Raw genomic sequence first — 72,089 nt, 5'->3', positions numbered from 1 at the left:
AAAGCGTCACAAGTTGGAAAATCAATATCCGATTCTTTAGAAAAGAATATCGGGAATCTGTATTTCGTTGTTTTCTAGCCGACTGCGTAATCGAGCGCTCCTACCTGTAATTTAAAATGGGCGTAAACTGCTACTTGAGTCGACGGATAATTTCCAAACGTTGCGGCCGTTCCGTTCGGTAATATCGCGGGTGGGGTCGGTCACGACTCTTCGTTGACGCAAGACGACCATTTTCGAAATTGATTCGTCCCATCGATCGCGAAAGCGTTTGACTTTTAATTAGCCCCGCGGTCTACGTTTCGATAATCCCCTTGCAAAATCAAATATTTCGGATTAAAGTTTCTCCTTTCTCTTTATTCTAATATCTTCCGATATCTTCTTCTTTGTGTACAATTTTCGCGAATAAAATGTATCCACATTTGAATATTTGCAAAATTGGCGAGAAATATTTAAAATCGATATTCATACATTCCGTTGCTATTATTTTAACTAACGTTAATGGAATTTCTATGAATCGATGGATATCCATCGATATCTTTCAAAATCGAGCACGATTTCGTGAGCGAATCGTGGTTACGCGAACGCGAGTAAATATTCCAACGAAAACGAAGCGGGTTTGGATCGGTAAATAGATGGGAAGAGGTTCACGGTCACGGCTGCAAAGGTAATTAAATAAGCTTAATTAAGGCGCGTGCACATTGTGCACCGTGACTCGACACCTCTTCGAGCATAAGGTGTGCGACTCTTACAATCGAAGGCGCCTGGTGTCGAATACCACCGCTTGATTGCCTCCAAACGAGATCGATTTCGTTCCCTTTGTCGATCCTTCCGATTGGTAGGATTCGTTTCGAGTGCACTCGACGAGTCACGAGACGATAGCTCCAATACTTTTTTTCAAAACTGTGGGTGGCTCGACGATGATTCGACGATCCACGATTGCCAAACACTCCACGATCTTCCAACGCTCGCCTGTTTTCTCAAATAACTCTTCTCCATCTTTCTCTCATTTCCCTTATTCAATTTCTTTTATTCTCGATTTATTTTCCACGAGCGGCGCGAAAATTTGTTTTCTATAATAGATTCGAAATGGATTATCGATGATACGTAACATTTAATTCGTTTTTCCCGTTATTCTCGAGTAGATTTGTTTTCCTCGAGTGGAAAAAAGGAAAAAGTTTTACGAGAAAAAAGAAATTAGAAACTCGTTTTCACCGAATCTTTGTCTTCCCTCTTTCGAAAATTCACTTTACACACGGCCAAAGATCCATTGACTGTACATACACGTACTTCACGAGCAGCGCAATTACCCTATCGAACTCTCGCCTCGAACGATTAGTACAAACCACAACCAATGCCGAGCAGTTTGCCTTTCCATCTCTCCAAAGCGCGCCATGCCCCGTTAAATTCACCTTCCCTTTTTACCCACCCACACACAATCGTGCAACAAACAGATAGGGAGGGAAAAACTGCATCGATCCGTGGTTCGCAAAGGAAAAATAAAGAAGAAACGATGAAATCGCAACGCGAGAATGGAAGATCGTACGAGAGCTAGAGTACTGACCTTGAATGACCGCCTTGAGTTGGAGGCACAATGATGATGATGATGATGATGATGATGATGATGATGATGATAATGACGATCATAACCAGGCACCAGCTCTCGCACTCCTCGGCCGCTTCTTCCTCGATAGGAGGAGGAGGAGGAGAGCTGGTCCCTCGTTTGCCTCGGTAGCGAGCAAAGTGATGAGGCGTGGTCGATCACCTGGTAGCCACCGGGTTCAATCCGGTCCTCCGTGAGGGGTTACGACCCGCACGACCTTCGATCGTTCCTCGATAGAGCTATTTCGAAGGCGTAGAGAAGATATCCCTGGATCTCTGCTGTGCTCGCCTCTGAACGCCTCCTTATTCGGGCCTCGATGTAATTCACGCTCGCGAGGCAACGGTAGTTACAGGCACTGTTTGCGGTATGAAAATTCGCGTCACGTGAAACGATCGAGGGATCGGTCGATCTTGGAACATCGTGATGTTTATTTTCCTAGGGGTAATCGAGTCAAATCAAATTTGAAGCAATCCTACGAATGGAAAATTTTGATTTTTACATTTTTAAAAATTTTTCGAATTTTTACATTGATTGAAATGCCGTGTATATACGTAATTGTAATCGTTAAGATCCTTTGTAATAAATCAATCGTTTATCGCAACATCGATCGATTTGAAAACGTCGATAAAAAACGTTGCAAGAAAACTTGTAATTGTTGATCGGCTAAAAAAGAGGAAATGAAGGAACGCGCTTTATTATTATTAACCGTTGCCTTTTCCTTATTTTCATTATGACCAAGACCACCCACGAAGGCTAAATATAATAATACATCCCGCACGTACAATTTTGCAAAGTTCCATGCGAGAGGGAGGGAAGAGGAGAATGCATCGTGAGCGTTTATCGGCATCGAGGTGTTTCCCCTTCTTCCCCGGAACCGTTTCGCAACCACGGGCTCGCGATCACGGATGGTTTCACCGCGTTTTTCCAATTACAGAACTCGAAACTCGAAGCGGAGAGGCGGGGGGGGGGAGGGAGAGGATCGATAGCGGCGCGCCTTATCAGACCGATCCCCTCGCGTTAACCTACCGCTTCGATTCTTCTCGCCACTGTCTCGAACGATCCCTCGTAAATTCCATCTCCAGCGGGCGGAGAAAGTCCGGTTTCTCGCGCGATTATGCAGCGGCCGTAATATCGAATTTCTGACATTTATCGTTCGTCGGTTATCCAACGATTAACCAATTCTAATTAATGATTTTTCGAGGCTCGGTTGCGTGTTGTGTATCCTTCTCGAGCTCGATACAGAATGAACGAAGTGCGATAAATATTCCATTACGAAACCACTTTGTCCGTCCTTCTCCCTTCTCCCAAACGGAACGCTTTGGATTTCTCCTTTCATATATGTAAATATATATCGTTTACATTTCGATTATATTCGCGAAATAACTCGTAATCGCGAATTTTACGCGAAATTTGGACGTGGAAAAAATATATACCGAAAAGAGAGAAGGAAAACGAAACAATACCCGTTCCTTTAATGCCCATATACGAATTTCATAGAAATATCCAAAGATCGACTCATCGCCTCACCTTTTTCGAACCGATCGTATCTCGCGAATGGCGTCCGTTGTTCCTAATAAGACGAATAATCCTTGCCAACGTATTTCCACGCGAGCCACCATTAACCACGACCACGCGAGTCCATACCATACGAAACGATCCACGCCGGTAAAAGTAAATCCGCGACAAGGAAAGTCGACGGAACCGACACAATCCACGAATGAGAAACGATAATTGGCGGGCGGTAGGGGCGCGTGAGAGCCGCGCGGGACGAATGCAAATCGCGCGGGACAGGCTCGTAAATAAAATTACCATCAAAGATATATATATGTGTGTATATGTGTGCGCGCGCGTGTGTATATACGTAATTCCACGCGGCCGAGAAAGAAATCCGCGGCTTCCTTTTAACGCCCGTGCACAGATGGAAATTGGCCACGGCCACAGTACGGGAGGTTGAGGCTGCATAGATGAAGCTATTCCCTGTCGTAATTTATACAGGGCCCGGTGGAAAGTAACGAGGAAACCATTCGTTAAACGTCCCCACCATCTCGAGGATTCCGGCAGCGAATCCCCCCCCTCCCCGCCCGCCCGCGGGGGCGCAGGCGCGATAAATTCTCGCCATTACCCGCTATTACGAAATAATTATTGCCGATCGTATATAAACGAACGGGAGACAAACCGTGCTGGACGACGTTCCACAGTTATTATCTCGTCTGATTTGCGACGAGAGGCGCACGAAAGGTGGGCGATCCCCCCGATACGGCTCTTTCAGGATTTGATAGACTCGAGACCGTTTCCTGTTCCGAGGAATAGCCAACGAGATTTAACGTTTCCTGTACGGACGATTGATTTTACGAGCGCGTTTGCGAGGGTGGAATCGTATTGCCGCCCGTTCGTGCGCGCGAATCAGCCGGAAGAATTATAATTTATGGATAAGCGTGATTCCATTCCTCTTTTCTCTATCAATTCGCCATTCGTCCTCCTTTACGATAACACGAAAGAATATATATATATATACAGAAAAGTGTAACCGTACTTTCGTAGACAGTATTATCTTCTGCTGTAAAATCGTGTAAAAATTTCTCGCCCTCGATAATATCGTATTAATATCGATTTACACACCGAACGATTTTATTACACTGATCGAATCGCGTGGACGAAGAGAGGGAAGGCGGAACCGAAGTTCACTCGAGATTCCCTCGAGCCCTTGCCGAGCAGGCAAGGAAGGGATAAATGGAGTGCAGAGGACGGTAGCTCGTCCGTGAGCCACGCGCTCACGGGGTTGCACGCGTGTGTGGCGGCCCTCTTGTGGCGTGTATCGGAGGAGGGGGCAATCGCGGGAGATTATATCATCAATGTCGTTACCGCATTACGCCTGTTTGCCCCCGGGGCCCCGCACAAGAAACTCGCTAATGTCCCGCGCGGCGACAACGCGCGCCTCTTCCTTGGCGCCACCGTCCTTCCATCCGCGATCGACTTTCTTGTCGGGCAGAGGACTCGACGGGTGTCCTCCGTCTAACCGAGCAGCTCCTCGCTTCGAGGAGTAATTTCGAGGATGATCCTCGTGTTTTTGTCATTGCTCGTGCTATTTCGAAAACCGTGAAATCGCATCGTTCTTTGCTCGTCATTTGCGGAGAAGTTCTCCCGTGCGGAGACTACGGGGAAAATTTTCGTGTCGATTTGAAATTTTCCTTCTCACTCAGAAAATTCTAGAATCCATGTCATTTTTTAATTCGAATCCTTTCGTTATTATCGTCGCTCTCCATAACATGTCGAGTGTTTGTACATATAATCGAGTATCTTTCCTTGGAAATGTAGCATCGATACATAGATTTTTATCATCAATTTTTTTTTCAACAAACACTGTTAAAGTAACTCGGGTTGCGTAAACGCGGCCGCTTGATGATCCTTCTCGTGCATTTTTAGTGCGGCGGACGAAAATTATCGTATCGATATCTCGGATCTAACAACTCAAAGAGACAAACAAAAGTGATTGTTTCGATTGCTTTTCAAGAATTCCTGTTAATCGAAGGAAAAAAAAAGAAGAAAAAAATTTTCCATCGTTTTATTCGAGCTGCAAAACTGGCGTTTCAAACGTGGCAATCAGTGCGGTTTGCGGGCGACATGCGTGGATATTAGGTGTATCGATGGCTCCCCACGCATACGCGCTACACCTGCTACGACTCGCTCGAGGTGGCCGAGGTGAGCCAAGGTCCGGTGACCTCACTTCCTTCCCACTCGCCTAGGCCCCCCCTCAAGTCACGATTAAGTGGCTGTCACCTGCCAATCGACTTCCTTGCAGCCCTTTTTTCCGGGGGGGGGGGGCTTGGTCGAGGGTTCGCCCTTCGTGATCGCCCCCGTTTCTTATCTGGCTGCCCCCGCGTCACACCTCGCCGGTTTCGCGCCACTTCCAGAACAGGTGACGTAGTGGTTTCGGTAGGCCGAGGCGGAAACGGATGCGTGAATACTCGACTCGTTACTCGAGCGTACGTGGTGCTTCGCGCTTTCGTGGTCGAACGAGTGTCGTTCTCTTCATCCGTTTTAAATGAAATCCGGTTTTATGAAAAACGGTAAACCGTGCAAGTTATGGAAAGTTGTGGAAGAAAATATCTATTCATTCGACATTGATGCAATTACACAAGCGCGCACGTCGATGCGAAGAAAAATCGCTTCCTATTTCATCTCTTATAAAATATTATAAAATTCCTTTTCACGCGATTTAAATAAACAAGTGGCAAAATTGGGTATAATTTAACGCCATTTAAGAAAGGAAAAATTCGGATATATCTATATATAGGTGTGTACATACACGTGTGTGTGTTCGATCATTAAGAAACCCCGTAAAACGGGCGTTAAACTCATTCCAGCCGCGGCGGAGGGCCGGGTAATCCGCCGCGAATCAGCATGAAATATCGCATTGGCTCGGTCGTTTTATCAAGTGACGCGCCCGTTTGGAACCGTGGCAGGTTGCGGTTACCTTAGGTTACCAGTTTTTATATCGAATATGTGGGCCATGCACCTGCCACTCCGTAACAGCGCGGAGAAGCTCGCAGTGCGCGGAAGCCGGGATCCCGAGTGTCGCTCAGGTTTCACGGATCTGGTTTTTAGCCTTGGAACCTCGCTTCCTTTGCTGCACGGGCGGACGGGAGGCGGAAAGAAAGAAAGAAGGGTGTCTTCCTGTTAACGAGCAAAAAATTACCAATTACCTTTTTAAACGCGATTGGCAGGGAATTATTCTCAAATGTATCTACGATTGTTATAGAATTCTCGAAGAAATTTCGTAGAAATTTCACGAAAGTGCGAAATTTTCAAGTCGTATTCCTATTTGAAACTCCTTCCTTAACCCTTTCCCTCATAAAATTGAAAATTCAATTCAAAAGCGGTCGTTTTTTTATTCTCTATTTTGCGAAAAAAAGACCAAGATATTGCTTCGCTTAACTCGGGCAACAAAGAAAAACGTGAAAAGAATCTAAAAAAAAAAAAAAGAAAATATTGAACAATAAGCTTTTATTAATAAGTCAAAATTCACGACGATACGGTAAATTTTAAAACGCTATGGAATAACACAAAGAGGATGTGACCACATTCAACGCGCATATATATTCACGAGTTAACTCGGCCGAGTACGCTAAGAGGTTAGAGCAAACGATGAATTGTTTCTCCTTCTTCTTCTTTTTTACAGAAGCTTGTTTCGCGAATAAATATCTATTTAGCAGAAGAAAGGAGGAACAAGATCGAAAGGAGAGTAGCGATCGGATGGTCGCAGCTGCTGGAAACCGGTGGAATGTTTACGACGGCGCGTTAAACCGCTCAATTAAAAGGACGTGGAGAGGACGAAACGCGAGGAAGCCGGAGGCCTGGCTGTTCCAGCCGCAGAAAAAAAGGTTGGAACGGTCCGTGGAGCGGCGTACGATCGTAACTTACATTCTTATTTCAACGCGAGTACGTCTTCGTGCGTCTACACGCGAAAGGGGAGTAGGTACTCGGCGCGCTCCCGTACCTGTCCCGAATATTAGCCGCGATATAGGGGACGTTAAGATGCTGGTTTACGAGTTGCCGAAACGGAAATCTTTCTTATTAACGACCGTTTTATTCTCGGCCGATTGTAAATCAACGATGGCCTCTCATGGATCGTTCCAGGAAAATCGCCGCGAGACGTTTCTCATCGAGTTTACGCGCGACACCGTCGACCGGTCGTTTATTAATAATTAAAATGAGAGAGAGAAAAAAGAAGAAGTATTTCGACGCGTGCTTCGTATCGGCGATAATTAAATTTAACGAGTCGTCCGAGGGATCGGATAACGAGGACGAATTTTCTGAATTATGGCGCGATGATTCGCGCGCAATGTCGTTACACGAAATTATCCCTGGATAAGTTTTATCGGGGTGTAAATTCTCTGCCGAGGTTACGCGGCGAGAACTTCCGCAAAATATCCTCGATGAACGAGTTTTGCGAATAAACTCGAACGACAGACGCAATTTTTGCGAAAGGCTTACAGGCTCCTTTCGTGGCGGAGACCGCTTGCCGTTTAAAATTTGTTTCCTCAATAATTTTATAACAGATCGCTTCGCGATCTCCCTGTTATCCCAGTTTTTGTATTTTGACGCCGCACGAATTATCACGTTCCACCAAATTATTCCATTAACCGGATAGATCGAGAAGAAGCGTACAAGTGTTTTCTCTCTCTCTCTCTCTCTCTCTCTCTCTTGTATAAATAATTCCATTCCGAAGAAAATGTCTCGTTCTTTTATCTTATTCCTTTGAAACGAACTCGAAACGATTCTCGCCCGTAATTTCCCTGTTACGGATCGCAGAGATCTCGAGAAACTTTCCAACATCTTTCATCGGCGCGTAGCAGCCGGTTGACGACAAATTACGTCCGCGTGTCGTCCTTTCGCGGCCCCTCGTTTCCGCCTCGCGTCCTCGCCCCGAATCTCACCCGCATCTCCCGGCCACGGCCTCGGCCAGCCCGAGTAAAAACGAGCACGGCGATCATTTAGACGGAGAGACACGGATCGGATAAGAACGAAAGAGCGAGATCCCATCGCGACCCCGGTCGCACTTTCTTTCGCTGCTGGCGCCAGTCGTAGGCGCCGTTTCTTCACGCACACGCGCTCAACCGCGTGGCGCGGACGTGCACAGGGAGCAGAGGTGGAGGAAGACGGTTGGATAATTCGGAGAGATCGACACGGATGGAGGAGGATCGATATCGCTTGTGTCACCGGTACCGCTATGTGACCGAGATCCTCCACGAAGGTCACCTCGAAGAAAGGAATAGTAAAAGTGATGATAACAACGTGGAGGACCGGCTCGGATTCTTTCCATGCTGTCCAACAAATCGGATAGAATTTCGTTTCGTGATCGAGTTGGAGAGAGAGTCGGTCGATTGCTTCGCTCGAATTCTGCTGTTTCCAATTTTCGAATTATTTAATAATTTAGTAAGAAATGAAATTTCTTCTAATGCGATAATTTCTTTTCTATGTATATATATATATATATTCTCCGTTCGAATTCAATAAATCGACGAATAGAAAAATTTTCCACAACATCGTTCGCTTTTCAAAAACCTCGCGCGAAGAACGACTCGAACGAGAATCGAACACGCGAGGAAAGAAATATCTCGAAATATCTCCCCTCCCCCCTAGCTTTATCATCGCTCGATCGTCGTCCCGAGGTAAAAAGACGTCAGATCGAGAAGGTTTCTTGCCGGAAGATCTCTAAGTTTAAGAGGAATAAATGTCAGGATCTCGAGTGTAATTTCTCGGAGGCGGCGATCCTCCTTTGCCGGAGGCCGATCGTATCCAGTTTACCTTACGAAGAGAATCTGCGGCGCGATCTGTGGCGCCACCATCACCTCGAGAGATTTATGGAACGGATGGACGCGCCGAGGCCGTATCGTCCGATTTCGGGTGAAACGATCGAGATCGATGTACGTCCTGGATTTCAAGGAAACAGAAACTCCGTATGCGACACGCACGCTTTACGGGAAAACCTGGGACACGAGGAGGAATCGCGGAAGTACGAGAAAGTCGTTGCCGATACGATCTCACTTTCGTCGCTTCGATCACTTAAATACCGGTTTTCTTTTTCGTTTTTTTTTTTCTTCCTTTCCCCCCCCCCTCTCCTCCCTCTTCGTTTTCGGAATAATTTGAAGCGTAGAAATAATTTTCGGATGATTAATTTAGATTAGAATCTGTTGTAAAGCGATACTTTGTGAGACGATGTAGCGATGATCCTAACAGTGAGATTAAAAGCTGCTAAAAGAGATTACGTTTTTTAAACAACGTTTCGATCACTCGATTTTTAACACCAACTTGTTTGTTCTACTGTGAAACGTAACTTGCGGTAATTCAATATCGAGTGCGTTACACGATATTCGAGGAAAACAAAACTTGGATCTCTAAATCTCATGCCGCATCGTTTCTCACGTTCATGAAAATTTGCATAAAGAATTTCGCGGTGTTCAGCTCGGTTATTTAAAAATTCCATCGAACGAACGGGTCCAAATTTCTCGAATCTCGGAAGGCAAATAAAAAAAAAAAGAAAAAAGAAATGACTCCAAACCAGGCAGAGAGGTCCCACGCGGCGAAAAACAATCGAAACGAAGGATCCATCGACGTCCAGGTAATGGCAGGATCGATAGGAATTTGCGATAAGTACACGATTTATTATCAGTGTGATAAGCTCGTCCCAGCACTTCCTAGTTGAGCGGCTATAATGGCGGTCGTTGGACGAGGAACAATGGGCAGAGAGGGAGGGCGTCGGGGTGGGTGAAGGTAGGCTGACAGGTAGCCGTAACATTCCCATCGTGGCCTCGCACAAAACTCACCTGCTACCGGTTACTTTGGCCCATTGTCACCATATGCCGGCCGCCAATCCTGCCTTTCCCAAGCCGACCTTTCAAATAGCCCTGTTTCCAACTTCGTTTTCACCGCTGCCGTTTCGCCCATGTGGATCGCCAATTTTCGACAGGTATTGCCGTAACGGCAACAAAATTGTTTAAAGAGCGAGGAAATGGTGGTCGCCGAAGAGTGTCGCGCACATGTCGGTGGGCAAATTTTCGAGGTGAAAAATATATGCGAGACGAGAGAAAAGATCGAATCGAAGGATCGAATGTTTTTCGACCTTTTTCGCCGATTAAAGATCGGATCGAGTCTCGAGTTGAGTCTTTCGACAAATTCTTGGTAAATAAACGAAGGTTTTATTGGAGTCAAAATTGTAACGCGTTAAAGTTGGTAAGGAATGATCGAGAATGGAAAAGGAGAGAGATTGTCGAGGATACGTGACTTTTCCAGAGTTGGAGGGCTGAAACGTGTTGCTTCCTGTTATCCGAGCGATTTCCACTTTTTATGGGTCACCATTAATCGACTATGTAACAATGAGGGAGTTGGTTTCTACTCGAACATGCGCGATACCGGAGCATATGGAATATTTCTTTTCCCATGATTAGTTTGTACTTTCACAATTAGGATTCCGAAAGGAAAATAGAAACGAAGAGAAATAAGAATAGAAAATAAGACGAGAATAAATCTTTCCTTTCTCCAATATCTTTTCCCGTCTCAAGGGACAACCCTCTAATATCTTTAAGAACGTTTAAAGGGATGGTTGAAATTGCTTTGAGATCGGAGAAAAGCGCGTCTGACCAACACTTGTTAAAATTTAAAGGACCTGCTGCTCGAGTTTCGAACGTCTTGAGAGAAAGAGAGAGAAAATCTCGTTGGAACTTGGGGAAAACCCAGGAATGCACAACAATACGCCTTATAATCGAAAACAGCTGGCCACTTGTAATCATAAGGTGTAAATTCGTCCCTTAGGTACGAATTTTCTGTTCAACACGTGTATCGACTTTGCTGGTGGCGCACTTTAAGGGTCTTTACCGGATAGCTGGTGGCGCACACAGTCAAATTGCCCTTTACCGGCGGTAATCCCGTACTACAACCATAATTATGGGGAAAACCCAAGTTACAAAGCTGTCCATCAAATAGCCTCAAGGTTAAACTCGAAGCCGGATACAGGCTTGGAGAAATGTTCTTAACCGTTTTATTGCATTAATAATTTTTAATATTTTCAAGACTGAACAAAGTTTTATGTTTTATGTCCGATGATAAAACTTTGCTTCAAAAATTGAAGAAATAATTTTGCCAAATTTTAAAGCAACGCTACAATTTCCGCAATATTTTTAAAAACTACTTCTTCTACCTCAAAAAATCAACATTCTCGATTCGAATCGCTATATAAAGAATTAACCGAACGACACTTTATCTCCTTTTTCTCCCTCTCTCTCTCTCTCTCTCTCTCTCTCAAAAATCTGTTCCGGGAAAAGAACATATGCATCTCGCGAACGTTGCACGCGACAAAGGGAATCGGTCGTGACTTTCACAAAAAGTCATCGACGAAACCTTCTCGTCGAGGCCTCGAAATCGAGCGCGCGGTCTCGTGTCGGGTGCCTTTTAAACGCGTTTTAATTCAATCGTCCGTCCGCGGCAGGGTCACCGTACAGGGTCAATCGTATGCTAATTGCCAGCCAAAAGACGAGCTCTCGTCTCGCGCTCGTCGAAGCAGGAAGAAGGAGGAGGAGGAGGAGGTTTGCGAGAGGAGAGGTGGAGGACGCGATCGAGGTGTAGCCGGCTCGCGACCGCGGAGGTCTTTGAACCCCCCTGAACGCCGTTCGCCCCGTAATGCACCGTTGTCGTTGAATTGTTCTGCATAAATTGATGATGAGCGAACGTGAGACGCGCGAATGCACGCACCGTGGGACGAAGACGAATCGTCCTCGGGATGCCCCCGGGGGCCACGCCTCCAGTCCATGTTAATTATCGCCGATTCGAGCCGCGAGCTCTCGAACGCTCGAGATTTCATTATCGGTAATATCGTAATATGCCTCTCCTCTCTCTCCACGATGGATGGATGGACACATTACAGCGGAATCCGGTGTACGTCATTTCGATCGAAAAGAATAAACTCGTATAGTTTTATTTCCATCTCCATTTCTGCGATAACTGAAGGAGAACCTCGAAGGAGAACTGCTTCGTAGATTCGTTCCACGAATCTCTCTCGTTTTCGAAAAATTTCACTTTTCGGGAAATTTGAGTTTTTCAGTTGAGGAAAGTTGAAAAAAGTTGTGAAAGAGGAGAAGGGATCTTCAAAGAATATCGTATCTTTGTATATTCGAGTCATGGAGGCAATCTTAAACGTGTTAACATCCAACTTGTCCCAAAACGAGATGATGGGCCCAATATTATCTCCGGTCAATTAAACAAGCCAAAACGACGCAATAACCTCGACGATCGTCCGAGGCGAGATAAAAACAGCCGGTACCCTCGAACGATATCGAAACAAGGTGGACGTGTAGCCCCGCGAGGCCGCTTATAACCGCGCCGTTATCCACCTTCTCGATTTCCTTCTTCTCCTCTTTCATTTTTTCCCCTCCCCTCTTTCTTTTTTCCTTTTCTCCCCCACCCTCTCCTCCTCTTTCCTGATCCAACGAGTTTGCAGCTCTCGACATGTGCAGCACGATCACCTTCCGCGCGTCCTTGGTGGTACGTGCCCGAACACAAATCCTGCAACCAAGTCCCGGAGGCTGGCCGTCACGTGTTTTCGGGCCCTTACCTGTTCGCCCGTAATACCTGCGACACACATGGCGCGCACACCGTCCAATCCTCGAAGCGTGAGTACGCGTTACGTTCCTGCACCTGCATTAATGAACCAGACGAGCATTAATAAACCGCGGTCCCGGGGAATCGCACGTGGATCGCATATGCATCCCTCTCCGCCGGCTTGCTACGACGTGAAAGGAAACAAACTCGGGCTTCCTTGCCAAGATGCTTCGACAGCAATTTCTTTCTCTTCGTTTCTTTCAAAGCGGATTTACGCAAGGTGAAAATGCAACGTTTGGATTATCGAACGGGGGGGCGGGGGAGAGTATTGTTGGAGAGTATCTCTAGCAACGATACAGATTCTTGAAAAGATAGCCGTCGAGTATCGATGGAATTTTTAAATTTTTCTCTTATTATCAATAGAAATACTTTATCCATCCTTTTTTAAACCACGAACCATCATTAAACGAAATAATAACGATCCGTTCGCCGAACCTTGACGATCTATAAGAGAAAAGAATTCGTCGTTAAATATATTTACTCTTCTCCGCGGAAAAAAAAAAAAAAAAAAAAAAAAAAGGAAAAAAAATCCGCAAGGACTTCGAGAAACGAAGTCGCTCGCAGATTTGCACGATTTCATCGACAGACCGAAACGCTTCCGCGAAAGTGCTTTCTAAAAAACGAGGAAAGAGATCGGGCAAGAGATCCGTGATCTCGTTAGAGCCGCGATATCTGCGCCCATAAATACGTTTTACAATGGCGGCCCGTATCTCCATCCTTTACGATTCATTTCGCCTATCGAAACTTTCTACGTGTGGCGAGGCTATATCGAAGACGCATCGATGATTCAGCGGCAGAATGCGCTCGCCAACCGGATCGTTGACTTATTACTCATCGATCGTGGCAATTATCAATCAACACCATATTTCTTCCTCTCGATCGTTCCGACCGAGAAGCAAAAGAAAGAAAGAAAGAAAGAAAGAAAGAAAGAAGAAAGAAGTGGAAGAAAACAAGCATCGAAGATCGATCGAGAGTTTCGCCGATGCAAATGAAATCCAATTGCTTATCCTCGATCCGCGCGCGCGTGTGTGCGCGCGTCTCGTTTATTCCAAGATATCTGCACCTGTGTGCGCTCGTGGACGACCACGAAGGACACGCACGTTAAAACCGGTACGAAGTTTACGCTCGTAGACACGTTCTCCGCGACGAAATCGCGCGGTTCGAGGAAGCCCACCGAATCCAAATACATCAAGGCGAGGAATTGTATTGACTCAGGAAATGAGGTCATCGGGTGTGATTTCATTGCGCCGCGATGGTGCATCGGTCGTTGATAGCGAGGACGTGAGTCTTGCCCGGTCCAAGCCTTTTCGATTCCCCGTATCAGCTATCGAACGTTGATACATTGTAGCACGTGTCCGCGGCTACGACGTGTTACTATTGGCTTGCGAGCAACTTTTCACCATCGAGATTTCGATAGACACGGCGTTTCGTGTTTCGTTCGATCGGTTGCAAGTGGAGGTACGTGGAAATCGGTCGGCTTTTCCTATTGGCTATTGTTCCTTCGCGCGATCTTAATGATCTGGAAATAAAATCGGCAAATTGGTATCGTTTTGCAATCGTGCACAAGAATGAAATATTAACGAAATAAAGGAAAATAATAATAAGGCATTGAAATGGATGGAATTTTGTTAATTCGATAATTTCGAGAAACGTTGCAGATGGATCGAAACAAGGGGGAAAATATTCTCGTCAAGTGTACCAGCGCTCGTCTTATTCACTTCTCATCAGAGAGCTCGCGTGCACGGCAATTACGTGCATCCAGGGACGATTTACGAGCAAACGAGAAAGAGAGAGAGAATCGGGCTTTACGAGAATAATAAAATCAGTCCCATCATAATTCAACCACGAGCATCTCTATTCGATCTATCAGACCCTTTGCGCCGAGCAAATCGATATTTCGCCCTGAGATATCCCACGGTGCAAGATTTCGATTCCCGTCATTTAACAAGATCGTTTTGTCGTTCGAAACGCGCTACGTATCATAAACTTCCTTTTTCTCGTCGTTCGAACGAGTTCTTGATGCTAATATTGCTTGAATATTTTAATAACTGGTACCCCGCACAAAGCTACGAAAAAGAAAAATTCTCGTGCTTGAACCGATAATGAAATTTAATATTATATAAATTATAAATCAGAACAATCGATTGCGTCGCGAGATTTATGGAAAATATCAAGTTATTGGAAACAGCTCAAATGATTTGAATGTTCGAAGAAAGAAATTAAAATTTTCTTCGAATTCTTCGAGTAATTTTGAAGAAAGAAAAAAAAAAAAAAATGAAAAATTCAAAGTTTACACATACCTGTAAAACAATTGTAAAAGTAAAACTTATAAAAATTGAAATATTTTGAAGGTTTTATCAATTACTTGCAAAGATTCTGCTGCTTTTAAGGTGCGTGCGTCGTAAAAATAATACTGGATTCGCTGGAAATTAGGTAGAACGTCTGGATTTTGGAGACAAGAGAGAAAGTACTTTTCGTCTCTCCCACGTATGGTTTATGCGCATCCTGAACACACGTAACCCACAATTCATCGAATCAACGGTTTCGTAACATTGCCGGATTGTTTTCACCTCGTCCACGGAACCCTCGTATAACTGTGAGGGGGATCTTAATGAGATGTAAAGTCGTTAAAATTAACAGTTTAAGTCCGAAGTCTTTGAATTCCTGGAACATGTCCATCATACATCTTCAGAGTTTACAGCTCGGAACGATTCTCGTCTCGTTTCAATCTAATCCCCATAAAAACCACGGCCCACGTATCGAGATAAACGAGCAACGTTATACGCCTCGTTTCATAATTGTAACTCTTCCGTAACCGATATTTTGATCAACCAATTCATTCGTTTCGACTCGAATGCGTCGATTCGAACGATCGAATCGTTCGCTACTACTCACATCGAGTTTAACAAAATTTTCGCAAATTTCAAAATTCGATCTCTCGAAGAAACGGTCTCGAGGAAAAGAAAAAAGAAAAAAGAACACGGGACATTATTATTGAGTATTATTTACAAGAATCGGTGGGAGATTTTTTTTTTTTTTTTTTTTTTTTTTTTTTTTTTGTATCCATCGTTAGAAATGTTGAAAGTAAAGGGGAGATGGTGAGCACCTCTGATTCCGCGCTGAATGGAGCGAGATCGTGCACGCGGGTGGGCCCGATGGGCCACGAGTCCCACGCGGGTTCCCGCACCACACACGCACCGGCATTAACACCTGACCTTACGCTATCTACGGAGTGTAGATTCATTATCGGGCATAAATTACGCCGGAAAAACCTCGAAGGGAACTCGATACGATGCCAGCTCTCGGTTTCGCGTTTTATTGGGCGATCCCGACTTCTTGCTCGGTCCTCGGTCCCGCCACGCTCGCTATTAGAATCGTCACTCGAAACTTTCCAGCCCCAACCCGTTCTTTTCCCCGTTCTCTCTAATAATTCCGAGCGTATGGAAAAATTTATAACGCGATAAATTTTTTAGAATCTATCCCTCGGAAGAAATCACGGGAGAAACAATTGTTTCAATAAGATTAGAATTATTGTTTTATTTTATTTTCTTCAAAGAATTTCTCGAAAGAATCGTGATTTTGAAAATTTTATTGAATTATTATCGTATATCTCTCTTTTTCGATAAACTTGCTCGCAATTTTCAAACATATATCTTCTCCTCCTCGATGTTTCCCCGTCAAAATTTCGTTCAGGCCAATTAATTTTTTCAACATTCGAGCGCGGTTCTGAAATCTAACGTGGAACAAAGTTTGCCTGCAAACGCGAGGATCGTTGAACCGAAAACCGGCGCAATTAGCGGATTCTCCCTTGCCAATAAATAAAAGCCGAGGAAGACTTTACAGTCTCGAGGAACCGATCGTAACACGCTTGTACACGATGAAAGAATCGCGCCACGCTTATAAACGTAAGCATCGATCGACGGTGCTCGTGAAAACATGGAAATTATGCGAGCCACTAAACAATCGGACGTATCACGCGGAGCGGTCTTTAATGTCAGCCGGAAAGGAACAACTTAATCTCGGACGAGATATCGCCTTCCCTTTGCACCGTGGATCACGATCGTTTTCACGATCCCCCTTCCCCCCTCTTCCTCCCCTGCTTTTCGTAAAAAAGGAGAGAGCGGAGAGAGAGAGAATTGCAGAGCGCGGTGATCGAAATTCGACTATAAAGGAGAACGAGCCCGCCTCGCAGAGGCGAGGACTGATCGTTCCAACTGAACGTTCGTGGTTCCCATCGAAAGCAATAAAGTCAATGCGGCGCATAAACACCCACGTCCTTGGCCAGAACAGGCGTTGCGCTCTCCCTTTCCATGCCAGCCGCGCGTACATTTTCGAGGAAAGCCGACGAGGATCGCTTTGGAATTTTCCCAAACTGAGGCATGCGCGATTTTTCCGGGCAGTTTGCCGAGCTCGTTTTTCCATTAGTTCACGACAAGTCTGACTTTCTCTCCCCTTCTTTGTCTTCTTTTTCTTCTTGATTTCTCTCGGGGAAGAAGAAATCACCGTACGTACGATTCATGGTCTCCTTAAGATGATTTCGAGTAATTCGATTTTTTTCTTGAACGATACGTTATCTAAAAATAACTTTTTACCAGTATTCTGTTATTTATTTAGATAACAACTTTTTTTTGATTTAGGTGTAAAACTTTGGCAATAATTAGAGAAAATATTCAATAATGCTACGAATCATATTATAAGAAATCATGGAAGAAAAAAGTATGAAATTAAAAGGAAAATCGAATCACTCTCTTGATTTCTCTTGTAAATTCTATTAATGTCTCTTTAAAAAAAAAAAAAAAGAGGAATACTTTACAGTTTGAGCAATTGCCGCGTTAATTATTCTCTCACAGAGCGTAGACATTACTTTGAAATGCTGTCAAAATAAATTGCTTCATCGAAGCTGTTTAAATGCATTTCTGCCTTCAAAAAAAAAAAAAAAAAAAAAAGAATCGTATAGAAAGCGTATTATTTCGCAAACCGACTCAAACACCTTTCTGTACACCGCGTTATACCTGCACAAGTTCAACCAATTTAACGACCCACCGTTAATCGAGGATTAATTTTCCATCCTACATCTCCTCACCGTTCCAAAATCGTTTTAAACGGCTGGCCACGCTACGCGCGGTTACACCTTCTAAACGCCATTGATTGTGATTTATAGAGCCCAATCGATTAACCGCGTGAAATCCGTGTCGTCGATTAGGTAACCGTGGCGAGGAACAGGTAGCCACAGCGTTTATCAAGCTGGAATAATAATAAAGACGTTCAAACATCGATCAACCAACCGTCCTCAGTCAACGCCTCGACTCGCACATATTTTTTGACAAACCTCTCCCCACGATTTTTCTCCTCCCGAGAAGTTCCCCAATAAGAGTATACAAGCCCTGCTCCTCGTAAAAAATGATTTTTTCGTTCTTCGAAAGAAAGAGGAGGCTCGAAACTCGTCGCGTTTCGGTCGCGGGTCACAGCCTTTCGTAAAATTTTGCGAGCAGTAAATCCTCGCGTGTAAATCACCTGTCGGACGTTAAGTGGGGGACGTGGTGTGTGTGCGCAGGAGGAAGAAAGAAGGCAAGAGAGGTTGAAGGGAAGAGCCGGTGAAATCGTAGGTGCGTGACGACCACGGTGACGACGACGAAGATCGGCCAACGCACGAGGCGAGGACAGCCGTGAAGAAGTTTCGAAAGTTGTCGCCGTACGAAAATCTCGCGCGCACCTTTCGCGAGGCTCGAAACGTATGGCGAACACCCGCGTTTCACCCGCGACATTATTACCTAGCTGGGGAAACGAAGCAACAGTTTTCCCGGGACGAAATTACACGTAAATCCCATTATTCCGGTATCTGGAGAGCACATGGTACGAAACCATAAAACCCTCGTCCCTTTATGAATTTTCACGTGTACGTGACCCGACTTTTGTTCTCCTACGTATTTTCCTATGCCATAACCAGCCATTTCCCTTCCTTCCCAAACAAACTTTTCCGGATATATGCTGATTTTTGATATATGACGCGAACTCGACCCTCTTCTTCCAGCAATTTTCCACAAGATTAATTTTGTTTCTGACAAGTTTTGCTTTTATAACTTATCATTTTGCTTATCATTTTGTTATTATCCCTTCTCTTTTTGCAAATAGAATCATGCACTCTAAGAATCTCTATCTTAAAAACTCTTAAAAAAGAAAAGGAAACAGCCAAAAGAAACGAGAAGCTGTTAATAATCGATCGGGGGAGGGGGGAGGGGGGGGGGGGGGGAATTGCACGATTTGACACGGGAAAGCAAAAGCTGTCATCGCCGCCCGATACCATCTCGGCTTTTAGCATAAATTTGTGTGTGCACCACGTGGGCGTCAATTAACATAGTAAATAACGCGAGAGTTTTACAGCTACTCGACGATCCTCTTCCACCGCACGGACGTCTAGAAAACCAGCGGATCGAGATTCGTGTCGCGTCGCGGCTTTTTCTCGTCGGCTACTCGAAACGGTTTGACGAAAATAGGTGGCCTGGCATCGGCCGAGTGTGGATCGCCTCGATTACCAGTCGCGATTTAATGGAGCGGATCGATTAACTTTACGACCCGCCCCGGAATCAAAACGTTCACGGGAGGATCCTCGGTTAACGTCTGAATTAATACGGACGAAGATCTCGTCTCGATAACGGGGAACACGTCCAGAAGACCTTCGGTTATTCCTTTCAACGTGTCTTGGCGACGACTTCGATTTCGTTGATAGCGGGTAGGTCGATAAGGGATGGCAGATTCGATAATAAACAGATCTTTCGGGTAATGGAATTTTAAAAGTGAAAAGCGTGTGTCGAAGCGTATTTTCAACGGAATTTCTTCGATAGAGTAATTCGATAAGGGTAATCGTCGTGTTCGAATGTGTTGGAAATTGGCGAATGAAGGGAAAGAATCGAGATTGGGGTGAATTTTTGAATAGAAATCGTTCGAAAGTTGACTATTGAAATAATGCGAGTGGTGATGAAAGAAGATTGATGAATTCTTGGGAACAAGAACTTGATTTGAAAGGACGAAATTTTGTGAATGGAGAAAGACTTCGAAATGAAAGAATTTTTACCGGGAAACAGTAGCTATAAATCAGTATTATAAGGGATTTAAAAATAGGGCTGTGTTAGAAATGATATAAATTTAGAATAATGAAGTTGTGCCTATTATTGTTTCTACAGGTACTGCAGAATTTTAAGAATACTTTATGTTACCGTTATTGTGTCGAAAGCTTCGAAGCAAAGCAATATTGGTAGGTAACAAAATTTCAGAAGTAACCAGATGATTTTGAATATATAAATATGGCGATACGTTAGGGAAAATTAGAAAATTCACGAAATTTTAAGATAAATTCTTAAGAATATAGAGGAGAAATAAAAAAAGAATGAGTTCATGAATTACAATAGAAAAAAATATAATAAATTATAAAATTTGTGACTTGCCATAAATAAACTAATAATTTTTAGAAATGGACAATACCGTTATATCTGTATCGAAAAATGAAATAATAAAATAAAATATGAATAAAATAATATTCAAAAAAAAAAAAAAAAAAAAATGTTTAAATTTTAACCGAGACAAAGAGATTGTGAAAGTTCATATCGAACAGGAAGCATTTTTTTACGATTCATCATCGATATTTCCATACAATGCTATCGCGATATTATTATATATTATCATTCCGGAATACTATGGGAATCGACCATCTAGGGCAGGTGATTCGAATCGATTTTTTTTTTAAACATACTGTTGCGTGAGTGCGTTTATGGTATTTTTGTCAGCAGGTGTCACATCGGTCTGCTTGGCAATTTGTTGCAATTTGCCAGCTTCGTGCGAACGAAAGTTACGTAACTGTATGAAAAAAAAGTTCCAATCCATATTCTCTTTGAGTTGTTGTTTAAAATTATTATCAAAATTATTATTTAGTAATAACGAAAAGAAATAAGAAAAAAAAAAGAAAAAAATATAAAAAGAAGAAAAAGAAAAAAAATCGAGAATTCTAAGTTTCGCAAATATTTTCTTTCTTTCTTTCATTTTCATTCCGCGATCGAAGGTGCGATCAAGCGTGTATAGAGTAATTAGCGGCCGTGAAATCAGCCAGAGACGATGTGGTCGATCTTGGCTTCCCTATAAAAGCGACTGTGGTCAAGGCGCGTCACAGTTGTTAGTCCTTAACCACTTTAACCGCTGCTGCACCAGGGACGGTTTCAAAGATCGAGTTATCTTACCCCTTGTCCCATTTTCAACCGAGTAACTCTATTTTTTCCCCCCCTTCTCCTCCGCGCGATATTAATTACTCGAGGAAATAAAATAAAATAAGTCTTAAAGTCAACTATTTTGCAGAAACGTGCGAGATTCACGATCTCGAGGTATTGCACTGGTATTTCGAAACTGGTATTCCAGGTTCCGCGATGAAACAAAAATTGGACGGAGTTCGATTACTTCGAACGTATAATCGTACGATTTTTCTTTCGAACGATCCCTCTTCAACGTAGAATCCCTCTCTCTCTCTCTCTCTCTCTCTCTCTTTTAAATCGCAACCATTTTATGTCACCAGGTTAACACTAAAAATTCCAGAAAGACGCAGCACGACCTTCCAACCCTTTTCGAAGCCTTCTCACCAAGCTAATTCAATCTTCGCGAGGTGGTCACCTTGCATCCATCCCTGAAACCGCGAAGAAACGTCGGGAGGGTACCGTAAACTCTAATCCCCGGGGACGTTGACTGATTTACACCGGCGACACATTCCCCGGCGCATGCACGGAAGAATGAAAAAAAAAAAAAAAAAGAAAAAAAAAAGGGAAAAAGAAAAACCTTTACTCGCCCTTCGCCAAAGAGGCGAACGCGAAGAGGTTGAGAGAGTTGGCCTCTCTCTCTCTCTCTCTCTCTCTCTCTCCGCGCAAAAAAACCTCGTGTATCCGCGTTTAAAACGGCCGAGGCGGAGGTGGAGAGAGAAGGAAGAAGAGACATGGTTGGTGAAAGAAAGAGAGGGAGAGGGAGAGAAAAAAATGGAAATCTCGCGGTAAATCACCCCGCTTTTGCCTGGTCGGTAGTATATGCAGTCGGGAGACGGACAGACGGACTTAAACGTGGACGTGCAACGAAACGTAACCGAGATCCAGCTTGTCGTTAAACGTCCACGAGGAGGACGCGGGCCTGATGATGGTGGTGGTGGTGGTTCCGCGGGCCCGAAACCGCAGAACGAGAAGGGGTCTGGTTAATTTTTATTGGGCATAAATTTGCCAAAATATTTGAGCGTGACGTGGATGGCCCGTAACTCTCGAGAATGTCCCTTCTCCCCCGCCCTCCCCGCCCTCTTACTCCAGGATCCACCTTTCGTCCTTTCGGTGTCTCGATCGTTCGTTCCCTCCTCCTCTCGCGCCTTTTAGGTGTCTTCTTTTCGCTTCTGTCCGCGGCGCGCGCGCGGCTCCACACCTCGCGGTGCCCATCTCCAATCGATATATATTAAACATCGTTCGATTCCTGGAATTCGTGGATGCGCGCCCATTCGGTGTCTGGGATTTCGATTCGAGAGCTTTTTCTCAGAGCTGAGCGGTGTGAACCCCTCCATGAAACGAGCAAGATCGAAAGTAGCGGCAAGTTTCGGTTGATTAAGTTGTAACGATTAAGTTGTTTGATATCGACCGGTTGCAATTGGAATCGAATTATGGATAGTATCTTTTCGCGATGCTTTTCGAACGAGAGTTAGTCGAAAGCATCGTTAAATGAGGATTATTAAACGTTGGTTCTCTGGTTTGGTTGTGGCTCGTTTCAATCAGTCCAAGTTAATGAAACATGCGAATATTCGGAATTAAACTTTTATCCAGTATCAGCGTTCTCGGTTCCATTTTAATTCTTTCCGATTTCCTTCAGAGAAAACAGTTCAGGATCAATCTTCCTTCTGGTAATCTCGGATCTGTTGATTTTGAAAAAATATTCTAAAAAGAATTATTTATTCGCATCGATTCAAATCAACGACTGCGTTGAAAAATAAAAAATCTCGACACATCTCGCACGCTCGTATCCATCATCCTCACCCCCTTTGAAGAGGGTCTCCTCGCCTCCTATCACGGGATGGTAGGTGGTAAAATATGAAAATCAATAAACATAAAAATTAACACGCCCCTAACACCTATAATTTCAACGTCGGGAACGTAACCGCGCCGTTAATACCAACATTATTACCCTGGCCAGCACTGTGGCCGCATTATGGGTGGCCGGGCACTGTAATTTGGCAGCAGTATAACCCCCCCCCCCCCCACCGGGTTTCGTAGCGCGGGCCCAGACGAGCGTGTCTCTTTCGTACACTCGGTTCGAGTACATCGGTAACACACGTGCGACCACGCGATTCGTCCGTTCCCGTTGTCGCGTGTGCGTGGATACGCGTGTAATAATGCCACGAGATACTTGCCGCGGATATTTATGCTGTTCGTGATTCTGCTCCCTTACCCGAACCGCGTTCGCGATCAACATGGTTGCAACACGCTCTCGAGAAAGCTTTTTTTTCGATAACTGAAATGATTTTCGAGAGAGGGTGATTTTCTCTTCCGTACTTTCGACCAATTTTTTTCTTTCTTTCTTTCTTTCTTTCTTTCTTTCTTTCTTTCTTCCTTTTTCTTTCGATCGAAGAATTTGAGGAGGGGGGCGAGTTTCAATTCTGTCAAGAGAGTATCTCTTCTTCCGAGAAGTTTCTTCGGAGAAACGAGAGTTCGTGGACGTTGAATGTTGAAATGAATTTAATATGTAAAAGAAATCGAAGTCGTCTGACTGAATTTCGGAGCGAGTTTCGAACGCTTCGTTCCCTCCCGTAACAACCCTTTTCCAAGCCGCGTATAAACAGTGGGAACGACTTTTCTGGGAGTCGACGCGCCCCCGTCTCCCAAATTACACGGTTAAACGTCCCTGATTTATGCGTGCATTTTACAACCGCGATTCGCGCTGCCGTGAACTACCACGACAAACAAGGCACCGTCGAAACACCACCGCGGGGACGGTCAAAGAGTTGCTCTCGGTCGCCTTCCACGCTTTACGGCCGGCCTTAATTGCGAGCATTATCATCCCTCGGAACGATAACGGCGTCGCAAACGACCTTAGGTGTCTACGAGCTGCTGTTCGCCTGCCCGTGTAAAACCTCCCGTCCTCCTCCTTTTTTCCACTGTGCTCGAAAAAAAATCGTTCGCACGTTGTAATTTCTGCCTCTCCTCGTCTTTATTTCCCTTCCGTGAAAATCGATAGGACCCGTCTTCCAATTACGAGTTCTCGAAACACGAATACGAAGTGGCTACGACATTACGACATTCAATAAAAATTTATGTATGGATATATTCGTGAACGAAATTCGTTTTAAAAATTTCGACCAATAACGATACGGAATTTTCTCGAGCAATAATGCCCAGGCGTAGCTTCTTGAATCGGAATTTCAATTCTCATCGTAACCCCTTAGAAACGAACGGCCAAATCTTCTTGCCTGTGTTGTTCCAGCATCAGTCCCGTACTACTACGCGTGGTATTTTATTATCGAGAATGAGGACGCGACAGAGTTGATCGGCAACGAAACCTCGCTATCGCGTGTCCTTTGTTCCCATCCCCCTCTCGAGTGGAAAATCTAAACGCGTCGTAAACATATACAATGTACGCAACTGTTGGAATCCCCTCGCCGGATTAAGATAAGGGTCTCGTGACTCGGCCGTATCCTCCGCGACTTTTCGGGCTTTAAAGACGAGGGAAAAGTCCTTGTAAAAGCAACGACGAGAAAAGAAAAAAAGAATTCTCTCGACGATTCTTGGTTACGTAGAGAAAGAAGAAGAGAGAGAGAGGTCTTACCAAGGATCGTAAAATACGTATCGTTACAACCGACGTCGGGGCCTTGTAAGCCGAACAGAGCTTGTCGTTTCGTACTTTCGAGCAACGACGACAACCGCGCGTGTTCTCGTCGTTGGATACGAGAGAAAGGGGGAGGGAGAGAGAGAGAGAGAGAGAGAGAGAAACGAAGAGGGAGAGCGAGAGGAATAAAAGAGACGAATTCTTCTACCGCGAGTCGAACAAGAGTAATAGCAAAAACGTTACACCCGTTGGTTGGCACGCGGCCTGCCATTATCCTGCCATTTCATCATTTTATCTTCGTGCCCAATGGCCGGGCTGATGAGCCAATAAAACTCCGGGGATATGACTGGTCCGGCAAAAATGTCGCTCGGTTAACTTGCTCCCAGGCCACCGAATAATTCCACGATTCTCCTTGTCCTTCGAACGGAATAGGTGGATAATCGCGGGAGGATAAGCTAGACCGAGTATATATAACGTGAGAGTACTTGTTCTCGCTGCTACTACTTTTCCATTAGACATCCCCGGGATTATGGATCTTTTTTTTTTGGAGACAGCTCTTTCGACGGCGCGATTTATTCGTCGCGCGTCACGATTCTAATCAAATTCAAAACCGTTCAATCGATCTTCAATTTTCGCCCCGCTCCAACGATTCGATTGCGCAAAAAAAGGGAGAAAATTCAATCGCCCATTATATCGCTCGTGCACGCTCGTGCACGACACCGAAAGGCATCTGAAAATGAGACCGTTAAGGAAAGGGGGATTGAGAATACGGCATAACGAGTCGGCACGACGACGATCGACCCGTAGTGGAGGCTCGTCAAATCGGGCTTGCCGTGGCAAAGTGTACCGTGGCAACCGTGGCCTGTATCGGGCGGATAATATATACGTATTACGTATACAATGTGCAGTATCTTATCAGCTAATCGGGGAAGGAGAGGAGCGAGCCGGCTCAAAAGCGGAACAGAGACAAAGAGAATGTTCCGTGGCCGGGAATCTTCTCGCGCGCGGAGAAGGCCCGCGTCCGAGTTACCGTTGCGATCGCATTAAAACCGAGCGTGCACACCAGCAGGGTGAGACGTATGTCGACGATCCAGCCGCCGCGGGCACCGTTGATCTACATCGGTAGTGATCTACCGATCTTGTGTATAACTCGCGCTTGAATCGTGATCAGCCTTTGGCCATCAGAAGTGCAATCGTCCGGAATGGCCGTGGCTAGTGCCTCGTTCCACGGCCGCCGATATACCGTTTTATCCGTGCTCCATTCCGCGGATGGAAACCTGAGAGGAGATCCACGATCCATATTCCCACAGAATATGGAGCCGAGAGAGACCTCCTCGATTCGAGGGGGCCATCGTTTCCCACTTTCCACGATTGCTTTTTCCACGGATCGGATAACATCTTCTTCGGACCATTTTCTTCGAGACGAGGTGCTAAGTGGAGCGATTTGCGGCCGATTACCGTGATCGCGCGCAACCATCGTGCAATTCGTTTCGATGCTTACTTATTTTTCGGATCCCGAGCAATCGTAGCTGCGGATTCCGAACGATGAGAGACCGCTTGCGAATGAGAGGCGTGGAGGTTGTTTCCTTTCTTTTCTTTTTCAGCCAATTGATCCGAATTGGTTTGATCGGGGCAATGGTTACGGTGGAAAATGAAAATTTTTCAATCTCTCGGTCCTTGAATCTGTTTGCTAGGAAACAGATCTAATGGGAAATAACTCGTAGCTTTTTACCCCTCTCTTCCCCTATCCTCAAGGTTACTTGGCCGCTTTCGAGCAAGTAACGATCGTATCCTTCCCCTATACTCTTCTTCGACGTTTAAATAAATCGCTCGTGAAAGCGATGCCGCGAAGGTTGGGGATACCGAAAAACAAGCCTCGGGGGACGATTAACCAGTTCCACGGAGTTTTTCCACTGTTGTAAATATCTTCTCCACGGAGGTGGCGTTGAGAGGAATCAGGTGGAAGAGAGGAAACAGTCGATGGTGACGAATGACGTTCATCAATAAGGGATTAGAATGGTTATCCGTTCGTTTGTGAGAAGCACGCTATTCCATAGTCATCGTCAAATCGACCAGTGATTGTTCGAAACAAATGGCCGGATATTCTATTCTCGAGAATAGGATTGCAAAGGGATTCGACGATCGTGTCTGAAACAATACCCATTTCCGACTTCAAAACAGATTGATTTACGAATTGATAGTCGCACTCGGTCGAATCGAGTAGAGTTTGTTCATTTATTCTTATACATTCGAAATTTCGACTCTCTCGAAAAAGATATCGACACTTTTATTTTCTATAATTTCCAATGGATCCAATTTCATTCATTTGTCGGATATCCGATACTTTTCAAGTTTTAATTTTAACTTGTCTCTTTTCTTTTCTTTCTTTTTTTTTTTTTTTATTACAATTGTAGAAAATTATACACTCGGCCAAAGTCGATCCATTAATCAACGCAGTATCCCGGAGAACGGTAAAAGTGGCACGGAAACAGTTGTTCGAAGCAGGCACGAGTGCCTGTGGAAGAAAGACGACACCTAACGCGTTAAACACGGGGACATTAAGCAGACAGAGAAACGTGGCTCCTTTCCAGAAGCGAGCGTATAAAATAACACTATGTCATTTTAAAGTAGAATCTTCGAGACACGTCCCGCCGTTTGGCCACAATGGTCGGTCCAAAAGGAGATCCGAAAGGAACACTAGAAAATTACTTGTCTGCCCTTGAATAGTCGCATTCTTCGCGTTCTTCCCTCATCTCTTCCTCTCTCCTTCCTTCCACCTTATCTATGACACTGCTTCCAACCAATGCGTCCCGACTTTTATCTTCTTTCTTCTTCTTCTTCTTCTTCTTCCTTCTATTTTTTTTTCTCCTCCTTCTTCCTCTTCTTATTACCTCTATTCAATAGGAAGCCCATTAAGGCGTCGGTAAAGTGGCATTAATTCTTGCAAGACCACCATCGTGAACCGAGAGGTGAGATATATATATATATATAATATACCAGGTGGTAATCTCTTTCACCGTGAATGCCTCACCATGGATAATCAAACGTCGCTCGATTCTGGCTCGTGCCCACGCCTCGACGAATTCGGCCCGTCGACTTTCGACGCTCTGTCTTTCTCGATCGCGCTTGGATTTTAATGAAGCGATACGACCGGGACACGGAAGCTTTTTTTTCAGCTGCGAGCTGACTTTTGCCTGATCAAACCTTCTTGAATGAGAAATTTTTCGATATATAGTTATAGCTCCGTGGGAGGATCGCATTTTATTCCTCGGATATAATCTTCTCTTCGGATTTTTAAATATTTGAGGTACACGAACGATAATATAATCGCATTACGATGATAGAAAATTCTATATTAAACTTTCTATATTGAATCGTGAAGGATTACGACTCTCGTTTTTATATTTTTGTATTTTATAATGTAATGTAATCGATTGGGAAAAGAAGACGAAACGACCCAATTAATCAATCGTGACGAGTCATCGACCTTCTCGAAACCGGAGAAAGAGAGAGAGAGAGAGAGATTCACACTTGGCGATTTTCTTCGCGACGCTACCCACTCGATATGAAGAGGCCGCCTCGAGTGTCTTCCACGGACATTAGTCCTCCCCCGGTGCATGTAAATTGTGCATGTGCATCGCACGCCACTCGAGGGCTCGTCTTACGGAAGGTTGGCCGAGACGAGTTTGCCCGCGAGGTGCAAAACAATTCATTACCGCGTGACCTTCGACCCCAAAGCGCGAGCCGTTCATTATGCTACACTTTGATGATCTCGAACAGAATGTCCCATTCCGCTCACGATCGAAAATCTTCCATCTTTCCCGAACGAATTCCGTACAAATTCGAACGATACTCTCCTAAATTTTTCCAAAATCTATGAATGAAATTAGAAAAGAAATTACTTAACGTACTCGACACTCACGAAATTTTAAAAACTTGCAAGAATAATCTTCCACCAAGTGGATTAATCCTATTGTTTCGCACAAGTGGTCGTCAACCAGGCAGGCATCGAAATCGCCTGAAGAAGAGACGCTTTCCAACTTTCCAATTCCTCCGATAATCCTTCCGATTCACGCTGTATCGTTCGGCAACGCTTTCGAGGGGAAAGGACGGAACAATGAGCGACGAGTCAGGAGTTAATTATCAGAGCGGGGAAGGAATAACGATAATTATTCGCGAGATAAATCACGCGAGCAACGTGAGCAGAGGCGGCCTGCCATTCGTACGAAAAATGGCCGCGGTAAGTGGTTACGTTCGATTCCTCGAAATATAATGCAACGTGGAAGGTGGGAGGTCGCCTGATCCTGCTGCTTCTTACCTGTATACAACGAGCGTGATAACGGTACCGACTCTTAAACGCCACGTTATTCCGTCAAATGAAATCCTCGTGACCCCTTGGCTCCCGCATTCTTTATCCTTCGTACGGACACTTCCCTCCTCTCTCTCTCTCTCTCTCTCTCTCTCCGGTTCTCCACCCACCTTTCCCCAACTCGTGTCCTCCACCCCTCGTCGTCTCCTTCGCGCGCGCGTACACTCTCTCTTCATCTCTTCTTCTCCTCCACCGTCCATCCACCGATGCCTTATAACATTACAATTGCTAATTCCACCGTTGCGGTTGCTCTTACCGCAGTAAAGTTCGGCCGTCGTAAAAGCGAGGGCGACTCGCCTCGCGCTGACACGAATGCACGTGATTACGCGCGCTTGTCACTGAGGGAACACCGGCCCCCGGCACCCTGTCCTCTTTCTCGTCTCTCGTTCACCAGATTTAATTTCGAGATGTTGAAATTGGACGAAACTGTGCTACAATGGTGATCCATGGTGATCCGTGTTCGTCACGGTATTTGCAAGGTAAAAAAAAAAAAAAAAAAAAAAGGTAGGACGTTCGGGAGGACGCTAGTTGTAGCAACTTCGTGAGATAAAGCTGGCAATTTAAGAGGCGAGCGTTACGAATTAACTGTTCGATTAAACGAACCAACGATGGAATCGATGGAATTAAAATAAAGGAATTCAAGGACCACACGCAAGAGCGAAATCCTCGTATCGTATCTTCGTTACCCATCCACGCGACAAAGTTGTTACGCGATGAACTTCTTATCTGAAGAGAGGGCCAGGTTGAAAAGCGCGAAATAAGGAAAAAACGGTTCGGAGGATTTCGATTTAATTTTCGAGGAATGGGGGGAATGGAGAGGGAGGGAATTCGTGCCGCGATTTAATTTCGAGATGTCTGCCTCCATTACTCGGCACTGTTGTTTATGCCCGAGACCGGGTATCCTCGACGAGCACCCACGTGCGCATTATTTCATACGACGGGGACACGTACGTTTCGGAGGACTTTTAAACGAGCGTACCTCTTCCTGGTGAGCCGATAGTAGGTCAAGTTAATATGCCTTATTGTGATTTTTAATATCGTACCCGCTGTCGGCCGTACCCTCCCCCGCCCCCTTTCGCCTCCTCCACCTCCTGTCCCTCGTCCAATTCCGACCGGGTACTCCTCCTCCTCCTCCTCCTCCTTCTTCTCTTCCTCCTCCTCCTTCTCCTCCTCCGCAAAAAAGGAACGAAAGAATTCAAGTACCGGTGGAACGACTCGTTTCGTGGCGAGGGCCAGACGGCGAAAAAAGCATTGTTGGGATTACAATCGTGTCGCTTAATATAGAAACAAACGCCACTCGTTTTTACTCCTCACGGTACACGCTATCCATGCTGGAATTTCTTCTTCGAAATGCTGTTCAACGCGTGTCACTCGCTCATACTTTGAAAACAAATCGATCGTTGGAGCGAAACTTTCGTTCGAGTCAAGATTCCCTTCCTTCGGGATTCGATCGAATTCGATAAGATATATTTATATTTATATCGTTGCTGGTATATTTTGTCGCCGTCCCATTTCTTTCTTTCCCGATAGGAACGGCCAATTTCGTTTTAAACGAGGAGATATTTCGGTAAAAATCCGCAGGCCTTTTGCAAGTGAAACCTCGAGACGCCCGCCACTTCAGACTGTTCAAACACACTCCAACTCGAGCCCGGCTCGAGGACGAGCGCGGTCGAAGACATGGAAACCGAGACACGATCCTCTCAGCGGGAGAACTGATAAACTTGTGTTCTGAAAATTCATCCCGTCAACATTAAGATCTCTTCCAACCAGCGATTGAAACTCGGACTTTTAACGTTCTAACCGAAACTCACCTATAATATACGTATAAATAATACACGCGTAAATAATAATATAAACATCTCGACAAATTCATTTGGACGAGAGAAAGTTTACGATTCGTTCAAAATATCCTATCATCTTCCTTTTCGATCGAACTTTTATCCTTATTCGCAGAATTCGGATTAATCCAACATTCCTCGATTCTCCGTCGTTCCACAACACGGAAGTAAGGTTCCACGTTGACACGACATGATCGATCGTGATCGATGGAACGATTCGGAACACGTCCCGACAGGTACTTACGCCTGGAGGAAGGAAGCTTATTAGACGGCGCGGTTGCATAACCGGGGGCGTTTAAGGAGGGATCTATGAGAGCCGACTGTTAACCCGGCAAGGCCCTGCCTTTGCACCGGGGCCCGCTCGTGACCCAATCTGCCCGATCTTCGCCGACCGTGCCATATTTCGCGCTCCAAGATCGTTAAACACTTCCGTGCTCTGTGTCTCGTCCAAAGCCAGGGACCATCTTCTTTTCTTTCTAGATCCGATCCACGAACGTACACTGATTACATCCTGGTCAATGTTTCTCGTTTTGGTCCGATGAAACCCGCGCCTTATCGCGGCATCCGACCGCGGCTCTCCGATTTGGTCGAAAGATCGTTCGACCGCGATAAAAAGGAAGAAGAAGAATCTCGCGAAAACAATTTTCTTAATATCCTCTCCTCTTGCAATTTATTCTCGTTCTATCGCGTTTTATGGCTGTTTCGAAAATTCTCTAACTTCCTTCTTTTTTCCCGTTGATGGCCACCGAGCCGAGTCACCACCAAGTTTCGAACAAAAGCTCGAGGACAAATTCAGAGGATAAAATTAATTTAAAACGCTCCGCGGATCACTGTAAATCTTCAACCACGCGTGAATTTATCGCTTCTAATCCTACCTGTGTTCCACCACGATACATTGTTTCCCATTCAATCTCATAAATCAGTTAGGTACAGCACCCGCGCGCGATTTATCAGCGCGGCCTTAGCAACCCACCTCCTCGCGTAAACCACCATCTCACGATCGCGGGGCGAGAGAAACGATACCGTCGTGATATACAAAAGAAAATTCCATCTCGTTTTCATTGGCGCCCGATCTTTGATTATGCAAATCCACGCGATTAGCCGCTCTTGTCCGCCCCGAATGTCCGCTCTCTCCACTCTCCGCTCTTACGGAAGCTAATCCATATTCACGTTCGTGTCGTTGGCAAGCCTCTATCGTCCTCGCGAAACGGTAGCGGCGGCTACGTGGGTGCAGCATTAGCGGCCCTGTCAGGTCAATGAATCATTAGAGGCAGAGGGGAGAGGGGGGGACAGGTCGCCAAGGCGCCTGCATCGAATAAACGTTTGACCGCCATAATTCTACGTCGTGTACGCGCGGCCTGTCCAATCACCCAAGGTGTCGCCCTTGCGCGACCAGGCGCCTCCATTTTCACCGGGAATAAATGGGACGCCCCTTGTGCGCGTACAATGAGATCGAGATCGAGCATAAATCAATCGATCGCGTGAATTGAACGCGACAATGACACGTATTCGTATATACTCGATTCTAGCAATTCTGCGTACGACTCTTTTTTTTTTTCTTTTTTTCGCGCCTCGAAAAGTCGAAAAGTGGAAGAATGATCTCGAATGCTCGTTTCCTAGGATTCGTCACGTTCGAAATTAGAAATCAGAGGCGCGATTAGGGACAAAGGTGCTGCGATCTTTCTACCCAGCTTCGACAATTTTCTCTCGATCATATTCTCGAGCCGGTGATTTATTTGTTACGGCCGGAAACCTCGTTACGGATTTGTTCGAGGGTATCGAATCGAGGGTGACAAGTAATTGCGGAATCGTGGGTGGGATAAATGGTATCGAGAAATTGTTCATCGGGAGGGGATAGACTCGGAAGAATAATCATAATTTGATTTTAAACGAGCGTTCGTAGGAAGAATGGTGATTCGGAATGGAAAGTATAACTCGATCTCGTATAATTTTTCTTTTTCTTTTTTTTTTTTTTGACAAACGAGTCTTCTTCCATCAAAATCGCTGCTTTTCTATCGACGAAACAACGTTCCTTTGTAATCGCACGCTAATCGCCCGCTAATTAAGACAAAATTGCCGCTCCTTTCTTTCTCTGTTTCTTTTTAAACGCGATTACACAACAAGCCCATAAATTAGACGTAATGTAAAACCATAAATCAACGAATTATTATCCTCCTGTCGCAATTACGATAAATTATATCTTCCGACTTCAACTTCTAGCTTACACGCTCGCTAAAATTAACATTGTTTCAACATTCCAAACGAATCCCCCCATTAAAATACACCCACAAATAAGACATTAATCACCCTCGATTCGTCCCACACGCGTTACGCTCGATCGTATCGATTCGCATAAATTGGCAAAAAATTCGGGAAATTAAGGTGTACGGGGAGGGAGGGGAGGGGAGGGCGGTGGGGATGTATCGATGTAACGGAATTAAGAAGAGGAAGAAAAAGAAGAAGAAGAAGAAGAAGAGGAATTGGCGCGTATGGGCGGACGCACAAGCCGCGTAATTGTTCGTGTTAACCCACTTGGGCGTCTCCGCACGCGCGCGCGACACACAAGAGGAACAGTGGTGGTACGAACCAATCGTGTGCCGTCCTTTCGTCCTACGGTATCCGAGCCGTGGATATCCCGGAGAGGGGAATAGTGAACGTTCCTCGTTGGAGACCGCTTCTGAGGCCACGTGCACCGGCCTACCTGAAAAAAATTCACTCTTTTCGCCACCGATTCCCCGCGTTTTCGCGAACCGACTCCTCGCAATCGGATGGAGAATCGGCCATTTACGACAGATAATTATTGATTGGCAATATGGAGATATTGATCGAGAAGCTAGGTTTAGATGATGGGTCTTTCTCTTGGGTATTCTCGTTTCGTGACGCGTTTCCACGAAGATTCTTGGAATTAGGGAACAGAATCGGTTATTCTGACGAAACAGATACGAATAATTATTGATTGGCGATATTGAAGCTACGCTTCGATGGTGGATCTTTTTCTTGGAGGTTCGAGACGCGTTTCCAAGATTCTTGGAATTAGGGAAGAGAATCGGCCATTCTGAAAAACAAAAACGATTACTCGTTAGTTCGGACGAGCATTGAGGTGTTATTTGTATTTACACAATCCGCGAGAAAAATTGTAAGAGGATTCTTTTGCTCGAATAATTGTCTCTTAAACTTAGATACTATACGCAAAATATGCAAGATGACGCGAAAGATATTTAAATCCAAGCAAAACTCGAGTTGCATTTCGAGAAAAAAAAAACCAATAAAAAAATCACTCGCACGAATATTTCCCGATTATCACCTTCTATCCCCCTCTTGCCACACACCTACAAGCCAATTAACCATCTATCGCAATAAAAAAGAAAAAAGGGAAGAGAAGGAAAATAAAAAGAAGGAGAGGAGAAACTGGTCTCCCGGTCAAAAATCTCATCCGGCGTTCCGATCGGCGATCGATTACCGTTTCACGGGCCGGTGAGCGTCCCGGCATTCGAGTAAATCACGTTGGATCGATCGAGCAACGATCTACGAACGGTCGGTCCGCCGCGAAAAATCCTCCATCCTTATCGCGATGGTCTGCATTCGCCGCACGCAAGGCACCGGCGAGGTAACAGGTGTTGTTCCCTCGACTATTCCCCCGGATTACGACACACACACGCGCAGGGTGGCACCGACCCGTTCCAAACACACGTTGGAAATCTTTTCAGTCGTTTGCTATTCACCGTGCTCGCTCGGTTTATCGGGCCGATCTATCGATCGGATCGATAGATTCCGCGGCGGTCGGCCGACAAACGACGCGAAACTCGTGTCAACCACGCGGTGAACGCGATGAATTGTGTGTAAAAAAAAATCGTGGCGGATAACAGAGCCTCGGTATCGGGCCAAATGATAAATTATTAACGCACAATTTCCCTCGCCCCGTTTTCCAAGTCGAAGCCGCGTTGTTGGATCGTTGTTCGATCGGCAATTAGCGGGCGTCGCTCGTTGATCGATGATCCAAAGAATTCTCATTACCTGCGATTCTTCTCGCGTTTGTTCGTCGCGGTTTCTTCGCCGCCAATAATTAATCACGTTACAATGGGTCGAAAAGTCATTGGACGTTTCTCGATCTGTCCGGCCAGAGGGGAAGACGTTTCTAAGTTCCGCCTTGGAACCGATGGAAACGAAGCGAGGACGAAGGATGCGAAACGATGGACTTATTCATATTTAGAGTCTTACGATCCGATTCGCCTGGTTTTGTAAGGAGAATCGATATAAAGATTTCTCTTGTTTTCCTTAATCCTTTCGCTACTACAGGCGACTGTAATCGCATAAGATGCCGCGTATCGTACGACACAACGAATTGTTGCACGTCCTTCTCTGGCGAAATGTAGCGTCGATATTTTGTTTTTTCCGTCTCTCGAATTATGAGGCGTCTATCATCTTTTTCGAGCACCGTGAGTATTTTTGCGGCGTTAAATTTCTCGAAACCAAATCCAAAACGAAGACAAGATCGATTGTCCGATCGTTCCTCGAATCGGTCGTGTAACCGCTCGCGTCATCGCTCGTTAACGTGTTAATCATCCATCGATTAATTACATTTCATTGGGCAACAATATTTCGTGCACCTGGATCGCAGCACCCTTTCCCCCGTACGCAAAGGCGATCGCATCGCAGGTGCAAAATCCTTGCCGATAGGATTGCACGGCGAAGGTGAAACGAGAAGCTGCACCGACGTCGAGGCAACGACGTCGAGACCCTCTGGCTCCGATCGGACGAGATATCGTACGAGATTACGTACGAGCATTATCTTAATTGCCGGCCAGGAAGCTGCAGCGCCGACTCTCCAAGGGCGCGAAGCAAGGGGAGGGGGAGGAAGACTATCGACGTCCCGATATATCGAACGTCCATCGAGAGATTCGATCGATGACAAGATCAGGCACGAACAATCACCGTGACTCGCTTTAATTACCCGACGGCATCGTCGGCCATCGTATCCCATAGAGAGAAGTGGCACCGGACCACCGACCTGACAGTATGCCAGCTATGCAAGCTCCGGCAAAGCTCTTGCTTTCGACGATGACGACAACAATGCCTCGTTAGCACGATCGTAACACACGGCGCCCTTCTTCCGATAATTAAAATCGGAATTCGTCTCGGCCGATTCGACCGATCGGTGACTCGTGTTGCGTAATTTTGCGCAACGTGTCAACGTGTAACGAGTGGAAGTCAAGTTTTGTTGGACTCGATGTATGACCCGTCCCTTTTTTCCGGATATTACACGGATATTGTTGGGCAGAGGAGGGTTTTTATCGAAGAGGATGGTTAATGGGGCTAAAGGTTAAATATAGAGTTGGTACGACGTGAAGATACGATTCTTCTTTATGACGAAGATTCGGAAAATACGCAAAATGTACTTTTTAATTAAGCGAATATAAAATGTAATATGATCGTTCTGCAGAATTGTCTATAGAAAGTGAAATTGCATTAATTAACAAACAATTATTAAGAATCATTATCGAAATATTGTTCTATCCATCACATACACCAAGACGAGATACAATCTTCAAATATTTTAACCATTTAACGTAAAATCTACAATCGACTCGAGTGCTTAAAACTTGAACAAATATTAGAAGTATTAGGTTTAAAAGAAAGGGGAAAAGCATGGAAGGAAGAGTTTCCTCGAAATTTCTCACCGCGCTATCTATAACAGAAAAATTCTTCTCCGCTCTGGCCGACAAGGGATACTCGAGGCGGGCGGATAAATCAAAGGTTAATCGTTCGAGTGTAGTCGGAACAGGAAGAAAGTTGGAGTTGCCCGTGGCGCGAGAAATTAATGTTCGTGACACCTACACGCGGCCTCGGTGTCGTTGCACGATGTTCCGTGGCATTGTGACACACTCTTAATCGATGTCTATCGAATGGTAAGGTCGTTAGAGGCTTGTTACACGCGGTCTACGTCTAAATCTCCACGTGGAACGGTGAAAATTCGGGGGAATGATTCGTTAATTAATTCTTCCTGGTATCGAACAGATTCTTACCTCTTCTTACCTGTTATTGTATATACATCTGTGATTTCAACGATATAAATCTTGACCGAAACGCACGAGGCGTTCGTGCGTGGAATTTCCGTGCGCACACACGAGGCGGATGTGATGGGATCCAGAATGCGTGGAATGCACGGGAAATGGATGGCGTGGAGCAAGCACTTGTTCGAAGCCATGCGCTGCTCGAAATACTCGTGTCTTGTGGGGAGGGAAGGGCGCGAAAGAGAACGCTCTCCAGGCTGCCCGCGCACTCTCTTTAATTGCCACTCTTCCGTGTTCGGTGATAACGAGCCACGGATTCTTATCACGCTTCCAAGAGGGAAGACAATAACAATAGGTTGATGGGTTAGTTGCTACTGGAAAGTGGTAGTTTCGGTGATTCCTTGGAAAAAAAAGAAAAAATAGAAAGGATGAAATTCTCGAGCAGAAAGATTCTTCTCGCGAGATAAACTTTAACTTTGTGAAAAATTTGCTACTTCAAAATACACGATTAACAAGTTGATGATTGAATATTGGATTCTTGTTGTTTCGATAAATTTTTGTTCGATTTTCGAAGCGAATTTTTTTCTTTAATAGATAAAGGAGATAAAGGAGATAAAGGTTTACGATTAGAAATTGAAGGGAAGGTGGGGTAGGGAAAGAATCTTTAATTTAGAAAAGAAAGAAACGGAATTGCGCGTGAGCGTCCAAGCGGTTCCCAGCGGTTATTATGCTAACCAGTCATCAAATGGAGTCAGCGAATTCGAGTAATTCGCCTCGCATCATTATCCAAGGTGTGGCGACGTCCAGGCTCGTGGCTGGGTGGTCCACTGATTGCAAACCACCGCGTGTGAATCGTGGTTTTGTTCGCGAATCCAACCCCTTCGTCATATCGAAAAACTCACGGAACCGTGAAGTTCATTCGGATTTTTCCTCGTAAAATAAATTTCCTTTTCCTTTTCAAAAAAAAAAACTTCGCCAAGATAAATATGGGGAAAAAACCACCATTCTTCAAATCTCTCGAGATTTTTATCGTTTTTATCTATCATCGTTTCACCCTCTCTAATCATAACGTCTTGAAACGATTATTCAATAAAGCAGTCTGCTGCTCGATCGAGTTTATCCTTTCTAATATAAAAGGGGGAAGAAGAAAAAACTCTTAAATTACACGTTACAAGTGAAATACAAAATGAGGCTGGCGGATAGGTCAAAAGCTTTCGAAGCATCGGAACGGTAGCCATCTGACGCGGCCGGGGTAGATAGGACAAGCGTTACTGATACGAAAAGGACAGGTCTCGAAAGGGTGAGACCTGTCGTTAAAAAAAAAAAATAGAAAAACGTCTGACAAAGCGCACGTTAATCAACGCTAACTCAACGCAGCCGGCAATTTTCACAGATCGATCAGGGACCGAATTAATTAAACTTGCCTCGTTCTAACGATGATGTATACGTGGAAATTTATATCGTTCATCCCGTATTCTCTCTAACGTTTATCCATCCATTAAAATTTATAATTTCCTATACGAATTTTTACTCGCTACTACGTATTGAGAATATCTCTTCTTGGGAGTACCTCGCTTGTCCCGAGAATCAAAAAAAAAAAAAAAAAAGAAGAAAGAAGAAAAACCATAAAACCGTTAAAAGGAAAGCGTCTCAATATTTCGAACTCTCGTCCATTAAGAGGTCATCGAGATAATACGAGAACCACCCCGCAAACGATCGATCGTCGAATCGGTGAGCAACCAATTTCGAACGAACGCTATATTCTCGTTCGAGCGCATAACTCGTCTCAACCCAACGCACTCGACCGACCCGAGGAAAGAATCTAGCGAATCCGCGTGGAAAGGTCTTGGCGGCAGGTGGAATCTGCAGGGCCATCCGACCGTGGGCCATCTGTTGTGCACGCCACCTTAAGGAGGCGAAGGGGCCCGGGTAACAGGTTGCCCGCTCGCGGCCGAGATTGTTTTGTCCAGCCCCCGCTCCAAGATCTCGTCCACGGTCTAATGAGCCGTTCCCTGGTTATATTGGAATGGAACCAAACCCAGCCTGGTCCAGGCCTTCTTTTCCTTCATCCCCCATCGAAGCATCGGCTTCGATCGCGCGTCTCCGTCTTTCATCGTCGATCGCTCGTCGATCGCTTCTTTTAATCATTGAATTAATATCATCGGCGGGCAAGGATAACGATGGTTGATTTCAAAAACTGGACGATCGCGGTGGATGGGAGGAGGGGGAGGGACGATGCGATCGGGAAAGATATCGACGGCTCGATCCTGGATGCACCTGGTTCGGATGAAAGATCGAGGATCCCGTGGACGTTGGCACAATGGGGCACGTAGCAGGGAGGGAGTGAAAGGGTTGCAAGAAGACGAGAGTCTTCCGGGAAGCGATGAAAGAGGCCTCGGGATCGTGGATGGTCAGGTGTGCCGGGGGACCAGTTTTGTGCGCTACGGGTCGAGATGTGCCCTATGGCTTTTTTGCCCGGCCTTTGTGCCACGATCGTCATTCATCTCGAGCGATAACACGGCGACACGGGCCCTGGTAATTAGGCATCGAGCGTGGCTCCAAGCAAATTAGGATCGCGATAATTTTCTTCGAAAATTTTTCCTTCCTTTTTTCTTTTTTTTTTCTCCTTTCTTCTTCAGCTGCTGTAACTCGATTCTTCTCTCTCTTGTATACATTTCACAACGTTGCAAACTCGAATCTCCGCCACGATCAAAATCGTGCGATCGACACGGTTGCGTGTTGCAAACGGTAATCGATACCGCAGTGAAAGTAGAGAGCATCGAAAAATAATCGGAGAGACGGCGGCGGCAAGCAAGTTGTCAAGAAGACTCGTCCACAAGATCCAAGGGGAGATTATTATTATTATTATTATTATTATTATTCTTGAATAAGGAGCCCAGTTTCCTTTTCGCGACGAAAAACTGTTTGCGTTTCGCCTTTCCTCGCCGTCGAATACGTCTCGCGACGTTACGACCCTTTGTCGCTTTGCCAAGCTTTGCTTTCGCACCGACTTCGCTTTTCTTCGCCCGACACTCTTTGCACGCCATATTCACCGAGCTATACACACCGAACGTGGAATAATGGAACCTCTTACCCGAGTATATACACGCAGCGGCGGGGCACCTGTTCGATCGGACCAGTCGCCATAAAAGCCCAGGGGCCAAGGTAGCTTTTGCTTCCACACTTTCTTGCACGGCCACGTATACACACATTCGTATAAGCACGAGAAGCATACGAAGGGCCGTACTTGAAAGTAACGACCACCTGTCCGCCCGAACGAGAAATTTCCTGTCGATTCGGGGCCCCGTCATCCGGCGGACATTAGCCACGGCCAGATTTCTGCGGAAGAAATCGGCCCAGATTTTTTTTTTTTTTTTTTTTACCTGCTGCGTTTAAATTTTCTTTGTAATATATTTATTTCTTCCTCTTTTTTTTTTCTTTTTAAAGGAATTTGAGGAAATTTTGTATTCAAGAAATGAAAATTTACGACGAAATTTATTTTCGAGATTTTTTTAGATTTTCAATTTCGAGGAGAATCGTGGTGATTACTTATGGTTAAAATTTAAATATTTTTGTTACAAGAGAAACACCGTAAAAATATATCCGTAAAAGTCTGCGGGTATAGTGATCGTAAAGATATGCGGATGATCGCAAATGTGACTACGTGTCTATTAAATATAAAAAAAGAAAGGAAGAATCGAACGTCATTTTATCGGACATCGTGCAAAATTTCGTCAATTTTGACAAGCTGCCCGCTTTCGTAATCCTCGTAAATCCATGATCAAAGGATCCGCGAGATTGTCAAGGTTTCGAACCCGCATACTATGTAGCCAAATTTCCGCAACAAGCCGCTTCCGCCCACCTTTGACTTTCACCGCCCATTTTGGCGCCTCGTCGTCCAAACATCCATCTCGTCTGAAAACAATACACTGCTCCAACTAATGATTAGAAACAAAATACTACTCCAACTGGAAATTTTTAAATGCAATGGAATATTCGAAGAGACGGCCGCGTCGTTGAAACGTCAATGCATATTATTAATGTAAATATTTGCACGTGTCAAAAAAATTCAACGTAATTATCAATTATTAATCGGTGTGTTAAAATGCTTTCTGTATCCACGATTTTTCATTTTCTGTGTCCAGCGGTTTCTTTTTTTTTCACAAATTCGGGGCAGGAATCCCGAATTACACGTATTTAAAAAAATTCGTTGTCGTCTCTTCGAAGCCAACGATTAGAAAAATTACGACATATAATCCTTTTTCGAATTGTATCCTTACTTTCGTGGACATTATTTAACGGGTAAGTTAAATAACGCGACACGGTGCGACCAGGAGGGGGATCGTTTTAGCAGATATCCATATGGGCGAGACGATTGGACAAAAAGGTTGGGATCGAAGGCAGGCAGAGAGCGTGGTGATTCAATTGCTGGTACGTGGCAAAAGCGCGTGGGATTTAATACGCGCGGCGCAGGTAGTAGCCCGTTTGCGCTTGCCAATGAATTGAACGCGTTTCGAACACGCGTTTCCCCGCCATATGTTGTTTGCTTCTCGCTAAAAGACCTTTGTACGCCCCGCCAACGGCTATGAATGAACGCGTGAATAAGTCGGACGAGGAGGCTGATAGCTCGTGCCCGTGGTGAAAAACGTTTCCTCGCCTATACAACGAAGTAAATGGTAAATCATATTTGTATCGTGATTCTTTTATCCCGTCTATTGGATTCTATTTAACCGTTCGCGTTAATGCGAATCGTGTGTGTGTGTGCTATTTCTTCCCTTTCTTTCTTTTCCTCCTTTTATCGAAACTGCGTGTTCATTTTGGAGCACGTGTTGGATTCCTTTCACACTTTATCTCTCGGTCTAACATGATTTTTCACACGTTTGCAGCAACTACGAATCAACACGATTCTCCGTACACAAGAATCGGCGGTTATACGAATCGTTATTCGAAGTCGACGATTGAAAAATTATTAAACGCATCGATATTTCCGAATATCGGGCGAGTAAGAGCCGAGTCAAAACATTGGTTGGAACATTGATCGATATGTCGCGTTGCGAGGGAGTGGTGGATATTTAATCCCAGATCGGTTGCCGATCGACCGATCGAATCGAATCGATTCGTCTCGAAGGACCGGCAACAATTGCTTTTATCGAGGTATCCTCGGGCCTCGATCGCACGGATGGAGAGATAAACAGGATCCGCGTAGTCGTTGTTTGTCGAAAGACAAAGCGCATTATTATGCACGTCGTCGAAAGTTATGCGTTGTTCCGCGATAACGAGCTCGTTCCTCGACATTCGAGGTGTCCGCCGAGATTGCATCTCGCGCACCCTTCCTCGCCCTTCCTCGCCTCGCAATCGCCGCCCAAGAAATATATATTTCGATTGATTCCTTATCGCGGGATGAAGTTTCATTAATTGCACCACCTTGCTTGATTCTAGCCTCGTCGGACTTGTTATTAATACGTTGGAGGAAGAGGACGACGAGTCAAGTCGTCGTTCGAATCGACGATCGGGCTTGGAAACAATTAATCTTTGGCGTTCACAGATGTTGGATAATAATAATAATGTATTTTCAAAGATGGCAAATTTTTCGTTTTCACCGAAACCGGAATATTCTGAAATTAAATTAATTTCTTTGATCGGTGTGAGTTTATACGTGACACGAGTAAATAGAATAGGAGAATATTAGAAGAAGGGTGGTGGCACGGTTTTCTTTTCTATCGATTGAATAATTAATATGCAGCTACGTAATATGCGAAAATGATTGGGATTCGTACACGGAGTTTGTAAAGAAATGACCCAGCCAACCGGGTAAGAGGGGGTATATACGTATACATTGGCTTGGACGAAACGTGGATGAAAGGCGCTCGTTCTTACAATTTTCAAGAACGTTTATTTTATTTGACGATTATTAAAGAAACAGAGTGAACACTTTGAAAGATGCAACGGCGTATATAACTAAGTTATATTTGTGATAAAAGTGAAAGAAATCGAAATTGATTACGGTAATTTATCTTAACGTGTATGATGTATTTTAGAACGAAAGAAACGAAAGATATGGATATGGACGTCAGGTCTGATAAAATCGTCGTAAACTTCTGTAGAGATTTTAAAATTCAAGTAATTTTATTTCGTATAAAATATCTTCGTATATAAGTGATATCTCAAATAGCGATTATTTCTTCTTTACAAAAAAAAAAAAAAAAAAAAAAAAAAAAAAAAAAAAAAAAAACTAGAAAGAGCGAGCCAGTATTCGTTCCTGAGCCGGTCAACGCTTCTCATTTTCTCTCGTTTTTCTTTTTTTTTTTTTTTTTTTTTTTTTTTACAGAAATATATTTCAAATATAAAGGAAAAAAAAAAATATACCACGGATATATCGTTTCGACGGCTCGATCATTTTAATTTATAATTAATCTTTTTCGAGCGATCTCTCTACGAGGAATATATATACCAACAGACCAAATCAAAGTAATTCACCTCGCAGCGAGCCTCTCATTCTTATTCCTCGCACAAATTAGATTATAATATATATATTTTTATATATATATATATATATATTATACAATGACTAGTTTCTTCGAGTAACTTACAGTGATTTACAAGAGGAAAAAAAAAAAAAAAAGAAAACGCAAAGAAAAAAGTACAAAAAAAAAACGAAAAGACAAAATGAACTGTAAAATTATTAGCTTTCTCGCTCTCTGATTCTATCATCGTTTTGCCTCGTTCTTGTTTTAATTCAAAATCCGAATCTTCCGAAAAGTGGAAAAGAAACGAAGTAAAAAAAGAAACGAGAAAACTCGAACGCTGGACCGTTCCATACTTTTCTCTTTTTATTTCGTTCTCTCCTGACGCATTTCTGACGAATTAATAATAATACTTCGTTTTCACGCGTAGGTGCCTTTCGAACGTATTATTATTTACAATCGATGCTCGCAAACGTGGCACACGTGGATCTCGAAAAAAATGGCACGATTTTTTTTTTTTTTTTTTTTGCTGCACGATTACGCAATACACGCGTTTCCTGTTTATTCCATTTTCTTCTACGCATATGTATACATATATATATATATTTTTTTTTCTTTTTCATTTTAAAAGGAGCAAACGTCATTGCGAAAATCACTTTTTCCGCCGTGTACGCATATATCCATCCGCTCGAATCGATCGAAAACGGAAATTATCAAGAATGATGGGGGGGAAAAAAAAAAAATAGGCGAAAAAAAAATACAAAAATGGCACGTCAGCTTCACGGGACCGCGTCAAGCGGTTAGTTACATCTTCCGACTCTTCTCATCCGTTTCCCGCGATTCTCTCATCGGTAAAATTTCGCTCGTTTCCTCGAAGGGTGCGGATAAATCGTCTCTTCGTGTATCGTATCGTCCTCTAGTGGTACACAATCGTTAAAAAAACTCACCCATTCTCACCGATTTTCACACACGCGCACACCGAAACTGTATGGTACAACGGGACGACGAAGGAAATTCGACGAAAAGGAAAAAAACGAAGGAGAGAGAGAGAGAGAAATATTAAGAAAAATACGCGATCAATCATCTTTCAATCAAAACACGAGAAGAAATAAATTCGAATCGATCCAATTTCTTTCTCTCCTCTTGTAGAAGAAGAAGAAGAAGAAGAAGAAGAAGAAGAAGAAGAAGAAGAAGAAGAAGAAGAAGAAGAAAAAAAGAAACCCTTCGAGAGAACGCGTGATCATGTCTTCGAATTCGGTTCTTCGACGTTGCGTTTGTATCGATGATTTCGTTTAAAATTCACCTCTTCGTTCCTTTCGCGCGAGCGTGAATTTTAATCGAAAGCCAGGTACTCGATGTGTCTCCATCTATCTCCTCAAGTCTCAGTCAAATTTCTTTTCTTCCCTTTTTTTCTTTTTTTTTTTTTTTTTTTTTTAATTCTATTTCATTCCCCCTCCCCCCCCCCCCTCTAAATAAACCGAAGAATTTGATCGAGAAATTCGAACCCGATTCTTCTCTGATCCCTCGATTCGTCTCTCTGATTCCTCCACTCTACTCTACTCTACTTTACTCGTTTGTACTCCGATAAACGCGTAAGGCACTTCGATCGATCGAACCCATTTAAAAAAAAAAGTACGTACTATTTTTTCTTTCTCTTCTTTTTTTGTTGTTGTTTTTCAACAAAGGAACGTGTGGAAGGTAATCGACGCGCGGAAAGAAGGTCGATTCCCTGGTCGGTCGAGCCAACGACCAACGACAACAACAACCCCTACCTCGTCAATGTTCTCAAGAACCATAGCCCATCGGAACGGTTATGCCCGGGCATCCACCCTCCTGGTGTTTGGTCAACAACGACATTCTGCTGAACGTTTTGCTGCACGAGGTGCACGAATACTTCTTCACGTCGCTGTGCGTCTGAAGGTGGGCCCTCAGGTTACTCCTGTCGGCGAACGCGCGGTTGCAATGCTGACAGCTGAATGGTTTCTCCCCCGTGTGCGTTCTTATGTGCCCCTGGAGGAGCCACGGCCTGGAGAACGCTTTCCCGCAGAGATGGCATTTGCAGGGCAACGTGTGCGTTCTGATGTGCATTTTGAGGGCGCCCAGGCTCACGTACACCTTCTCGCAGTACTTGCACGAGAACGATTTTTTCGCCTGGCCTTCGGCGGCCGCGCAATGGAATTGTTGATGCTTGGACAACCCGGAGTAGGTGGAGTACGATTTACCGCAATCCGGACACTGGTATCTTGGGGACGTTGACGAAGAAGAGGACGACGACGACGACGAGGAGGAGGAGGAGGAGGAGGAGGTGGACGAGTTCGAAGACACGGACGACGCGGTCGAACTGCTCGAGACACCGGATTTCTCGATTTTCGGATGCACGATCGCGCTACCCGCCGACGTGCTCCCGGCCGACGATCTTCCGCTGTCGCTGCCTGGGGACGACAAATCTTCGGGCGTGACCGGTGGCGGTGACCTCAACGATCCCGAGCCTAGCGAGCTCGTGGGCGACAGGCCGCAGTGGTCAGGGCTCGCCCAGTGCGCGTAACTTCTCGCGATCGGTCTCTGTATCGTCGGGCAGGTGAGGGCGGTGTGCGGCGGCGGCGAGACCGCTTGGTGATGTTCCGGGGACGAGTGAGGATAGGCGGGCATCGGGTAGGACGGGTACAACTCGGCGCCCGCGGGGTGGTAACGGTGATACGCTGCCGGGTAGGGGAGATAGTGCGGGGGATAGAGCGGGGCCGTCCGCGCCCACGCCGGGGCCGCGTAATGCGGCAACGAGTCGACCGGTGTGTTCAAATTGAGAGGCTCGAGGGGCGGTTTGCTCGCCATGAAGTGCAGGGGGGCGGGCGCTGCCGCCGTCACCGCGCCCGTCGACGACGAATTGTCGTGTTGGATCACTTCCACTCGCGCCTTCTTGGCAACCGGGTGGATCGGCGCGATCCCCACCGGCGGCGTGATCACTTTCGTCGGGTAATGGTGGTGATGATGAATGTGATGCACGGGGTGAATGTGGCCGTGTATCGTCGGGGATGTCGGCCTGCTCATCAACGGGGGCGAGGATGAGATTTTCGGGATCGGCGAGGGAGACTTGGACGGAGCGCGTTGCTGCTGCTCCTGTTGCCGCTCCGCTTCCTGTTCCTGTTGTTGTTGATTATTACGTTCCGCCGTTTTACTCAAATCTTCCGGCTTTGTACTCAGGTTCTCTGGCTCGGGTATATCGTCCATCACGACGTCGATTTCTATCTCTTCTGGGGAAGGAAAAAAAAAACGAAACTTCGTCTTAGGCGAGTGATTCTCTTTTTTTCTCTTTTTTCTTTTCTTTTCTTTTCTTTTTCACGATTTTCAAATAATTTTTCGGATTCCAGAATTTTTCGCATACGAGGAATTAGAAGGAGGGAGGGGGGGGAAGGGGGAAGGGGAGAAGAAGAAACGAGGGAATAAATCGAAGCGTTCGAGACTCACCTTTAACTTCCGATACTTCTTCGTCCAACATATGGACTGGCCGTTTTTTCAACGGACAGTGGCTGTAATTGTTGTTCTTCTTCACGAAGCTTCTCGGCACTTCTTCGACCAGCATCTTGACAAGTTTTTTTTTTTTCACTCTTGATCTTCACTCTTTAGAAATTCTCGTCGGCAATTCGCAGAATATATAACGAATATCCGCGAAGCCGTAACACCACGATATTTAATCCCAAATCGTTCCCTGAATATTGTTCGACACTGATTCACACCAAACAGATATGTGTGTATATATATTTCTCTGTATCAGAGAAAAAAACGAGAAATTTAGTCAAGATAATCCTCTGAGATTTGATCACTTCACTGTCACATTTAGTCCCAAATAACAGTGTGAAAAACAATCCTCCTCGATAGTTATCCACTTTCTTTCTTTCTCGTAGCGAACGCACGGAACGGATGCTCTCTTCGAGCGGGAAATTGATGTTCACCGTTCGCTCGTCGGGAGTGAACTGAACTGTCTGTTCGACCGGCACCGGAGGTTAAACGTGATTCGATGTCACGAGCGGAATATATACAAAAGAAAAGGAAGAGGATAGTAAAGGTGGAGGAAGAGGGGAAGAGGAAGGGAAAAAAAAAAAGGAAAAAGAAAAAAAAAAAGGAAAGAGATAAACGGTTGGCGGGTGAACTCGAGTGTACAATGTTTGAAGGAACGTGAGAACTCGAGATTCTAAAAACAGTTCGGCTGCAAGCCGGTCTCTGACTGGCAGGGGGGTGCGTCTGGGCCTTTTATAACGCGTCACCCCACCAACCAGGTGCAGGTGGCCCGCACGTGCTGCCTGGCCAATGCAGGCCTGCGGGCCCCGCGCTACCCGCCAATAGGGGACGGCCGGTCGCGGGCCAACGGCCAATCAGGGCCAGGGCATCTGTTCCGCCGACTCGCGTATGCCCCCCACTCCTTGCCCGTGCAACAACAGGAGGTGCAGGATGTTCGTGAGTGCGACGCGATTATCCTGCTGCGCTCCTCTCCTGCTTCTCCTGCCTCTCTCCCCCTCCCCCCCCTCCTCGCTCCCACCCTTTTCCTTCTTTTTTCCCTCCCCATTTCCCCTTTTTCGTACCACCGTCCCTGTCCCACTTGGAAAGTAACAGGGACACAGGCGTCTCTCTTCGCTCTCTTTCTCCTTCTTTCTCGCGTAGCGTCGCGTCGCGTCGCGTCGTCGTCGTTGTACGGAGAGCAGATGCTGGGGCCCCACCGTGACACACACACACACACACACACCCCTCCCCTCCAGAATTACCACCCCTCACTGCTCGAGACCTGGCCCAACGACCCGTCACCTCTACGTTGTCGTCGGTGCACATGCACCACCGCCGACCGATTCAACGCCAACGTGTTCTCCTTCTCTTACCACTCTTGAACCAACTTGCTCGCTCGTTCCTTCGTGGATACGTTTGCACCCTCTCTTCCTTCTCCTTCCTCCCCTCCAATGCACCCCTCTCACATTTTTCTATTCGAATTTCCGTTCGCTCTACCTGAATCTTCCCCTCTCGTTCCTACTTTTTTCTTCCTCCAATAAGTTGTTCTATAAATGTGTATTTGTGTGTGTGTGTGTGTGTGTGTGTGTGTGTGTGTGTGTGTGTGTGTGTGTGTGTGTGCGTATACGTACAAGAGTGCACGCTCTCGAGTGTCGCATTGGCTGCTGCGCCGTTTTTTCTTTCTTTCTTTCTTTTTCTTTTTTTTTTTTTTCCTTTTTCTTCCCCTCCCCTTACACGACAGCCGCCTTTTCACGTGCTCACCGACGAGTAAGAGGCATGCACGTGTTGGTGCTGCATATACGCGGCAATCCGCCCGGTTCCCCTTTCTGAATTTCACCCCTCGCCCTTTCTCGCCGCCCCGCCACCGTCACGTTTCGAACGTGTAACGGTCGTGTCGCGTGCCACAGCATCGCCCACGCGTGCTGGAACCCACACACGCACGTGCGTGCAGCGAGGGACCAGCGCGATTGTGTGCGAGCACCCCTTCTCCCCCCCCCCCGCCCCCTATTAGAGCAGGATTCACCAACGCGGCGAGGCCAGGCATTTTTGCGCCCGAGAGAGGGAGGATCGATGCTCGCGCACCGATTAATCATCTCGCCACGCGACCTCTCGTCCAAAAAAATCGATAACTAATAAATGGGATACGTGGCTCGAGATCCCTTCGCGCAACAATCCTTTCGCTTTTCCTTTTCGATCGTCTTGAAAGAGACGAAAGGAATTTTGTAAATTCGTCGTCCTTGGTGTCTAGGAGGTTTTGGGTATGGGAACGAAAACGAATACAATTCACAGATAACTGTAAATTTGGGAACAATTGGTAAATTGTTGAAGAATTTCTTCTTCCGAAAGATTGTCAAGTTTCTTTTAAAGAAGCGAAGGAACACTCCTCCTCTTCCTTCTTCTTCTTCTGTATTTAACGTGTATTTTTTAAATCAGTTACTTCCGAGAGAAGAAGACAGAAGAATATTCTCAAAATTTCATTTTTATGAGCCATAAATACGTTCATGCGAAAAGGAATTTTAAAAGGAGAATTTGCTACGAACGATTGCCAAGCAAAAATTATACTCATACCTCTTTCTGTAAATAATATAATGAGAATATCTTGTTAAAATCGAAAGGACTCGTTTTTAAAATAGTCCCCACGTTTTCCCTATACCTGCTCCCTTTCAGCTTCATCTTCTATTATTCTCGTAAATGCATAACGGTGATCGATCGTAAACGTGGAAATATATTTTTCAACGACCAGCCAAGACGAGGTTAAGACGAGGGTGGACTCGCGTTAAGAATTGCACACAGGGATTTGTCGTAAGATTGATTTACGAGACAAAGAGACGATCGAATTCCGCTCGATCGATTTTCCATTTCGCTCGCCGATGTGTCACCGACACGGCGTTAAACCGCCATGGTTATCACACCGGTCGAATCGATTGAGAAACTGATAACTGATCGAGTGGCCCGAGACCGGTATTGGCCACTCGAGGAGGGGGGCCACTCGATTTTTGACCGAGGATCCTTGTACTTGTCCTCGTAAACAGCTCGTTCGTTCCAACGTTTTATATTTTTTCTCGAGCTGGTTCCGCGATCGTTTCTTCGGATTATTTCGCAACCGAGGTGGCAACGTTCTCGCGTTGGTCCTTAGACCAGAATTCGACCAGAATTTAGAGAAATTTTCGATTCGCCTCGCGTCGAAAATTTCTTCGAACCGTTGTGTAGAAATGATTCTTCTTCCACCGTGCACGTTCAGCGGTAAGCACCGGGCAGCTGAATCATCAAGCTGGTCGGTAGTGATGATTCGAGGGAATTTGAGATGAGCGAGAAGTCAGTTATTCACACGTGTGATTGTTTTTTTTTTTTTTTTTTCCATTGGTAAGACGATAGCGTGCTGCATTTGAAGCAATTGCGGTTATTATCTACTAACGTGTACGATATTATTCGTAAAGGTAGTATTTCATTTTGATTTAATCAAAATATTTCTACATTTTTTCCCCTCCTCTCAAAACCATTCAAGCTATTATCGTTCAATTTTATTTAATATCTCGTCCGTTTTACCAGTCTCAATTGCAATTTATTGGAATTGCTGATCGATCCTGTTAATTAAAAATACAAGAAAGAGGATAAATTTGAATGTGAAAAATTAAAACAAGACGAAACTCGATGATCGAAACGCAAAACTTGTAAACATATTTTCAACCCTCGAAGATAAAACCGTAACAGTTATCGCGGTCAAACGATTCCTCGAGAGGGACACTGTGGCGGCCGTTCATTATCGACGAGCGTCTCGAGCGACGTTTATACAGGACGTATTAGTCGAAATCGCCTCCTCGTGTTCGCCCCCTCGCGTTATAAATTTATCCGATCGTTAAGCGCGACGGAGAGGTGGATTCGCCGGTCGATAAACGTGGCGAGTTCCTCGGGGAACCGTGGCCGCGGGACGATTCGAATCGCCTTCTCGTTCGCCTCTCGCCTTTGCTCCATTTTCTCCGACCTCTCTGCTCTCGCTTATCTCATCGACACCCACGAACCGAAACCGCTGTTCGCGAACCGTGTCCTTACACAATACGGCCAGGGACAATAAGTTTGGAGGGTGGAGAAATCGGTATCGGTTTTATTCTTCGGGGATGAATAATCGCGAAGGCGATAGAAGACGGGTGATCGAGAGAGGAAAGTTTGTGATCGTGGACAATTTGAAGAAAAATTTGAGAAAATTGAAGCAATCGGTTGCTTGAAGAATGAGTAATGGAAAAAGAAAAAGATCGTTTTCGATATTCATAAATCAGAACTTGTGAATAGGAATTTTGAAGATAAGAAATAAGAAGGCGATGAGTAATGAGAGGTAGTTGATTGTTTAACGAAAATAATGTTATCGGGCACATTTAAAAAGGGAGAATTTTACAATTACTTTTATTGGTTGGAAAATGAAAAACGTGAAAGGTATTTGGTTCTCTCGGCGGGAGGTCAAAGAAAATCCACGTCGATGGACGGTCGAAAAGAAGTCCTTTCGAAAAGAATGGAGTGGTAATAAGAGAGAGAGAGAGAGAGAGAGAGAGCAAGAGTGGGGATGAAAGTAATATAGGGTATATAATCTGGTTTTGATAAAGCGAAGTGTTAAGAAAAGAATAGAAGAATATTGTATTTTTTTTTGCTAGGTTTCTTGGTGGTATTTGCACGTTCGAACAGCCGGTTCCCATAGCGCTTGCGATTTATGCTTGGCTAACTCATTGACTTTCAAGTTTGCTATGCTGAGTGTGGCCAAACGTTCGAGCGGATTCAAGTAAGTGCGCAATGGAAAGGAACGTGGAAACCGAATCATTTCACCATTTTCCAAAAATGGAAAAAACGCATTTTCGCGTTTCTACGAATTCCTCTTAACGAGACTCTTAAGAAAAGAATAAATAAATAAATAAATAGATAGATAAAAATGGAAAATATCCATATCCCTGTACAAAAAAAGTGAGTATGCAAAAAAAAAAAAAAAGAAAAAAAGAAGAAGGGTTCATTACGCTATTCTCACCGCTTCCTCGTGTCTCGATCGTTCCCCGGAGTCAGCGCTTATCTCATCGACACCCACGAGCGGGGATACAAGCGGTGTAAAAGTGTCGTGACACTCGACGCGCGGGCAACACGGCCGACGATCAAAGGGACGACAAACAAGAGCAGTGGTCATCGAGTTTGAGCGGGGCCGACGCGGCGGATATGCCGCGTTGACTCAGCACGCGTACCACGAGTCATCAAACCAATAACAATTCACGTCTCGTGCAACAAGTAACTCGATCAACGCAGAACAAGACAGTGACTCGATCCCAAACTTCCCATGCCGATTACCGTTCCAGTTTCTTCTCTCGTCGTCATCGACGAGATATATCCATACGAGCATAATTTATCCCCTTCGTTGCTTCTTCCATCCATCGTCACGACAATGGAAAAAAAAAAAAAAAAAAAAAGAAAAGAAAACAGTACCATTACCAGTATCGCAGATAATTCACGGAATCTAATTCCAAGGTTCGAGCAACATACGTAAGTCAGCCACAGAAGCAAGGCGCACAAATTTTCATCCGTGAGTCAAGGAAACGCGGAAGGAATACGGCATACCTGGACAGATTGGCCCATATTTTACCGCAATCCTATTCCATATCCTCTTAAACACGGAGCGCCGAGGAAGGGTGTACAGCCATGATTCTTCGTAATCCACCGTCCGGGAACGAGGCTTCGGTTACGCGATCTCTTTTTACCGTGATACGCAACGACGCACACTCGTATTCGAAACGATGAATCGTGCACCGGTTACCATCGCCAAATGATCTACCTGCGCCTCGACGTGAACGTGAACGGTGTGGCCGCTTTTAAAACGCTACGTTAGACCGAGAGCTGTGTATACCTACCCGTGTATCTGTCTTACCCTTACGTATCAACCCCTTTTTCTCCGGATTTCGCGGCCCGATGGAAAAAAAGCGAGAGAAAGAGAGCGAGAGAGAGAGAGAGGAAGAAGACGGGAGGAAGACCTGTATGTGCAGTGGCAGCCGGTTATTCCGGTAGCCGCCACTGGTTCCGCTCCACGGTATATTTCGTTGAGCCGCTCGTTGCCAAGGAGAGTGCTATCCACGAAAAGTGGTGCTAAATTATATCAAATACTGGCCGCGTTAACTCGCCTCGCCCGCTTTTGTTTGGTGTGGTATACGTGCGAAACGAAGGAGGGATACACGAATTGTTGTATTTATCCCTTCTTATACGCGTTTCGTTCCTGTATTTCGGCTGTGTATATTCGCAGGTTGCTCGAAAAATCGCATTTTTTCACGCGGCAAGGCACGTTGCACCGGTGAAAGCAGGTCTCGGGCAGGGACGGGATCTTGATACGAGTTTCTCGATACGTTGGTTTCGACGGGGTGGGTAGATTTTTATTTTCTTTCTTTTTTTTTTCAGTTTGTTTGAATCGTGGTGTTGTTCTTTCGCTTTTGTTGGAAATAAGCGCCTTGAGAATTTTCGATCTCGGGGCGGCGAGCAGTTTCCAGTAGGGAGATTTTTGCAAATTTTTCGACGAATGGAACGAGGGGTCCGTGCTTTTGTCGGTATTCGTATGTATAATTGGGCATTGCGGCCATTCAGCTACAACGAATCGAAAGCCTAATTTTTTTAATTCTATCATTTTCGATCTGTCAATCGTAACGGAATAAATTAATCGAACGATTAATCAGAACAGACGAGAATAGATTTAAATAAATAAATAAATAAATAAATAAAAGAATGAAGAGAGTTAATTTAAATCGATAAAAGATAAAATATAATTCGAGCGATTGGCCGTCAATTTACGGTCGAAACGAAATCCTTAATAGGCCCAAAGTGGTAAATTACACGGTAAGAGAAAGGTAACGAAAGGTGTGACCGATCGAACCTAAACGATATGGGGAACGCTCGCTCAATTCGAAACTTTTAACCACGTCGTCCGTACAGATTTCTACCGGTCGTGATTTCGTCCAGCCGAATAAATCTGTATAATTATTACGGATCGTACGTGTGTATAACGGGTGGCCTCAGCCCCGATCTGAGCGTGGAAGGTAGCCCCATCGGAAGGAAGCTGGTTTATTTTTTTGTTGTGCCGCCTCGAAGAGCGAGGGGCACCCCATAAGCCTCACCTTTGAAACACCTGGCTATTACCGCTCGATGTTTTATATATATATATATATATATATATATATACATATGTGTGTGTGTACGTGTGTTATATTATATACGTATGCCACCATATGCGAGCATGGCCCCACCGAGACTAGCTAGGATCCATTTTCGGGGCCTCGTGGGTCCCTAGACATGTGCAAAGTATACGTATATCCTGGTTGAGGGGAGAAAGGTCCCGTTTCCTCTTCGTCACGTACGATTGGTCTTCGAAAATGAAGAATTTTCCGTGAAAATTGGACGGACACTGATTTTGCCCACTCGTGGAAATACTTGAATATATATATATATATATATTTGATTGTGATCTTTGGAAATGAATCATATTTGAATATCGATATGGTTTATTGAAACAGGGAAATTCTGTGAAATTTGCTTCGTGCTACTTTCCCTTTTTGGATGGCCACGATTACGAAATGTTTGAAAAGGAAATGGAAACGATCGATAGAGGAAATTTCGAGGAAGCGTACTTTTCCATATATCCATACGTCCCCGTCACGAAATCTGACGCGACCGTTCTGTAGTCTCATCTCTCATCGATAAAGTAATTAGCCCCGGACTGCATAACCGTAAATTTGTTTACACGACGAAACCGTTCGAGTTGGAACCCGCGCTCGAATCTCACGAGGCTCAAGCCTTCTTTTATCTTAATCTAAACTACCTAATCGGTAGTTGTACAAGCGAATCAATATTGACTTTACTCGCGGTACGACTTACGATGACGGTGCCGCTGGCAGATTCTCCGATGACTCAGAAAAATCGTGAATTGCAAATTGACTTTTTCTCGCCTCGTTTGTTCGCGATAATCTTTAAAAGTACACGCCATTTAACCATTGTTTCGATTAAATACGCCGTTCGAGTGATATATTTCTTTCTTCTTTCTTTTCGTTCCTTTTCTCTTTTCTCGTTTCTTGTCCTCGGTGTATTTCTTTCTTTTTTTTTTTTTCTTTTTCTTTTTCGAAAAGCTGCGAGACGATGAATGAAGAGAGAACGTTGAACGTTGAGGCACTGGTTCCGTGACACCACCAGTCACTTACATCGAAAGTGGAGGGTTCCTTTTTTCGCCAACGACTTAAACAGCGGGAAATTGGCAAGGCAACAATGGCCAACACCTGCGTTTCTGGTCCTGCCTCAAGGTTGTTCTCGAACTGTTGGCTAATTAGGAACAATCATGCAGGTACTACAAAGTATGAATGGGTTGTCCGGTCATTCACTGATCGCTGCTGATTCATCATTTTTGGAGAGAGGTTTTATGATTTATTTAGAATGATCATTTTATTTTTTTTTTTTTTTTTTCAATTTCTTTTCATTTCTTTAGATGCATCGATAATTATTTCGCACGAATTATTATTATTATTATTATTCGAAAATTAATCATAATATATGTATTTTTCGTGGCAAAAGTTTATTTTTTTTTTTTTCTTTTTTTAAATTTCTTCCATTTTTAATTCCTAGATTCTGATTTCACTGAAAGGTTTGCCATGAGTAATTTTGATCAGGCAGGAAGGGTCGTTTAAATTTGTTTGTCCTCCTTGCACCGAAATATATCAGGTCGGCTTATCTCTATGACGCGTTATAGATTTGTTATTCTATCTATCGCTTATCTGCATACCGTTATGCCTGGTGCATTCTCTGTGATGCGTCACTCCATGGCTCTGTTTACGAGTAGAAACTTTCGAATTTTCCAACGATGAGTACCGGAGTATCATTGTACGTGAGTGAAAAAAAAAAAAAAAAAAAAGAAAAAGAAAAAGAAAAGAAACAAAGCATGAAAAGAAAGATTTTTATCCGATTTTAAAAATATTTTTCTTCCATCGAACAAATATTAAAATTCTTAAAAGAAGTTTAAAATAACTTATATATTTTTCATAATTCTTTTTAAATAAAGTCTTTAAAAATTATCTTGTCTCCCTCTTGTATCCATGAAATAAAGAATATTCGTTTGAATAAAATTTCAAAAATCATTATTATTCTTCCTATGTAGATTATAAAGAAGTGGTTAATTTTCCGGAACAAAAGTTTATTATCTTTCCCGGATGAGAAAAGATAAACAGCACGTGACGCACACTTATTATAGAAATAACAGACGATTCCATCTCTACATTAACATGGAACGTTCTTTTTCGTTCCATCGAACCGTCTCACTTCCAACGTGCATTTCAGTTTTGTTTTCCTCGGCTTGTTTACAGGGTTATTAACAACTGAGATAATCAGGTTGCAAACAATGTACCTGAGTAACCCGACGGCAAAGACGCGGCTTCGAATCCTTCGGGATCCCGCTGGCCCATTGTTCCATATTGCGTACATACCTGGCCCATGAATCCTTTTGTCCTGCGAGCCTTCGTCCAAACTGTTTCCAGACATCTTCCATCGTTTATTTTTTTACTGCTTCTCGTTTTTCTTTTTACAACCGATGTGGTTAAACGTCTGCTGGTGATATCGTGACATTTTTATTTAGAAAATATGAGAATCGACAAAGTGGAAATACTAATATTTTCTTCCATATTTAACAATATCAATCTTCATCGATCGAGATTCGTCGAGAAGTACAAATTATTTTTGCTCGTGTTCTTGAAACGTTTTGGGTTTTTGATAAAAAGTTTTGATAAAAAACTCAAGATTGGTCTTCCAATTTTTTCCAATTTTTCTTTAATAAGATATTTGATCAATTCAGGAATGGAAAGTGAAATTTTCAGAGATCTTGGAATATTTGTAAAAATTTCACTCTGAAAACAAACGATCAAACTAGCGACTAAGATCGAATGTTTGCGATTTTTCTGTTGAAAAAGAAAAATTGTCACCAATAATTTCGAAAAACGGCAAGTTCTCGAAGAATAAAACGTTTCATTGAAGCGTTAACCATTGGAGGGCGGGAGAAAAACGTCCATGACGAATGGCGAACAAACTTGTTCGCGGGGGTTCCATGGCGGACGGTCCTTAAAGTGTCTTTAGATCGCAGTTTCGCTCTTCTCTTCTCGAGCCCGGTCCTCCATTCATCGTGAAAACGGATAGCTCGCCGGGACAGGTGCAGATTCCTCAAAGTGTGCGTATTCCAGATTCGTGGAAACCATTCTTTGATCGTTCGAATCGACGAACCTGTCTCACTTTGAAGTGAACGAATACAAAAATCTCCCGACCTGCCCTTTCACCCACTTTCCATTCAAATTTCAAAATCGTCCCGAAATTCTGAGTTTAATCGACTGCGCTACTTTGTCCTCTGCCTGCTTCGAATTTAACCAGATCTCTCTATACACAGACGAATAATTCTGAACGAATCCACTTACCAACGATTCGGATGGACACGCAAGTGTTTCTAATCTCACCGCCAAAAGTTTCTCCCATTCCTTTATATCATCCTCGGAATATTATCCTCTGAATCTCGTGAATTTTCCTGGATTTGGAGAACCACTGTTCCTTCGTAGAACGAAGGATATATGTATTTCGTTGATCGTGAATGGGGAATAGCGTGGTTAGGAGTTTTTCCTTTTTTCTCTTCGAGCATGAATAGCCGCGTAAGGCCCTTTTCATTGTGCTGAAATGCTCAAAGAATCATTGCCTCTTCTTAAGTCCGCTTTTTTTTTTCCAGATTTTACATTCTCCATAAATTTGAACGAGAATTTTTATCGATAGAAATATCGGAAACGCAATTTATTTTTCGATACTATTTTCCTGATAAAATTTTTTTTTTTCACCGCCAACAATTGAAAACATAATCGAAATTACACATTACATTATCTTCTTTAGAATTATATACTCCTGATAATCGTAAAATTTAGTTCCCGATCTTCATAAGTCGAGGAAAAATTTCAACGACTACCTAGAATCATATACTCCTGATAATCGTAAAATTTAGTTCCCGATTTTCATAAGCCGAGAAAATTTCAACGACTACCTTTCCCATCATACTTCCCTAATGCAAAACTCTCCTGTGCTCCACTTCTTGGCAATTTATATTCACCCGATACTGAAAAATCTATCAATGTGAAATTTCTTATTAAAAATTTTAAATTTCAAAAATTCCGAGAAAATTCACAGCTTCCTCTCTCTTCTCTTTCCTCGAAGAAAAAAATAATTGCGACGAAGAAGAATAACTTAACGGATCTTCCTTCGTTCGTCATTTATCACGCGTTCCGATCCGAAGAAGAAACGAGCAAATTTCGTCGAACGAATTTCGCCTCGAATTTATCGAAGACGCGACGAGGCTGTGTGAGATTATCGATTTTCCAAGCTCCCTCAGGCAAGTTCGAACCTGCTCGAGACGTTCACCTGCGTGCGAGGAAAAATCGACGAGGGAATGGAAGGAAGGGGAGGGGATGGCGAATCCCGAGGAGCAACGAACGCGAGAACGCGGAGCGCGAACATCTGTCCTGGATCCAGGACAGCTGATCCTTGATGGGCGCGTGGCAACTTTCCGTTTTCCAGAAACGCACGGGAGTCCCCCTCGAAGCTAAACGGATCTCCCTACGTCCGGACGTCTCATTGCGTTTCGGTCTATTATTAGCGCTTTAAATGAAAACGTTTCGCTATCCCGTATGCCACGTGGTGTTGTTTGCTCTGTCTGTTTGCCGCTTCCTCGTTGCTCTCGATCGTTGTTAATTAAAATATTTGACGCGTTGTTTAACGCGTTATTTAATCTCTCGCCGCTTCTTCACACCTGACCGACCTATTAACATTTAAACGTTTTATTTGGATAAATGAATTACATTAATTGCTAATATAAATTGTAAATTTCTCATCCGTGTTATTATTTTTATAAGTTAGCTGGAATTCTCGTGGTTTTTAATATCTGCTCGATCGGAAGATATTTGATTTGGCGTGGAACGAAATTTTGAAATAGGATAAATTTAGAAATTATTATCATTTTTTTTTTTTTTTTTTTTTTTAATTCGAAGAGGATTTCATGAAATTTGAAATACGAGGAAACAATAGAAAACGGGAATCTTTACAGATAAGAGTAGCACAGATCACGTTTCCAGGAACAAGGCCATATGGTCAGTTTGCCAGGCGATTTTCCTTTGCCAGAAGGTCGCGCGTGCCCATCGGGGGTTCGTTTTAGGGGCGGGCAGGTGACGGAATGGACCAGATGACCAAAGCTCCGTCAAATTTTGGTCTCGTAAAATTGACCTAGAAACGAGCATCATCTGCGGAATCCACTTATCTCGAGTAGGCAATCATTAATCCTTGACAAATTTTAAGACCGCTTTAAATTTCCTCAAAAAATCTTTTCCCTTCGCCTTATAAATATTATACATTCGCGTAAAAATAAAATAAAATAAAACAAATAAATAAATATAAAAAAATTAATTTTCAAACCTAACTTTCCCTATTCTAATTTCTATTCTTAATTATTACAAAAAACAAGCGTTTCACCTTTCCATTGTTTTACGAAAAATTTCACAAATCAATCGATTCAATAAATACATATGTAAAATATCAGTAAAAAAAAAAAAAAAAAAAAAAGAAGTACTGTTTCAATACCGATAACTCGCGCAAACATTAACATCCGTACAAATGACAAAAGAGAAAGAAATAAAAGGAAAGAGTATAAGCACGTATATACATGTAGGGGCCCGAGTGCTCAATGTCAGTCGTCAATTAAGACACGTCCGATCCAGACACTCGGCTCCAAACACTTTGGCGTCGAGCTCTTATTCAGACATCGCGTTTACCAAATCGTTCGAACCCTATAATGACATCACATCCCCCGGGTGTGAGAGCGTGCGAACGCGATATGATCTGTTGAGGACCACCGGACAAGGAGCCCTTATCTGATCGGCCATTAGGGTGAGACACAGGCCACGGGCGATGCATCACAAACTGCTTGACTTTTATATTTTTCGTCCGCGCCCTTGTTTCCCTCCGTTCCTGTCGCAAGCTGATCATCATTGTTCCTACCACACGCCGATCAACTGCTCTTCGCCTTCGTTTCGACAGGACCTCGCGCCCTCGAAAATCTTATCTGATCTATCCTTTCGAGACGCCTTTACGCGTCTACTTCGCTATCGTTTCGCTATCTCCTTTCTCGATCGACCTTTCGAATCTGAGAAATTATCGGAAAGAGGCGTGAGCTATTGGTTTCTTTTTTTTTTTTTTTAAACAATTTTCTTAGAAAAATTTTCCGATAAATTCTTCTACTTGATTGAAATACCGATATAATTATTATTTCTCGTCGATAAATTTAATCGATGAATACGTAATAAATATATATATATATATATATACATGTGATCATGATTAGTCTCGAAGATCTTTCAAAACAAGTACGAGGAAACATTAACATATGTCTTCCTTCAAGATAAAAATGTTAATTAAATTCGACGATGCCTTCTGCTGTTCATCAACTCGTAAATAGTAAACGCGATCTCGATTTAATCGCATGCTCTTCGTTGGAATCATCGACTTCTATCATCGAACCGGAAGATACACGCGAGCAACGTGATACACCTCGAAGCGTTCCATTTACCTCGCCTCGTAAATATTTCAATTATTCATTATTTTTCTAGAACGCTTCGGAAAATTATTATTTCAAAAACTTTTTTATTCTTCTCCCTAACAATTCTAATCGATATTCCCCCGAAAATATAAACAGAAAGAAGAAATACGAATCGAGTCAAACATCTAATCACCCCGAATTTCGTCACGACAATCGTTCGACAAAGCCCATTATTCTCCGCTTTGTCCTATCGAAACGAAACGAAACGAAACGGAAAAAAAAAAAAAAAAAAAAAAAGAGAGAAGAAAGAGAGAGAGAAAAAAATCGGCGGCGGTCCACGTGACAGAGCCGCGGCTACACAGCCGGGCACCGATTTTTCACCGACCACCGACCGCGCTCGTACCGCTCTCGATTATGATCAAATCGACTTTACAAGGCGCGCACCGCGTGTGACGCGGTCGCAGGTTCGACGACGTGGCCGGCCGGTACTCGACGTCTCCACTCGGGGCCTTGCTTAATTAAATTAATTTCAATTGGGCTCTTGTTTCGAAGCGGCGGTGGGGATCGCTGGATACACTTTCACCACCGCTCGTTGCGACAGCGCCTCCGCCCTGGATCGGCTATCTCAATCTGATACAGGTTACGGCCGTCCGTTGATAACAATATCTGGATGGCCCGGGGCGAGTCGTGGGTGCCTCCACGACGTATACGTGCGTGCGTGCACGTGCGGACCCCGTATTATACGTATTATAACCGTTGTTCGCCCGCTTGTTACGCGTCGCGCTTCGAAATTTCAACGATTTATCGACACGAACTGGAACGCGGCCGATCACCCTTCGTATCGACGCCGAGATCTTGGCTGATTCGTTGAACCGTAATGGGATTACGGTTTCGCGTGTATTTAACAAGGATACTTTTGTTTCGAAATATCCAAACACTTTTTCTTCTCGTTTCTTTCTTCCCTCCCTCCCCCTCCCCTCCTTCCTCAATTTTTTGTTTGGCTCGAAACAGCTTTAAGAACGGAAGTTCTTCGCGATCCCTCGAAGATTCGATCGGTATTGTTGAAAGGATCTGTCGAAAGGATGAAACAAAATAATTTAACCCACTTGTGTAACAACAACACGTACGGATATTCTGCTACTGAAGCTTTCTGATAAGTGAAAAGAAAAAAAAGAGGAAAAATTAAAAAAGGGAAAAAGAAAGAAAAAAACCCACACTACCATAGCGGACGTTGGCTGGTCCGGTCGCCCGAAGGTTCCCCCGTAGAACCCCATCGAAAGAAGCGGACCAAAGGAACGAAAGAAGAAAAAAAGAAAAAGAAAAGGAAAAAGAAAAAGAAGCCGTGGAACCCGGTTATAGGGTTGAACGACCCTAGGCGACGTCTCCGTCGTCGTGTTGGTGCGCAGTCAGCGAAGCTTACGGGTGCGTTCATAATCAGCGTCGACAAGGCGTACACGCATCTCGTCAATGGTACAATGAGCCCTTTCCTCGCCAGGCTACGGAACAGCGGGGGTGAAGAAAGAAGTAAAAGAGAGAAGAGAGGGAAGACGAAGGTGGAGAGAGAGAGAGAGAAAGAGAGAGAAGAGAGGCGAAAGCTAAAGAGGCGGAGGAGGAGGAGGAGGAGGAGGATATTCAGGATCGTGAGGATCGACCGCAGGAGAGGAGAAGGAAACCGGACCTGTTCCCCGATTCAGGAACGTCTCGTGAGCCAGTTAGGAATCCCGGTTGATGCGCGTCCGGCAGAAGGAAGGAGGATAAAAGGAGGAAAAAGAATGAAAAGACTGGAAATCTTCCCTCTGGATTCGTGTGAAAGACGAGTGGATGGGAGGGGAGGAGAAAAGGGAGTTTTTCTCACATGGTCGCGAGACGATGGTGCATCTAAGACGATCGTCGCGAGAACGAGCACGTTCCACGGCTCGAGTGTAGAAGAAGAAGTTTCAGAAATAAGAACGGAAGGGTGAGGGTGGTGAGAGAGGTCTCGTGGTTTCGTGTCGGTGTCACAAAAGGGGAACGAAAGCGTACGGCCATTGTCGCGCTTGTTTGTAGGGAAAATATACTGTACGAGTTTTGTACGAGTATACCAGAGGAGTTTGACGGTTGTGTTTTTGACTGTTGTGCGTTACAACTATGGTTACTTGTTGAATAAGTAGGAAGGAGGGAAGGAGAGAGGAGGATATTTCGATATTGGAGATTGATATTCAAATTGAACGGAGGATGATGATGATGATGATGACGACGATGATGGTAATTCGAAATTTAAATTCGTCGCGTTCATCAATGTTTGTGACGATTAAAAATTCTAACATCTATATTCAAAAGTTCGTTTCTAGCTATTCTTATCGTTCTACGAAATTAAAAACAATTTGATCCATCGACGATCGATCGAGTATCTTGGAATTACAATTTAAATTATATCGCTATCAAGATCCAAGACCATAACTATCCAATACGAGCTATTTTAATCGAAAGTAGTATCAGATTATCCTATATGTACCGTTGTAAGACAAATTCGAATAAAATTTCCCAATCAACCATTTCTATCTAATAATTTCCTCCTTCCTCAAATATTTCCAAACTGTTTCTCTCTGCTCACGATCGAACGATCAATTCTTCGATCCTTTACGAATTATTCTAACTTTTCGAAATGAACGAAATGGGTTATAACCTTTCCTTTTTTTTTTTTTTTTTTTTTTTTTTTACAACAAGCGAGAGAACAGCTCCGTTTAATTCTCGCGTGGTTCCTCGTAGAAAGTAAATCTCTGGACTGTGGAGGAGAGGCTGTTGCGCGAGGTCGCCAAAACGAGCGTAAACATCCGTACGTGCACGACCTGGAATCTCCGTTTGATTTACTGCCGCTATCTCGGCGCATTAGTCTTTGGTCCCCCGGGGGCCGATATCATCTGCTTTAAAAAATGCTCCCGTCAACGCGGCCCGCCAACTACCGTGCTACCCATCCTCCACGGATCGACCCGTCGTCGTTCGCCAACCCGTTTATGGCCTACCGTCGCCTCTCCTCCTCCTCCTCCTCGTCCTCCTCTTCTTCTTCGTCCTCGAGAACGTTCTTCCTTCCTTCCTTCCTTCCTTCCTATTGCGAGATAGCGTTTCGCCGAGATATCGCCTTACGGCCACTCATTCGAGATCGACCTTTGCCAAGGCAACAGGTAGCCTTCGCACGTAGATCTCCGAACGATGGAGATGATTTTCGACTCGTATGCAAAACGAGCGAATGAACGAAAGTTCGAAAACTGTGAAAATTATTCGAGCGATTGTTACTTTCGCCACGATGCATAAAAGATAGAGGAAAATTGAATCGAAACACGCGTGAGACGAAGACGAAGGGGTTTGAAACGAAGGGGGCATAATTCAAGAAAAGCGATTCGAATTAAAACCAATTAACCGCGCAAAAAACACAGCGCGAATCCCGTGCTCGGGATGGATCTCATTTCCATAACTCATGGCCGGTGCTGGAGGCGCCGTTTGATCGAGCGTACCGATTCCTCGTTTAAATCGAGAACCGGGCGTTGCACGGGGTGGGAGATCGGAAGAAATATCGCCGAGGTGAAAACTGCTCCGTTTCCGTCCGATTAATCGTGCGTGTATCGGTCGATACGCGTCCCAAAATGAAATTAGTGCGCGAGCACGCGGGTGGGTAGCCGTGCACCCCACTGCTCGCCCCGGTCGGTGGTCCCTTCTGGGCATACATTAAATAAATAATCTCGATCCCACGATACAACTTGACCGCTTAGAACACACCGGCGAGAAGCTACTGCCGGTACCACCTCCTCGCGCGACTGTCGGCCGCTCGTTTCAATTAATTAGCATCGCTGTATAAAAGACGAGTCTCGTCATCTTTCCGCTCTCGTTCAACCTTCGTGTTGCTCCCACCGTTCCCGCGAGCCTAGATTATTCAAAACGACTCTGCCAACGGTGCGCGACCATCCTGCTCGCGCGAGGCGTGTACCGTGTGCGTGCGTCCTAGGAAACTTATTAGTAATTCATTCTCGTTGGCCAGTTCGTAGATTTTGCGGGGAGCGGTCGTTAATCGTGGCAAACGAACCGGCCGCCATCGAAGCTCTTTCGTTTTCGAGAAAGAGAAAAAAAAAAAAAAAGAAAAAGAAAAAGGGATTATGGAGATCTTGGATATGACGAGAATTCGTTGAAGAAGGAGGGAATTGGAACGGAATTCCGAACGGATGTGTGTTTCTGGAATTTGTTTCAGGGAAATGTTTGCAAAGACATTTGGAAAATTGGAACTCGTGGAATAGAGAAGGAGAAAGGAGAGGGAATATCACACAATCAACGACGTTTCGATTACGCAGGATGACGCAATCAATGACTGTGAGACCCGTTTCTCACGCGGACGTATCTTCGAGACAGCCACTCGAGATTCCAGATTCGGATCTGCGATTCAACGTCGATCGTTAGTCACTGCCTCCCTCTTCCATTCTTTCTCTTTCTTTCTTCCTTTCTTTTTTCTTCTTTTCTTTTCTCCTCTTTTCTTTTCCTCCCCGGCCCGATTTTCGCAACCGACGCAATTTCACCCGTCGACGCACGCGCGTAAGCACGCAACTCGCGCGCACTCGCATGATCGAGCCCAGAGCCATTGTCTCTGCGCCGCTCGGAGAAAGTGTGACCCTAATAGCCGAGGGAATGATTAGAGGAATCGCGGCGCTCCAATCAACACGCGCCGTCGCACCCACTCGCGCGAACACGGCTCCTTTCTCTAAAACCGCGAACATGTACCTCTCGTCGTACGCTTCTCTTTCATACTTTTTTTTTTTTTTTCCTCCTTTTTTCCAATGCGAACTATATCTTATTCAAGTATCTTATCTTTTTTCAAATTTGTCGATATCCGTATGACTCGATCGCGTGGCAAATTTTTTTTAAATTTAAAAACTTTCCTTTCCTCCAAGATAGAACGTAAAGATTCGAAGATCGCAGCAGGGTCGAATTAAAATTTTCTACAAAGGTGAAGCAAAAGCGAAGCCTTCTGACGTAACGTATCTCGTGAAAAAAAAAAAAAAAAAAAAAAAGAAAATTAGGAAACGATCCAACGTTTTATTATTATAACTTCTCCGTAATTTGCTTTGTTATCTGGTAATTGAGATCTCGAGGCTTCGTCCTGGATCCGAGCGGCTCGAGCGATCAGCGAAAGTGACTTTCGCTATTCAAAGATCAAGACTAGCTCGCCGAGAATCAGACGGCCGATCTTTGCAGGATCTCGGTGATAAAAATGTCTATTATGCTTGTGGAACGTCGATCCTTTTGACGGGGGTGTGTCTTGTATCGTAAGTGCTCTCGAAGACACTTGGCGGAATGCGTTCTTAATGAACCCACGTGTCCGCCACTTGTCAACGGTTCGTGTACACAATGGTAGTCTGACATATAATATTGACGTATCACGTCCACCAGTCCTCTTATTATTCATCGCTCCTTCGAGGCGGGACAGACAATTTCCATTTTCTCCATACGAAAATTATCGTTATTACCTCTTATCGACACTTGACTTGAATATTCTTCGTTCTTCGTTTTATCAATTGAATTAGCGCAAGGAATTTCGCAACTTCTCTAAATCTCTACGATACTTTTGTCGAAATGAAATATCACGTAGATATACTTCGTTTACATTCACTGTACTTTTACGAAATGTTGACGATAACAAGAATAAAAAATATTATCTATACACACTCTTTTAAAAGGAAGATAAAGAGGTTGTCGAAGAATTAATTATCGTCGATTTAAGTAAAGCCTCGATCGAATACCTTCGTGCGTAATTCCTTCTTTTCATACCCGAGAATTCTAACTAACGGAACGATCGTCAGGTGGCGCCGTGTATAAGGGCCCGGACGATGCCGCGGCGCCTCGGTTACGTGCCCCGGGGCACGATTGCAAGAAAATCGTGTAATTTACGGGCGACAATACGCCCGGTTCCAGCTCAATGAAGCACGAGCCGCTAAACCTCTAATCGCCACTTTATCGATCTTAAATAGCCGTCATTCCCTCCAGCCCGGCCATTCTTTTAAATCTCGCGAACCCCTTAATTACTGCGAGTCTATGCATCAAATACCACAGCGACATCTCGAATGAACGATCACTGTTGTAGAGACTGCTGTGCCGCGCATTCTTGAAACTCTTGTCGATGCAGAAATATCTCCTTTTTCCCGTTTTGTCATTTTTATTTAATCACGTTCCCCGTTAGTTGTCCCCGATTCTATTTTCATTTATACAATCTTTCCAATTATTCTCTTCGATAGCTTTTTCCCCAATCCTCTTTCTTCCGCTCTTCTTCTTGTCTTATACAGATTTTGGCAATTATCTGTATCTCTAAAAAGGCTAGATTTTGATGGTTTCATTTCAAAGAATCCGCGAATTGGGGAACGTTCTCAAACTTGGCACAGATACTATCGCATCGATCATATATTTCAATCCATTCTTAAAATAGGATGGAAACACGTATCGCATATGAAATATAAATAACTGGTTGGTGGTGGCGTCTTAACGAGGTCGAACCAATTCCACCCGCGATCGGTTCGAGCTGCCTCGCTCGTCGACCCAAGGCGCCAGACCCTTTTTAACGTTGGATCGCCGCCGCCGCGACCGATCAATTAACCAGCTATTGATCTTAACCGTGCCGCATAAGGCCGTGCACGATGACGATGCCTTGGAAAAAGTTCCTGCCACCTGGCCAGACCCCAGCCAGCCACGAGAGCAGATGCGGTTCGATTCTTCGATCAATCGATCGCCGCGCCTCACCCTGATTTTTCCTTCCCAAGAATCGTGTTCCATAGAATTCTCGCACCAACAAGTTTTTCATCCTACCACCTTTCGTTTCCATATCTTTCTCGCGACGTAATAATTCGTCAATTAATTCAATCGATCTCTAATATATACGCTTCAAAAATTCTTATTCTCTTGACTCGTCGAAATGATAGAAATTCTTTTAATCTCGAATTTCAATTACACCTTAACATCGAAATTTAAATAACACGATGAATGAATTCATCTCCAATCCGTAATCTCGTTCCACAACCGAAAGGAAAACTCATCTGCCTCGTGAACAGTTCGACATTCCTGCTTCGAAAGAAAGCAGCAGCTCCGTCCCACCAAATTTTTACCGAGCTTCGTTTCGTTTCCTCGTTCCTTGCGGGGGAAAAAGGCGATTCGAATCGAAGAAGGAAGGAGAGAGGAGGTTTTCTGCGACAGACTGTCGTCAGTTTTTCACACGTCCAACGGTCCTCCCGGTCGAGATCGGGCTCAACCTGTCCGGCTCTCAACGGTCATTCCCACAGTCACCTGTGCCCTCGTCCAAGACACTCGCTGGCCCATTGTAACGATCCCTAATACGCGTTATCCCTCGACTCTACCGGTTCGCCTCTCTCCCCCCCCCCTGCTCTCTCTCTCTCTCTCTCTCTCTCTCTCTCTCTCTTCGCCCATCGTCCTCGTCTCTTCGTTGATTTCTTCTCGCGACGACACCTTGTGCCCGCTCGAGACAAAGGGATCGCGGTCGCGGCCAAGCTTGAAATGCTAATCCCTGCTTCGGCAGGGAGAAGATGCGCCAAGACGAGAGGCGAGGCGTAGAAAAAGGACGAACGAAGAAGCGTGGAACAGATATATAGGCATGTGTGTGTGTGTGTGTGTATATAGGAACGGGGTGAGAGAGGTTGCGATGGGGCCCTGTGAGTTACGGGACAGTCTTAATTTCGTCATTCATCTCGAGTTGGTGCGAGAGGAAGGAGAAGAGAGAGAAAAACGAAGCGAGCCCCATTGGAGAACGGTTGCGCGTTCGACGACCAGTTTTCTCCTCTTTCTTCCTCTCCTCGACAGATCTCTCGTTCGAGGCGTAAAAACTCGATGCGTGCGTCGCCGCCGCTGTCGTCGTCGTCGTCGTCGTCGTTGTCGTCGTTTCTCTCTCCCTCTCGAAGCCGCTCGCTGTGTGAAATTGTTGTTTACTCAACGGACTGCTACGTGTTAGCATATCGGCTGATTTATACGCGCGCCGCAGGTCTTGAGAGATTGCGCTCCGTGGTCTTCTTGTTTCGCCGAGGAATAGTCTCGTTTGGCCACTCTTTTAGCGGTCGACGCGGTGGATGATTGTTCGAGAAAAGGGGTGATGGCTCCTCCTGATTGTGCTGCGCCACGGAGGGGAGGCTTGTATAGGGTGTCGTAATTTTAACGTTTCGAGTATTTTGTCTGTTGTTAGTCGAGCGTTACATTGGTTAATGGATTAACTTCTGGATGTCTTTGAAATTGTGCTCTCTTTCTTGGACCTTTCTTGGAGAAAGGGGGAGAGAGAGAGAGAGGGGGAGAGAGAGAGAGAGAGAGAAAGAGAGAGGGGAGGGGTACCCCTCGCCTTTTTTGAATTTGAAATATTTCAATGGTCGCGATTAGCGTGTGCAAGTTGGCAAAAGATTCACTTCGCCAACCCTTTGCGGGAACTCGGCCTCACTCTTTCGTTTCTTCTTCAATGTCTTTTGACGAAAAGAAGAATAATCCCTTTACAGTCACGGATGAGATACCTCGCGATTCAATGGAGAATTACCCCGATTCTATCCGAGGAGAACGTCTCGTGTGATCCCTTTTATCGAGATACAAATGTATCTTCTTTTTTTTTTTTAAAGATACGTACAACAAGATTACTCGAATGGAAAAATTCAAAAATTCAAAAATAACACGCGAAACGTATACACGGACGAAACGATCGAAATGATAATAATTTCACACCGAGCGCTCTCGGAAATTACGGCGAGCGATTGAAATTGCAAAAAAAAAAAAAAAAAAAAAAAAAACATACGCGTTTCCTCGACGGTATCTTGCACGGTATCGAATCATCTTATTTATAACGGGTGTAAAAAGGATGCAGGAAATGAAACGGAAAAAAAAAGAAAAAGAAAAAAAAGAAGAAGAAGAAAGAGGAGCGCATCTCGCATCGATGTTGTCCGGAAACGGTCGATTTCCTGGATTATCCGAAGGCTTAAAACGGGGCACAAGTACAGAAGCCTCAATGGCGCTTATTAAGTCGCGTAGCGGCAGCTCGGGCGGACAGGCGCCCGTTCTCATGAAAGCCCAACATCCTATCTAATGCCACCGATCCATCATCCTCCTTTGGCGGAGGCTGGTGGATACTCCGACTCTCGGCCGACAACTCGAGACCGTTTTCCGTTGCTCGTTCGCGAACAAACGAGCCCTAATTAAACCGGCGATCTCTATGTTTTTCGACGACCGGACGCGATCTCTGATTCGTTTCGTTGTAACAGCCGCGTTCCTTTTGAAAATGGAGCGTGACGATCGCACGCTGCTACACGCCGACGCTTTATCATATTTTCACGAGATCGTGTTCGGGGTCGCGTTGAATCGAACCAGCGAGATTTACGATTTAACGATATTTCGTGTCGATCGTGAAACGTCGTTTCGGAATTTTAAGCTCTCCGATTTTTTTAACCGGTCGATGAATAGAAATATTCCTTTTTCTGCATTACATGCTAACGTTCAACGCGAACGAAAGGGTTAAATTGCTCAAAGAATTGGAGCATCGTGAAGCAATATAAGCAGCAATATAATCGAACGAGCGAGATTTACGAATGATTTCGTATCGATCGTCAATCGAAACATCGTTTTAAGCTCTCCGATTTTTTTAACCGATCGATGATTCGTGAACAGAAATATTCTCTTTTTTTTCTTTTCTCAAAAGAAACGAAGATTAAATCGATGAAAAAGTAAAAAAGTCGAAGAAGTTAGCGGTTGCGTATTACCTCGATAACAGGATCAAAAAATCGACTTCATTGTATTCGGCAACGAGCGCGTACAATCCTAATCTACTGCTCTCGATACGTGTATTATGCTCCAACGTTCAGCCTGGACGAAAGCGTTACTCCCCAAAGAATTGGAGCATCGTAAAGCAATATAAGCAGGATGCAAACAAGGGTTCGATCGTTGTAACCGATGACGTCGAACGTGATCCAACAGAGCCGCTTTCATGGCCCCTTGGACGGGGGCTGCGGAACAGTAGTATTTTTGTTACCCCGTTAAACCACATGCCAGCTTGATGAAAAAAGCGTGCCATTGAAATTCACGGTAACGCAGGCGTTATCGGGGAGATCGATAAATGCCGACACAATGAACCATGGGAAATACGTGTGTCGTGAACGGTGCTGGCCTGATAAAGAGAGAAGCCTGACTTTTTATTGCTGACAGCCTGAAAGGGTGAATGGTACCTTGTACCCTTGGAACAACGACCTCTTCACGCGCGTCCCACCTTTTCCAACGATAATCGACCCTTTAATTCCCATATATTTTCGAACGTTCCTCCTTTCGATCGGCCATGTGTTTCCAATTCCAAAATTGTGGGAGTACAGCGTTACAATCGATATAACGATTTCTGCTAATCTTTGGTTTCGAGGAAACGTGTGATTTTGGCAACCGTTGAACTCCATCTAACGATCTAAACGATTGCGCGTGTTTCGTGTTTTGTGGAAATAATTCGCGGAGAAATTGAGTTTTTTTTTTTTTTTTACGAGGAGAAAAAAGAAGTTTTTTTTATTTTTTTTTTTTTTTTTTAGGGATTCAAAAAAGTCGAGATCCGAATCCCTCGACCACATTTCTCATATTCTTCCAAATTTCGCAATGGTCGAAATCTCGTTCGAACTGGCACGAAACCATCTAATTTCCAAATCTCCGCGGATGATATTCTAACGATCGGGATCGGGCAGCTAACGTGTCGCCGGAGACAATAAGAGACGGCTCGTGAATCCCTGCGGCGGATTACGTTTTCACGGGTGGGGATTAAGGAGAAATTAAATATACGGTGGCCAGGATGATAGCCTCGGTCGTAAAAACGGCCGAGGTAAATATTAAGTCTGCGGTTTTGCGGACAAACGAGCTTGTTTTCACGGTTTCCATCCCGTACCTGTACCTCCCCTCCCTCTCTCTCTCTCTCTCTCTCTCTCTCTCTTTGGGGTATTAGGATTAGCATTTGGACGAAGCATCGACGATCCCTGACGTTCTTTCCTCTTTCTTAATGCACGTTTTATCGTCGTCGCTTGCCAAACGAGCTGCGCCCCACCACATGGAAAACACGAGTGGTGGAGGACGAGGGGGATTAACGTGTTTAATCTTGCGGTTAGAGAGCAAATAGTGCGAAAAAGGTATAAATGATGAAGAGACGGGCTGTGGTTTAAATCCAACCGAGCTTCGTGCTGGAACTTGCGGTCTTGGAATTTCCTCCGATGTGTAATTATGCGAGTCGAAGGTAACGAAGGTTAATAACAACAGGCGATGAAACAATATTTTTCCGACGAACGAGAAAAAAGACAAGGAATTCTCGGGTTGTGGAACGAAATGTTACGAATATTTTACGATACGATAATTTATGGATCTTTGTATTCGAGTGGATGTTCAAGTAACGCTTCGATCGGTTCGTTTGTTTCATTTCGATGAAAAAAAAAAAAAAAAGAAAAAAAAGAAAAAAAAAGAAAAAAAGGTAATCGCCATTGGTTCATTCATCAAACTCGTTCAAAAGTATAAAAGTATAATAGGAGCAATAGAATGTCGTACGGATTAAACCTATCTCGTGAATCTTTGCAAAACACCGAATATCCCGGCGATAAATCAACGGGGGGAGGGGGAGGGGGAGCGGTCTTAATGAAGGGTGTTGCGAAACGCTACGCTTATTGTCTTACAGCCGGGGATAAGACGGAAGTGGTATGGGATAAAATGGATGTTAGATCCAACGAAACGGTTCCATT

At 44.5% G+C, this 72,089-nt stretch overlaps 1 protein-coding gene across 1 annotated transcript; it reads right to left on the bottom strand.

Moving 5' to 3' along the window:
• Positions 1 to 44,677: 44,677 nt before the first annotated feature.
• On the bottom strand, positions 44,678 to 47,468 carry LOC100862987 (uncharacterized). Its single transcript, XM_086914495.1, has 2 exons — positions 46,722 to 47,468; positions 44,678 to 46,507 (listed from the first exon to the last, which is right to left on the bottom strand). Exons 1-2 carry the CDS (start codon positions 46,834 to 46,836, stop codon positions 45,045 to 45,047), a joined length of 1,578 nt encoding a protein of 525 aa, XP_086770621.1. The 5' UTR covers positions 46,837 to 47,468; the 3' UTR covers positions 44,678 to 45,044.
• Positions 47,469 to 72,089: the final 24,621 nt, after the last annotated feature.

This window comes from Apis florea, unplaced genomic scaffold (assembly GCF_048593485.1).
Source record: "Apis florea isolate Af1SG1 unplaced genomic scaffold, ASM4859348v1 contig_3587_pilon, whole genome shotgun sequence".
Taxonomy (NCBI): Eukaryota; Metazoa; Arthropoda; class Insecta; order Hymenoptera; family Apidae; genus Apis; species Apis florea.
This window is presented reverse-complemented; position numbering and strand designations above follow the sequence as displayed.

What these genes read in the sequence shown, in the direction of transcription:
- LOC100862987 (XM_086914495.1), bottom strand. Translation starts at nt 46,836, where the DNA reads ATGCTGGTCGAAGAAGTGCCGAGAAGCTTCGTGAAGAAGAACAACAAT. An exon ending in AGAAGTATCGGAAGTTAAAG is followed by an intron (nt 46,508 to 46,721) that starts GTGAGTCTCGAA and finishes TTCCTTCCCCAG; the next exon opens with AAGAGATAGAAATCGACGTC.